This window comes from Leuciscus leuciscus (assembly GCF_965113295.1).
Source record: "Leuciscus leuciscus genome assembly, chromosome: 1".
Classification (NCBI taxonomy): Eukaryota; Metazoa; Chordata; class Actinopteri; order Cypriniformes; family Leuciscidae; genus Leuciscus; species Leuciscus leuciscus.
The window spans coordinates 67,228,442-67,286,682 of NC_138725.1; the positions used below are offsets into that span (position 1 = coordinate 67,228,442).

The 58,241-nt window shown below is 39.1% G+C and overlaps 3 protein-coding genes and 4 long non-coding RNA genes across 7 annotated transcripts; 3 read left to right on the plus strand and 4 right to left on the minus strand.

The window, feature by feature from the left end:
* Positions 1–8,864: 8,864 nt before the first annotated feature.
* LOC309481349 (dynein regulatory complex subunit 3-like) lies at positions 8,865–11,655 on the minus strand. The gene is made up of 3 exons (XM_082146250.1): positions 11,000–11,655; positions 10,774–10,905; positions 8,865–10,667 (listed from the first exon to the last, which is right to left on the minus strand). Exons 1-3 carry the CDS (start codon positions 11,159–11,161, stop codon positions 10,485–10,487), a joined length of 477 nt encoding a protein of 158 aa, XP_082002376.1. The 5' UTR covers positions 11,162–11,655; the 3' UTR covers positions 8,865–10,484.
* Positions 11,656–11,903: 248 nt separating this feature from the next.
* Positions 11,904–20,263, minus strand: LOC309481376 (dynein regulatory complex subunit 3-like). The gene is made up of 4 exons (XM_082146285.1): positions 20,167–20,263; positions 19,897–19,992; positions 15,532–15,621; positions 11,904–13,363 (listed from the first exon to the last, which is right to left on the minus strand). The coding sequence occupies exons 2-4, from the start codon at positions 19,903–19,905 to the stop codon at positions 13,232–13,234; spliced, it is 231 nt and encodes a 76-aa protein (XP_082002411.1). The 5' UTR covers positions 19,906–19,992; positions 20,167–20,263; the 3' UTR covers positions 11,904–13,231.
* Positions 18,363–48,194, plus strand: LOC309481406. Its single transcript, XR_014200006.1, has 5 exons — positions 18,363–18,545; positions 18,766–21,256; positions 22,760–22,975; positions 47,622–47,976; positions 48,083–48,194. It is a non-coding gene; the product is annotated as an uncharacterized lncRNA (long non-coding RNA).
* LOC309481450 lies at positions 37,764–41,473 on the minus strand. Its single transcript, XR_014200017.1, has 2 exons — positions 39,240–41,473; positions 37,764–39,017 (listed from the first exon to the last, which is right to left on the minus strand). It is a non-coding gene; the product is annotated as an uncharacterized lncRNA (long non-coding RNA).
* A 1,989-nt stretch (positions 48,195–50,183) lies between the features above and the next one.
* LOC309481444 lies at positions 50,184–50,977 on the plus strand. Its single transcript, XR_014200014.1, has 2 exons — positions 50,184–50,443; positions 50,533–50,977. It is a non-coding gene; the product is annotated as an uncharacterized lncRNA (long non-coding RNA).
* Positions 50,978–51,041: 64 nt separating this feature from the next.
* LOC309481525 (uncharacterized protein) lies at positions 51,042–57,760 on the plus strand. The gene is made up of 9 exons (XM_082146490.1): positions 51,042–51,111; positions 51,212–51,447; positions 51,846–52,026; positions 52,173–52,266; positions 55,745–56,129; positions 56,237–56,300; positions 56,598–56,689; positions 56,813–56,927; positions 57,421–57,760. Exons 6-9 carry the CDS (start codon positions 56,288–56,290, stop codon positions 57,555–57,557), a joined length of 357 nt encoding a protein of 118 aa, XP_082002616.1. The 5' UTR covers positions 51,042–51,111; positions 51,212–51,447; positions 51,846–52,026; positions 52,173–52,266; positions 55,745–56,129; positions 56,237–56,287; the 3' UTR covers positions 57,558–57,760.
* Positions 52,915–54,918, minus strand: LOC309481538. The gene is made up of 2 exons (XR_014200046.1): positions 54,486–54,918; positions 52,915–53,097 (listed from the first exon to the last, which is right to left on the minus strand). It is a non-coding gene; the product is annotated as an uncharacterized lncRNA (long non-coding RNA).
* Positions 57,761–58,241: the final 481 nt, after the last annotated feature.

The window sequence follows — 58,241 nt, forward strand, 5'->3', positions numbered from 1 at the left end:
AGAATGTTGTGGTCAATAGCATCAAATGCAGCACTAAGATCGAGTAACACTAATAGAGAGATACAACCACGATCGGATGATAAGAGCAAATCATTTGTAACTCTAATGAGAGCAGTCTCAGTACTATGGTACGGTCTAAATCCTGACTGAAAATCCTCACAGATATCATTTCTTTCTAAAAAGGAAGGTAGATTCGAGATCAGCATGTAATTGACTAATTCTGTATGATCAAGTTGCGTTTTTTTAACAAGCGGTTTAATCACAAGTTTTTGGTACGTATCCTTATGACAAAGATGAATTAATGATATTAAGAAGAGGATCTATGACCTCTGGAAGCATCTCTTTCAATAGCTTAGTTGGTATAGGTTCTAACATACATGTTGTCGATTTAGATGATTTAAAGAGTTTAACGAATTCTTCCTCTTCTATTAGTCTAGATGGGATGTACCCAAAAAGTCAAAAAGTGAGGAGCATTTATGGGTACAAGTCGGGAATCGGCCTACTTTACATATTTCAAGGGTGCTGAATCCAAAAACACTGGTACCCAAGCGAAATTGTGAGTTTTTGACCTTCTAATTTGCATATCAAAATGGCCGCCAAATTGCCTATCTTGCTCAGTCGTTGGACCATTTTCCCCTAGTTTTTTTGTAAGTAGGCAATCAAGATGAGGAAATTAAGTTTCTAGATCGATAGTCAAGGGTCAGAGCAAAGATATAATGGAGGATCACTGCCTTTTTTATGTATATATATATATATATATATGCAAAATACCAACTTTTAAGGTGAAATTAAGCATTATTTGTGTCATTTTTTAAGGCCGACATAGCCTACATATTCAATCAAAATCACTCTTAAATGTTCCCAGTGTATATATGATATGTGATGTATTCCATATTACATAATAACTAAGAAAAACACCATTGCAAGTTGTCTGAGATTTCATTTTTTTAATGCAAATTAAGCATTTGTTCTCTATTATTCTAAGACGGGAAAAACCCAGGTGAATAGGGAAAAAAACACCATGAAACTTCCCTTGAACAGATTTACAGATCACATCTTGTTTCTGTATATTTTCTTTCATGTTTGTAGCTTAATTGCTTTGCTTTTTTCTGTTAGATTTTTAGTTCTGTAGTTCACTCCCTCTGTAAATAGTTTTTGGTAAATTGTTTTTATACCTTTCTAGTTTGCTTGTGTGCCATTTGTCTTTGGAATTTCATTTTGATTAGTATTTATTTCTGCAGTCCTTTTCCAAGTTCTTTGGTTACCCCTTGCCTTGGTATACTTGAGGACTACAACTCCACATTTAAACAAGGACATTGGTCATCACTCTGACATGCACACATTGCAGTGCATAACAGCCCTGATTTTTGGCATTTGCACTGGCGTGTTGTGCATTGTTTTTTACAGGTACACAGGATCATTTCCAGGCAACTTTCAGGTATTGGATTCTGTGACATAAGAATGGGCTATAGTCCTGAACCGCCATGTTTCCATCCCATGTCCAAGGGTGAAGGAAGCTCAGGTGTGGCATAGTGAGCATTTCTCCAAACCATTGCCTGGTAGTGTACTCTCAGCAGATGGAAGTGGAGCTCATCGCTTGTCGCCGGCATTGCTTCTGGTTTACCTGTCCTGGAGAAAAGTATATGCCTTGCTGCATCAACAGAGTCTGTTTTATGCACATCATATATTCTGCAGACAAAAGCCTCTGAAGATCTTTGAGTCTCCTCCGTGAGATCACCAATTCCGAGGTTGCTGAGCAATTGATGGTGCATTTTCCAGACTTTCCACGATGTACTTTTGGTGTGACTTGCAATGTATGATGTGGTATCACAACCAGTTAGTGCATGAAATGCTACAAGGCTTGGTGCTGAATCCTTTGGCAGTTTGTTAAAAACAGCATCAATGGGTATATATTGTGGCTTCCTTGTGGTACCAGACAACAGCCAGAGTTTTTTACATGCTACGTGCGGGAAATGGGAAACCAGAATCACAAGCACATCAGTGTCTCTAGATGACACGACTACTGTGTCTGACTGGCAGTGCACTGCATGTAATACCAATCGGTTATCTGCCTCTTCGTGTGTGGCTCTCAGATGAGTCAGGTTGGTTGTTGCTTTCGATGACCTATCCTCCGTTTCTTTGTCTCTGAACCCACCAGCAACAACTATCTCTTTATCATCTGGTGCCTGAGCACATAGTTCTTCAGAGAGTAGATTGGCAAGATCAGCTTTGTTGTCAGGGAGGGACCGGAAGTTGGTCCAGTTTTTCGGAAGATGCACATCACGACCCTCAACAAGTCGTCTGATTGGTTGAGCTGCTTTTGTGCGTCGTGTCCTGGTAGCACCCTTGATGGTCTCTTCTCTGTATCTGTCAAACACAACGTCTATCCGTTTATAGGAACATCCTGCTTTCAATACTGCTCTGACAAATGTGTCAGCCAAATCTCCAAATGTTACTGCTTTGTCTGGCTTTCCTAGGGCAACCACCAGTGCCTGTCCATCTATGATGAGGCAAGATGACATGTCGGGAAGTTCAATAGCTTCAGGACAGACTATGTCTTCTGTTAACTTATTTACCAATACAGACTTGTTTCCAGTGCGAAGGGTCCCATTCATTTCAGCAAGGGATATGGGAACTGGCAGAAGCTCGTATTTTAGGACAGCTGGTAAGTCAACTGGACGACCTGCCTCATAGGCCGTAACAAGGCGTTTGAGGACGTTTCGGTCAGCCTTTACGACGGTTCTGTTGTCTTTGATTTTAGGATTTTTGGCCACTTCATACAGAGATGCAAATGTTTTAGCTTTGCTCTTATGTAGGGTTGAATGGATTGGGACCTCTGGTTTATCTTTGTCCTCAGGAAAAATCATCCTTTTCTCAATGAATGAATTCACTTTTTCTTGTCCTAGGTCTTTGGCAGAAAGTAATGAGACTGAACCAAACACTTTGAATCCTTTGAAGACTAAAACCAATGCCATTTCGTCTCTGTTGTCTCTCTTTTCACGGGATTTGGTAGCTTCATTGTGGACGTAAGCTTATTACTTAAGAGCAAAGCTAAAACATTTGCATCTCTGTATGAAGTGGCCAAAAATCCTAAAATCAGAGATGCAAATGTTTTAGCTTTGCTCTTAAGTAATAAGCTTACGTCCACAATGAAGCTACCAAATCCCGTGAAAAGAGAGACAACAGAGACGAAATGGCATTGGTTTTAGTCTTCAAAGTGTTTGGTTCAGTCTCATTACTTTCTGCCAAAGACCTAGGACAAGAAAAAGTGAATTCATTCATTGAGAAAAGGATGATTGTTCCTGAGGACAAAGATAAACCAGAGGTCCCAATCCATTCAACCCTACATAAGAGCAAAGCTAAAACATTTGCATCTCTGTATGAAGTGGCCAAAAATCCTAAAATCAAAGACAACAGAACCGTCGTAAAGGCTGACCGAAACGTCCTCAAACGCCTTGTTACGGCCTATGAGGCAGGTCGTCCAGTTGACTTACCAGCTGTCCTAAAATACGAGCTTCTGCCAGTTCCCATATCCCTTGCTGAAATGAATGGGACCCTTCGCACTGGAAACAAGTCTGTATTGGTAAATAAGTTAACAGAAGACATAGTCTGTCCTGAAGCTATTGAACTTCCCGACATGTCATCTTGCCTCATCATAGATGGACAGGCACTGGTGGTTGCCCTAGGAAAGCCAGACAAAGCAGTAACATTTGGAGATTTGGCTGACACATTTGTCAGAGCAGTATTGAAAGCAGGATGTTCCTATAAACGGATAGACGTTGTGTTTGACAGATACAGAGAAGAGACCATCAAGGGTGCTACCAGGACACGACGCACAAAAGCAGCTCAACCAATCAGACGACTTGTTGAGGGTCGTGATGTGCATCTTCCGAAAAACTGGACCAACTTCCGGTCCCTCCCTGACAACAAAGCTGATCTTGCCAATCTACTCTCTGAAGAACTATGTGCTCAGGCACCAGATGATAAAGAGATAGTTGTTGCTGGTGGGTTCAGAGACAAAGAAACGGAGGATAGGTCATCGAAAGCAACAACCAACCTGACTCATCTGAGAGCCACACACGAAGAGGCAGATACCCGATTGGTATTACATGCAGTGCACTGCCAGTCAGACACAGTAGTCGTGTCATCTAGAGACACTGATGTGCTTGTGATTCTGGTTTCCCATTTCCCGCACGTAGCATGTAAAAAACTCTGGCTGTTGTCTGGTACCACAAGGAAGCCACAATATATACCCATTGATGCTGTTTTTAACAAACTGCCAAAGGATTCAGCACCAAGCCTTGTAGCATTTCATGCACTAACTGGTTGTGATACCACATCATACATTGCAAGTCACACCAAAAGTACATCGTGGAAAGTCTGGAAAATGCACCATCAATTGCTCAGCAACCTCGGAATTGGTGATCTCACGGAGGAGACTCAAAGATCTTCAGAGGCTTTTGTCTGCAGAATATATGATGTGCATAAAACAGACTCTGTTGATGCAGCAAGGCATATACTTTTCTCCAGGACAGGTAAACCAGAAGCAATGCCGGCGACAAGCGATGAGCTCCACTTCCATCTGCTGAGAGTACACTACCAGGCAATGGTTTGGAGAAATGCTCACTATGCCACACCTGAGCTTCCTTCACCCTTGGACATGGGATGGAAACATGGCGATTCAGGACTATAGCCCATTCTTATGTCACAGAATCCAATACCTGAAAGTTGCCTGGAAATGATTCTGTGGACCTGTAAAAAACAATGCACAACACGCCAGTGCAAATGCCAAAAATCAGGGCTGTTATGCACTGCAATGTGTGCATGTCAGAGTGATGACCAATGCCCTTGTTTAAATGTGGAGTTGTAGTCCTCAAGTATACCAAGGCAAGGGGTAACCAAAGAACTTGGAAAAGGACTGCAGAAATAAATACTAATCAAAATGAAATTCCAAAGACAAATGGCACACAAGCAAACTAGAAAGGTATAAAAACAATTTACCAAAAACTATTTACAGAGGGAGTGAACTACAGAACTAAAAATCTAAAAGAAAAAAGCAAAGCAATTAAGCTACAAACATGAAAGAAAATATATAGAAACAAGATGTGATCTGTAGATCTGTACAAGGGAAGTTTCATGGTATTTTTTTCCCTATTCACCTGGGTTTTTCCCGTCTTAGAATTTAGAGAACAAATGCTTAATTTGCATTAAAAAAATGAAATCTCAGACAACTTGCAATGGTGTTTTTCTTAGTTATTATGTAATATGGAATACATCACATATCATATATACACTGACTGGGAACATTTAACCCTTATATGCTGTTGGGGATGTTTTCATCCACTACGGGGTATTTTTGAGTCTTAATTTGGCCATAACTTTCTCTGTGTTTCAGCAAATGGAATGATTTTTGGTGACTAATCTTATTTTGACACATATTTTGGGAAAATGCTTTGAAATTTTTCAAAAACTCAACAGTACACTGTGGGCAAATTTACTACCCTTTCGTTATGTCCGTGGCTGAAAACAGCCACTACTTTAAACTGCTGTAAAAATGTATCAGATAAATATTTTTTTCAATTTTTTTTGCATAAATCTATTAATCAACCTCAGTCCTGATCAAAACTACAAAATGTTTTAAAAAATTCCGGATTTTAACTCTTTAATTGCCAAATTCATAAATGATGTCACTGATTTGGGAAAAAAAAACACACAAAATTACTTATTTTCTATATAAAATGTGAATGTGGACTGGATTTTTTTTTTAACCTTTTATCACAGTCTTGGACATGTCAAAGATTAGAAACAACATTGGTTTTGATGCATTGTTAGTTTTTGTGTAGCATCAGATTTTAACTTTTTCTCCCTCATTTACTGTTTGTGGCTGTTTTTGCCCCATTGACTTCCATTATAACCACATTTTTTGATTGCAAAGCCATGACACCATATAATCATGCATTTTTGATTGGTGGTGGTTTTCCCTGTTGGGAAGAGGTAAAATTTGTCATTTTTACTGTTGATAACCAGGTGGCACCATTAACCCTTTAGATAGGCCTGTGCAAAAAAAGCTTGGTTTCTGGCTTTTACATGGAGTTATATGGAGTATAATAGCATATTTGTGTGTGTGTGTGTGTGTGTGTGTGTGTGTGTGTTTGTGTGTGTGTTTGTGTGTGTGTCTGAGAGAGAGAATGAGAACTCACCTTGATGCGTCTGAGAAAATCAAAATATGCACCTCAGTTTTCAGAACTACATGGAGTAAACAAAAACAAAGTAAGTGTATTTATGCATATGCTGCCTTTTGATGGTGAGAAATGCAGACTAAACCAAACAAGTGGATTTAAACACTTGCATGCAAGCCTGCTGGTCATTTGATGGTGAGAAGAGCAGCAAGCAACATGACAAAGGGCTTGACTTGTAGTGAAGTTTTAGAGATGATTATGCAGCCTGACCCTCCAGCGAGCTGCAGGATGTATCGTATTCTCCCTCTGACACCACAGACTCAGGAGAGTCAGATCTTGATTTGGATGATGGCACCCTCATCATCCTCTCTAGCTTCCACTGAAGGCGAGGAGGATTCGGAGGATCCTGGATCTGGGCGGAGTGGGAGAAACGACAAAGTGAGGTTTTCCACCAACGCGGAGACAACTCCCTTTCTTCAGCCTGCCAACTCCCGTTGACTCCAGGGCCGACGTGCTATGCCATCGCAAGGGTCCAGAATATGGATTCTGTGTTCAATCTGTTTTTTACGGAGTAAAAATAGGAGGGGAAGGCGATGATCCCACAGGCAACGTGTGGACTCCCCTCTGGACCTGTAGATGCCGGCCAAAATCAGTAGCCCCATGTAGGCACGGAGATCTGTGGAGTCCACCCCGGTCCAGTTTCTCATTGTGCGGCGCCCACGGAGGTTGGTCATGCTGACAATGAGGTCAATCATCTCCTCCGTAAAAAACAGATTGAACACAGAATCCATGTTCTGGACCCTTGCGATGGTATAGCACGTCGGCCCTGGAGTCAACGGGAGTTGGCAGGCTGAAGAAAGGGAGTTGTCTCCGCGTTGGTGGAAAACCTCACTTTGTCGTTTCTCCCACTCCACCCAGATCCAGGATCCTCCGAATCCTCCTCGCCTTCAGTGGAAGCTAGAGAGGATGATGAGGGTGCCATCATCCAAATCAGGATCTGACTCTCCTGAGTCTGTTGTGTCAGAGGGAGAAGACGATACATCCTGCAGCTCGCTGGAGGGGTCAGGCTGCATAATCATCTCTAAAACTTCACTACAAGTCAAGCCCTTTGTCATGTTGCTTGCTGCTCTTCTCACCATCAAATGACCAGCAGGCTTGCATGCAAGTGTTTAAATCCACTTGTTTTGTTTAGTCTGCATTTCTCACCATCAAAAGGCAGCAGATGCATAAATACACTTACTTTGTTTTTGTTTACTCCATGTAGTTCTGAAAACTGAGGTGCATATTTTGATTTTCTCAGACGCATCAAGGTGAGTTCTCATACTCTCTCTCTCACACACACACACACACACACACACACACACACACACACACACACACACACACACACAAATATGCTATTATACTCCATATAACTCCATGTAAAAGCCAGAAACTAAGCTTTTTTTGCACAGGCCTATCTAAAGGGTTAATGGTGCCACCTGGTTATCAACAGTAAAAATGACTAATTTTACCTCTTCCCAACAGGGAAAACCACCAACAATCAAAAATGCATGATTATATGGTGTCATGGCTTTGCAATCAAAAAATGTGGTTATAATGGAAGTCAATGGGGCAAAAACAGCCACAAACAGTAAATGAGGGAGAAAAAGTTAAAATCTGATGCTACACAAAAACGAACAATGCATCAAAACCAATGTTGTTTCTAATCTTTGACATGTCCAAGACTGTGATAAAAGGTAAAAAAAAATCCAGTCCAAATTCACATTTTATATTGAAAATAAGTAATTTTGTGTGTTTTTTTCCCCAAATCAGTGACATCATTTATGAATTTGGCAATTAAAGAGTTAAAATCCTGAATTAAAAAAAAAAAAAATTGTAGTTTTGATAAGGACTGAGGTTGATTAATAGATTTATGCAAAAAAAATTGAAAAAAAGATTTATCTGATACATTTTTACAGCAGTTTAAAGTAGTGGCTGTTTTCAACCACGAACATAACGAAAGGGTAGTGAATTTGAACAATGCACAAGGGTTAAGAGTGATATTGATTGAATATGTATGTCGGCCTTAAAAAATGACACAAATAATGCTTAATTTCACCTTAAAAGTTGGTATTTTGCATATATATATACATAAAAAAGTCAGTGAGCCTCCATTATATCTTTGCTCTGACCCTTGACTATCGATCTAGAAACTTAATTTCCTCATCTTGATTGCCTACTTACAAAAAAACTAGGGGAAAATGGTCCAACGACTGAGCAAGATAGGCAATTTGGCGGCCATTTTGATATGCAAATTAGAAGGTCAAAAACTGACAATTTCGCTTGGGTACCAGTTTTTTTGGACTCAGCACCCTTGAAATATGTAAGGTAGGCCGATTCCCGACTTGTACCCATAAATGCTCCTCACTTCTTATAGAAGGCCATTTTTCTGAAATCCGTCTAGTCTATATAGCAATGAATAAAACCGCATTTGTCCATCTTAAAAATATATCTAAATTACGTCATATGCTCTCATTGACAAATGCAGAACCAATAGTTCATGCGTTCATGACATCAAGGCTAGATTATGGGTGATTGCCCTGCATGCTTAATAAACAAATTACAGCTGGTCCAAAACGCAGCAGCTCGAGTTCTTACCAGAACCAGGAAGTATGACCATATTAGCCCAGTTTTGTCAACAATGCACTGGCTCCCTATTAAACATTGTATACATTTTTAAATATTGCTGATTACTTACAAAGCACTAAATGGTTTAGCTCCGCAGTACTTGAGCGAGCTCTTAACGCATTATAGTCCTTCACGTCTATTGCGATCTCAAAATTCCGGCCAGTTGATAATACCTAGAATATCAAAATCAACTGCTGGCGGTAGATCCTTTTCCTATTTAGCACCAAAACTTTGGAACAGTCTTCCTAACATTGTCGGGGAAGCAGACACACTCTGTCAGTTCAAAGCTAGACTAAAAACACATCTCTTTGACCTAGCATACACATAAAACATTATAGACTTTATAATTCAATGTTAGGCTGCATAGATTAGGTCAGCCGGAACCGGGAACACTTCCCATAAATCCTGATGTACTCGTTACATCATAAGAAGAATGGCGTCTATGCTAATATTAGTTTCTCTGTTTATCCCGAGGTTTACCGCAGTCTGCCGTATCCAGGTTGTATCCAGATCTGATGAAGGACCTGCACCTGGACGCGACAACAGCGCAGTCCTGAAATGTCAACTAGGCTCTTCCCTGTGAAGGCCTCCCTCCCCTCCCTTTACCTCTCTACAGATAAAGCGTTGTCAGGATAATTCTGGTTTGCGTGGCTACGTGGAAGCGATACAAATTCTGTATTATTAATTTTAAGGCCAGACAAGTAGTATGTTGAGGGTTGATTTGTAGGGAAGGACTACACATATATTCAAATGCACATACCTACAGACTGAACTCGTAATACGCATGTGCACGTCATTGGCGTTCTCACTGGTTCGCGTTTTTGAAGTTTGTACTTGAAGTGATGTGAGCTTCAAGAAGCTCGGTGTTAGCTTCAAATGCCGCTCCCCGTCTGTGAAACATGCGGGGTTCCCCTGCATGTGTCTGACAGACACACACTATGTGCTGCCTGTCTCGGTCTCGAGCACGCCGAGGCAGCGCTTACTAAAAGCGGTGTTCTTAGATGTTGCCATGTCCTCCAGCTCATCCTTTACAAAACTAATGTAGTTTAGGATCTCTGAGATGCGCTTGCGATTCCTCTCCACCTGATAATTGCGTATCTATTAACACAAACAAAAAGGATTTATATTTTTATTTAATAACAAAAGGTCGTTCTGATCCTGGACAGCTGCATGGTAGGCTACAACGTAATATAATATAATATAATATAATATAATATAATATAATATAATAATATTGTTAAGGAGTTCACAGGAGGTGTGTTCATATAAGTACCGATTTCAGCAGATCGCTCTTCCAGCTGTTGACCCGTGCCAGTAGCTCATCCTCCCTGTCATCAATCTTCTGCAGGTGGGTGTCGTGAGAAGCACTGACTGCATCGGTCACTGTGTCTTTATCTACCAAGAGCTACAGGGCAGCATAGGAAATGAGGACGAAGGATCAGTCAATACTAAAAATAAGTGTCTGGCATGTAGTTACGATGGCTTTTGACTTCTTAATTATTCATAATTGTACACAAATTAAGTGATCATGAAGACAGTTTTCCACTGACCGTTGCCAGATCATCCGGTATTTCCTCCTCTAGCTCGCTATTGACCACCTTCTCCAGTGTTGCCAAGGCAATCACAAGCTGTTGTTCATGGTGCTGGTTCTCCAGGTCTCGACACCGTGCGAATGTGTGTCAGAGTTAAAGAAGCCTTACCCATAAAATAAAAGTATTTTTGATTTGCTTTGTTGGATAAAGGATATATTCCTTGCACATATTGAATGAACTCTTCAACCATGTCTGAGATGTTCCTCTCAAAGTCTTGGAAGATGTCCTTAAAAACAAAACAAAAAAAAGCATATTTGTGAAACATCCATTCGTTTAGGTGATATGCTCCGTAATTAATATTACAATAACAATATAGGTATTTTTATTCTGACCTCCAGTTGGTCCACCAGTGGCAGTTCAATACTCATGAGAGTGTCAGAGAACTGGTCAGCCTGTTCATGGCAGGAAGTGATGTAAGCTTCAAGAAGATCGGCATCTGCGATCTGTTGCATTTCCACAATCTTCTGCAATAGAACAGAATTTAATTTTTGAGCGTTTTGATGTGTTCAACTGGTCAGAAACAGGTTGTCTTGTGTGACTGAGGGAGAAGAAACCAACCTGTCTCCTGAAGTTTTCAAAGTCAACTGCTATTTCCACTGCTTCCTGCCGATTGTCAGTCACTGCCTCATGGGAACCGGTAGAAAAGGCTTCCACCTCAGCCGTTCTCTTAGCAAGCTGAGCAAAACCCTCATCAACTATCTGCACACATAGAGCTTCCATTTTGCTCTTATACGTAAATGGATTGTCAAGGTAAATTGATTATTTTGAGTCCTTTTTAACAGCTGTTCCCTCATCTGCACTCTTAAAGAGGCCATTTTACAGTCTTGTTGTTGCTTTTGGGCTCTACTAGAATAGGTTTTCATGCTTGAATGTTAAAAAAACAAAACAAATTTTAAACACATTTGACATTGTTTCAGCACCTCTCTTCCCAGTCTGTCAGCAACACACTGGGATGTGTTTCCCGAACAACGACATAACTCGCTGTTTAACTACCAGAGTACGATGCATTGTTAAAGAAATCAACTAGATCAGTGGTTCTCAACTCCAGTCCTCGGGACCCGCTGCTCTGCACATTTTGTATGTCTCCCTTATTTAACACACCTGAATCAGATCATCAGCTCGTTAGGAGAGACTCCATGAACTGATTTGAGTGTGTCAGATAAGAGAGACATACAAAATGTGCAGAGCAGCGGGTCCCGAGGACTGGAGTTGAGAACCACTGAACTAGATCGTCACGACAGTTTCCCTGAAACTGTACTGTCGCAAATTTGTCGTTCAACCACGTTTTTAATGATGTCACGCACATGAAGTAATAAATACTTTTAATGAATCCGTTTGAGACTGAATCAATGCTAGATTTAAATTACGGACATGGCATCTGAGGAAAAATTTTTCTCAGTTATTTTGCTTTATTTCCAGATTTAATCATAGGCTCCTTCTCACTCTTCAAAAACGACGCTTTGACAAACTAAAAGACGTAAATTACATTTGTGTTTATTCGAAATAAAAGATAAGAGATTGTACTGAATGTCAGTTTGCTTATTTTGCTCCAGATAAGGATAAGTCCACATTATATTTTAACAAAAAACTCTGCTTCTAACCACAGGTCGAGAGCTGTCGATCCGACCACACAAGTTTGCGATGCTGTTAGCGAATGTTTGTTGGAACTATAGTTTTGGGAAACACAGAATCATTGAACTATGCTGATAACGACGGAACTTGCGAACATAGTTGGGCGTAATTCATTAATAACTGTATTTTAATAACTTTTCCCTTGGAAAAGTAAAGTAAGGGATTACTCTTAATTTCTTTGTAATTCAATTACAATTACTTCTGATGTAATTGCATTCAACACTGTATAGGCTGTACAACAATTCTATATAAAACAATAGTGGATTTAACATCAATTTTATGTTAAAATGTATGTTTTTATTATGTAACCCTCTCTCTTTACACACTTTGTCAGTTCAAGAATAATGTATGCAATTCTATAATGTTTATTTGACATAATTAAAAGAAAAGTTTCTTGTCTATCCTTGTATTGGTCAACTGGTTAAAGTTGATGGGATTTATAAAGTAATTAGTAATAAGTATTCCCATACTTTTTAGAGAGAGAGTAATAAGTGTAATTAGGATCTAATAATTAATTACTTTTTTAGAGTGACTTACCCAACACTGCTAATTATGCTTTTGGGAAATGCACCCCTGTTTAGTTCCTGTCTCAATGAACTCCTAACTTCTAAAAAGCACAATGTGCTCTGATTGGTCAGCTGAATCAATGTGTCGTGATTGGTCAACTGCTTCGAGCGCGTTTGGGAAATGTGCCGCCCCTTACCATAACCATGAGTTTCAACGCACTACTAACAAACTCAACTAGGCCTCGCCCCTTTATATTGCGTATGTCTTGGGCGGGAAATATTGTGACGTGTTTGTTCCCGGGCGAAAACTCAAGACTAACTCAAGAATAACTCCCTTTGGAATGACTTTGTGCTTTGTAACTTTGCAGACGTTTTTCATGCTCAAACAGCAATATTACACACTAATGGAGTTGACAATGTAAAAAAAGCATAATAGTTTTTTTTTTTTTTTTTTTTGTGATGCCATAGAAGAACCATTTTTCATTCCCCAAACAACCTTTCAGGAAACAGTTCTTAAAAGAACCCTTTTTTATCTGAAAAAAAAATCTAATCTAAAGAAAAGAAAAGCTCCATGAATGCCAAAAAAGAACCCTATGTTTAAGAGTGTATTATAATGTATTGCTTTCATTTGTGGTTTGATTTGTATATTTTGCTATTCATAATAAGGATATGTTTCCAGCAGTGTGTCAATTCCGGGGAGGAGAGCCAGTTTCTCTGCATCAGGATCCTCAGCAAACATGCTGTCGAAAAGTTGAGGTCCATTTAAGTATTCCACAAATGCGTCCTGTGAAAGAAGGAAGCAATATTTATTCACTACTGTCAAGAAGAGTATATATTAAGTTTGTATGTCCAGTAGAAAGAAGATTTTAATACAGTGCAGCGTTTCAAACACTGTAGTGTAAATCTGACTTATTAAACCTCGAGCATTTAAGATCAGCGTTCTTGTACTTGAATGAGATGGATGGCATGGTGATGTTGGTTACCTTGTGTTGTTGAAGCTCCTCGTTCCTGGTTTTATGAGCCTCAATTGCCTCCTGCTCCAGGAGCTCATTGTACAGCACCCTTTTCACGCTTTATATGTAGGCACAAAAAATATGAATTATGAACAGAACATTAGGACAAATGTTAGCAATCCCTCACTTGTGAAAAAGAAGCATGTTTAAATGTATTGAATGTGCACTTGTATGTGTAATTCGAATCTCATACATTTTACAAAACTCTACTTGCAGATAATATAACATGAATGCACTTAATGAGAGTTCACTTTCATTAATGTTTCTTAAGTAAACTTTTAAAAAGTGCACTTTGCAATAATGTAAAATGAAAACTTAAAAGTACATTTTAAAACATTTTATTGGTCATTCTTTAAATAACGTACACTTATTTTGATGTGTTGACTAACATTTTAAAGCTCTTGTAAAGTACTTGATTATAATTTAAACTGAAGTGTGTTATTCAATATGACATTTTAAAGTTAATATATTTTAAATGTACTAAATTGCAAATTCATCATTAAGTTTGTCATTACAAATATATTTAAATGCGTTTTTCAATAGAAATTACATTAAAGTATATTTTAATTTACACTCTTAAAAATAAAGGTTCTTTATTGGCAAATTTGGCATCGATCATTCCATGATGAAACTTTAACATCCACGCAACCTTTCCATTCCACAAAAGGTTCTTTATAGTGGAAAAAGGTTCTTTAGATTTTAAAATGTTCTGTAAACTATAAGAAAAAAGAATGGTTATTTTAAGAGCTGATCACTTACAGGTTCTCGCTGCAAAAACCCAAAACTTTATTGTTAATGCTCGGCAGTTTATTCGGCAGTAAACCTGAACCATATTTAAAAGAAAATAGAAGTAATTATGAAATTGCATAAAGATCTATGCCTGGTTTCACAGACAGGGTTTAGATTAAGCCAGGATTAGGCCTTTCTCCAACCACATACTCAAAAACAGAACAAAAGATGACGAGGGACAATCAGTTCATTGGCAGAAGATTAAATGGTTCCGCTACATGAAAGATGAACCAAAAACAATCTTCTTCAAGTATGATTTCACCGCCCCAACCTTCCGAAAACTGACGGTGGCACAACAGGCAACAAGAGGCACCAGAACCACACACCCCAGCTCATTGTATGAAAATCCTCCAGGGATCAGTGCCTTAAAGAAAAAAGACCTACTCACCCTGTGCACCAATGGGAGTATTCCTCACTGTTATGCAGAGTTCTATAACACTCTGACAGTGGGCAGTGAGTGAACTTTTTAGTTCAACTAAAGTGAACTAAAAAGTGAAATGTGTAATAAACAAGAGAAATTAAACTGTTTGACATGAATGTGAACTCATAAATGAGAATTGAAATTAAACGGTTAGAAATGAAATGTTAAACAGTTTGAAATGATGAAATTAAATGACTATGTATACAGTATTTTAAATAAAATGAAAAGTTATGAAGTTAGAGTGTTTTTAACCAATGTTTTGACCAATCATTTCAGCATTATCAGCAGATACGCCCTATTTTTCTTTAGAAGAATTGGAAATGTTTGGTGCCAAAAAGGCGTATTTGATGTTTTTGCCATATTTTCAAGATTTTGCAAGGTTTTAGAATATGTTCATCGTGTTAATATTCCATAATATGTTCACTTAAGAACTTACTCATATAAGTATGTATGTGGTTGCAATTTGTGGTTGAAGGTTAATAAATACAGTTGATTGAAGTGTGGTCAAAATTTTGTTTTGGCTCTCCTGTAAAGTTTGTCAAATGCCACTTACGCCCCTCTGGTTCCAAGCCCTCGATATATTAAGTTTGTATGTCCAGTAGAAAGAAGATTTTAATACAGTGCAGCGTTTCAAAAACTGTAGTGTAAATCTGACTTATTAAACCTCGAGCATTTAAGATCAGCGTTCTTGTACTTGAATGAGATGGATGGCATGGTGATGTTGGTTACCTTGTGTTGTTGAAGCTCCTTGTTCCTGATCTTCTTAACCTCAATTGACTCCTGCTCCAGGAGCTCATTGTATACAGCACCCTTTTCAAGCTTTATATGTAGGCACAAAAAATATGAATTATGAACAGAACATCAGGACAAATGTTAGCAAGCCCTCACTTGTGAAAAAGAAGCATGTTTAAATGTATTGAATGTGCACTTGAATGTGTAATTCGAATCTCATACATTTTACAAAACTCTACTTGCAGATAATATAACATGAATGCACTTAATGAGAGTTCACTTTCATTAATGTTTCTTAAGTAAACTTTTAAAAGTGCACTTTGCAATAATGTAAAATGAAAACTTAAAAGTACATTTTAAAACATTTTATTGGTCATTCTTTAAATAACGTACACTTATTTTGATGTGTTGACTAACATTTTAAAGCTCATGTAAAGTACTTGATTATAATTTAAACTGAAGTGTGTTATTCAATATGACATTTTAAAGTTAATATATTTTAAATGTACTAAATAGCAACTTCATCATTACAAATATATTTAAATGCGTTTTTCAATAGAAATTACATTAAAGTATATTTTAATTTACACTCTTAAAAATAAAGGTTCTTTATTGGCAAATTTGGCATCGATCATTACATGATGAAACTTTAACATCCACGCAACCTTTCCATTCCACAAAAGGTTCTTTATAGTGGAAAAAGGTTCTTTAGATTTTAAAATGTTCTGTAAACTATAAGAAAAAAGAATGGTTATTTTTAAGAGCTGATCACTTACAGGTTCTCGCTGCAAAAACCCAAAACTTTATTTTAATGAGTGTTAATGCTCGGCAGTTTATTCGGCAGTAAACCTGAACCATATTTAAAAGAAAATAGAAGTAATTATGAAATTGCATAAAGATCTATGCCTGGTTTCACAGACAGGGTTTAGATTAAGCCAGGATTAGGCCTTTCTCCAACCACATACTCAAAAACAGAACAAAAGATGACGAGGGACAATCAGTTCATTGGCAGAAGATTAAATGGTTCCGCTACATGAAAGATGAACCAAAAACAATCTTCTTCAAGTATGATTTCACCGCCCCAACCTTCCGAAAACTGACGGTGGCACAACAGGCAACAAGAGGCACCAGAACCACACACCCCAGCTCATTGTATGAAAATCCTCCAGGGATCAGTGCCTTAAAGAAAAAAGACCTACTCACCCTGTGCACCAATGGGAGTATTCCTCACTGTTATGCAGAGTTCTATAACACTCTGACAGTGGGCAGTGAGTGAACTTTTTAGTTCAACTAAAGTGAACTAAAAAGTGAAATGTGTAATAAACAAGAGAAATTAAACTGTTTGACATGAATGTGAACTCATAAATGAGAATTGAAATTAAACGGTTAGAAATGAAATGTTAAACAGTTTGAAATGATGAAATTAAATGACTATGTATACAGTATTTTAAATAAAATGAAAAGTTATGAAGTTAGAGTGTTTTTAACCAATGTTTTGACCAATCATTTCAGCATTATCAGCAGATACGCCCTATTTTTCTTTAGAAGAATTGGAAATGTTTGGTGCCAAAAAGGCGTATTTGATGTTTTTGCCATATTTTCAAGATTTTGCAAGGTTTTAGAATATGTTCATCGTGTTAATATTCCATAATATGTTCACTTAAGAACTTACTCATATAAGTATGTATGTGGTTGCAATTTGTGGTTGAAGGTTAATAAATACAGTTGATTGAAGTGTGGTCAAAATTTTGTTTTGGCTCTCCTGTAAAGTTTGTCAAATGCCACTTACGCCCCTCTGGTTCCAAGCCCTCGATATATTAAGTTTGTATGTCCAGTAGAAAGAAGATTTTAATACAGTGCAGCGTTTCAAAAACTGTAGTGTAAATCTGACTTATTAAACCTCGAGCATTTAAGATCAGCGTTCTTGTACTTGAATGAGATGGATGGCATGGTGATGTTGGTTACCTTGTGTAGTTGATGCTTCTTTTTTCTGATCTCTCTAGCCTCATTTGCCTTCTGCTTCTGGAGCTCATTGTGTTGCACTTCTTCTACAGCATCCTGAATCTTTGCAACGGCAGTTTCACGCTTTATATGTAGGCGCAAAAAATATGAATTATGAACAGAACATCAGGACAAATGTTAGCAATCCCTCACTTGTGAAAAAGAAGCATGTTTAAATGTATTGAATGTGCACTTGTATGTGTAATTCGAATCTCATACATTTTACAAAACTCTACTTGCAGATAATATAACATGAATGCACTTAATGAGAGTTCACTTTCATTAATGTTTCTTAAGTAAACTTTTAAAAAGTGCACTTTGCAATAATGTAAAATGAAAACTTAAAAGTACATTTTAAAACATTTTATTGGTCATTCTTTAAATAACGTACACTTATTTTGATGTGTTGACTAACATTTTAAAGCTCATGTAAAGTACTTGATTATAATTTAAACTGAAGTGTGTTATTCAATATGACATTTTAAAGTTAATATATTTTAAATGTACTAAATTGCAACTTCATCATTAAGTTTGTCATTACAAATATATTTAAATGCGTTTTTCAATAGAAATTACATTAAAGTATATTTTAATTTACACTTAAAAATAAAGGTTCTTTATTGGCAAATTTGGCATCGATCATTACATGATTAAACTGTAACGTCCACGCAACCTTTCCATTCCACAAAAGGTTCTTTATAGTGGAAAAAGGTTCTTTAGATTTTAAAATGTTCTGTAAACTATAAGAAAAAAGAATGGTTATTTTAAGAGCTGATCACTTACAGGTTCTCGCTGCAAAAACCCATGTGTTGTTCTATATGAACATTCTGCATTTATTTGATATAAAAGTTGTAGTAAAGTGACCCCTTCTGTTCAAAGTTGGGTATTGCATATAATATTGTTAAAGTCTTTATATGATGACATCACAAATGTGAGCCCAGCAGCAAAGAAGAGCATGCGGTCATGGCTACTATTGCTCCTTTATTTAAGTTGTTTTGAAGGCACTTTCGGTATGTAGATGTTGCTACATTATAATTCCTATGCGTATTTAATTGTCATATCTTATATCCCAGATGTAAATTTAGTTTTCTTTGTTTCGTGAATGCACAATCTGTTTCTGTTATAGTTGATGCTAACTATATGCAATGTAAAATCCTTTGTTGTGCTTATGCAAACATGTAATCGACTCTGTACATTTAGGATTCTGTATTTTGTATTTTTTTTTTACAGTTTTACGTTATTCCTTGGACAGCAGTAAACCTTGGAAACAATCCATGTGTCTGTAGTCTTTGGGAGGCGTTATCTGACTGCATACTCAAGCAAGGCGTTTGAGATAAAGGGCAGAACAGTAAAACGAAAATCTTCAGTGACCAACTTCTAGTTTCTAACTCCACGGCGGGGAGCAAGCTAGCCCATAAGGTGATCTTCCTCCTACGATGTCTAAATCAAGCTCCAAGTCTGGATCAAGGAGGCAAGCATCTAATGCATCATGTTCATCACGGCGCTCACGAGGCTCATCGGCCGTAACCACAGCTGCCGCAATGGCTAGAGCAGAGGCTGAAGCGGCTAAAGCGGAAATAGCGTTTGCTAAGAAAGAAAGTGAACTTAAAATACAACAAGCACAGCTTGAGGCATCACTAGAGACTTTAAGGCTGCAAAAAAGAGATTTGAAAATGTTCTGTAAACTATAAGAAAAAATAATGGTTATTTTTAAGAGCTGATCACTTACAGGTTCTCGCTGCAAAAACCCAAAACTTTATTTTAATGAGTGTTAATGCTCGGCAGTTTATTCGGCAGTAAACCTGAACCATATTTAAAAGAAAATAGAAGTAATTATGAAATTGCATAAAGATCTATGCCTGGTTTCACAGACAGGGTTTAGATTAAGCCAGGATTAGGCCTTAGTTCCATTAGGGCATTTAAGTAGCTTTTATAAACGTTCCTTAAAAATAAAAAATAAAACATTACTGGTGTGCATCTTGAGACAAAACAATGGCACTGACATATTTTAAGATATATCAGTGCAAGTTGCTTTCAGTTAAAAAAGCTCAAACATGCATTTTAGTCTGGGACTAGCTTAAACCTTGTCTGTGAAATTAGGCAATAAGTCAGAAAAGTTCAGCTAATTTCATTTATTATAGATTTGAATTTTAAATTTAAATTGCTATTAAGTGTCAGAAAACATTACATTCAGTTTGCACTTAACTATTTTATTACAAAGTAAAATATTTCCATAATAGCTCCTCTTTTTAAAAGTGTGCCAGTGCACTCTTTCACAAGTGGTCAGCTGAAAAACGAAGCCAATCCTTCTGGGATTCCACATTTTCTAAAATTGTATCATCTAAAATATAGTTGGCTTACATTATCCATTTGATCAATGCTTTTGTTTCCAATAAAGAAGGTGTGCAGGTTCTGCAGTTTCACAAGAGAGTCCGACAATATTATTGAATGACAGATCTGAGGAATATAAGAATTCTGGCTTAGTATTTGGAGATAACGTTACTCCGGATATGATTTTGATATCAGTCAGACAGTCAAAAACAATCAATCAATCAATCAGTCAAAACACTGTATCAGTCACCTATTTCAAATGTTATTACTAAAAGCTCGTTCATTTGACAACAGACTTACCTGGAAATATATCGCTGAAGTGCTGGTATGATGGACGCAAACACTGTTGCTCAGCAACCACAGACCACCGCCATGACGTCATCAACTTCTTGAGAGCTCTAAAGAAATTAAAATACATTTTAGTAATAATACTCAGTCATATAACGTTTGTGATATTCTTCCGAGTATTTAATTTGTAAGATTCTTCATGAAATGGAAAATCTAAGGAAATTTTGGCAATTTAGAAGAAATATATTCCACGTGTACTAAAATGCCTCCGCTATTTCTAAACAAAATTTCGAAAAGCAAACATGTCCATAAATTCATGTTTTTATAACGGACAGCCAAAGAGTATAGAAGTACCAAATGTATAGATGGGTTTCCAATTACCCATTATCCTCTGCGGCGCGCCGCCATATTGTGTGTCAAAGCTGTCATGCTCATGTTTACCCATAGTATTTACCGCCTTTTCATTTACCCAAGTATTTTTGACTCTTTTGTGTTGAGATAACGATGACAACTTCCTCCAAACCTGGCGACAAGGTGAAGGTTATTTACAGGGACACATTAGACGATGTTTGCAAGGCAAGATATGATGAGAAATTGAGTTATATCGATGGAAAGGATCCTTACACAATGTCGAAAGAGGACTGGTCATGTAATCCTGCGGCGTAACGTTACCCCGATATTCAGGAAATGGACATTGCCAAGTATCTCATCCACACCGTTAGTGCGTACACTTTTGACGAATTCGGAGGAAGAAAGTCTCTGGAAGCATACAATTATTTTGTAAGTGGATGGGTACAATATATAAAGCATGCTGCCATCGGAGAAAGGTGTGTTTTGACAATTTTTTACACTCTATGGTTTTGACCGCCCGAGTGCGCCATTCTCAACGTACCACAGACCCTTTTCTGGTGCCCTGGTTGATAGCGGAGAAGAGTGGCATCGTGATTTGTGGACATTGTACATGCATGGCCGGATTGGGTGAGGTGTGTTCCCATGTTTCGGCCCTTTTATTTGCCATTGAAGCAACACTGTGAAGCTGAGAAACAGCAAAACAGTTACACAGGAGAAATCCTATTGGCTACTTCCATCAGCTATCAAAAAGGTAATATTTTTTTTTTGTAAGTGTTTTAAATCCGTGTGTTATTCGTTCAATCAAATTACAATTTCTAAACAAACAAAATTAGCCAGAAGAAACGTAATTTCCAAGATGCTAGCTCACATTGTCACATTGCAGGGTTCCTGACTGCGACCATTTTTGGAGAATGTGCGAGTTAAAATGTTATGTGGTCGCATTTGTGCGAGTGCATGGTCATGTACTACTCAGTTAAATTCCTGCATTGAACTTGTTTTAGCGCCCGCCAAAGTCTTATTTGATCGGTGAGTAATGTAGATGAACTGCTGCACTCGTGACAGGGCGCATGTTTAACTGAAAGAACGAGCAGAAAGAGAGAGAGAGCCGGTGAAGCAGTCGATTCTGTTTCCTTGCGGAATTCCTGTTCCCCCTCAACGAGCTGTGTCTGCTGACAGCGCATGCGTCAAAGGCTCAAAGCCTTAATAAACCTTAATAAATCAAAGCCTTAATAAACATTACATTGAAATCGGTAATAACGTTTTAAATTTGAAAATAAATAATCTGGATTGAATTGACAGATGGGGAAAAACTCGCTTCTAATACATTTTTTTTTTTAAACTCAATTTCGGGAAAAAATACAATCCTTTTTTAACCTTTTGGCTTCCCGTACATCCAGTTGAGTTGTGCTTCTTGCTCGTATCAGAGTATTCAGTTCTGATGGTACGTAAGGTAACTCGGCAACTACGCATGATTTGTTGTATGATTGCGTAAAGGGAACAGGAATTCCGGTTGGGAACCGAATCGACTGCTTCACCGGTCGCGCGCGCGCGCACTCCCTCTCTCTTCGGAGCCAGGCGAAAGTGTAAACGAGACTTCACCGTCTCCAAACTGAGCGCTGTCTTGCTCTCTCTCCCTCGTGGAAAAGTTAGTCTGGAGCCCTGCATTGACGGTTCACATCGCTGTAGCCAGGCGGCTGATATCTGCACAGCCCTTATTATACGGTACATTTAGACTCAGTGTCAAGACAACACCATCTGGGTAAAAAAACAACAACACAACGCTCCGAACTAATTTAGTGTAGGAGAGAGATGGAGAGCAGAGGCACGGAGCGATGTGCTCCAGGTGTAGCCTCTGCCTCTGGCTTGACCAGCTGATGTGGCCACAGAGAAAGTGATGAAGGTGGACAATCGTCAGAGTGTGCTTCTGCCCAGCCAACACCCCTCAAGGGCCGTGTCGATAGTAGCCGCCTGGGTACAGCGATTTGACAGCCGATGAGAGCTAGCACATTTAGCTAGCCCATCTTGGAAATGATTAGATAAAGTGTCACATCTCCAGAGCACAAAACCTCTAAATGTTCACAAGAGCAGCACTGAACATTAAAGGTAGGGTATTTAGGATTTTTCTAAAAAACATTTTTTTCAAATTTGTTTAAACTGTCTTTATATACCAATACATAATTAAAATGTAAGTGCTCTGAAAAAGAGAGTATAAAAATCGAGTGACTGTAGACCTTTTAATCTGCAATAAACACAGCTCATTATTTCCATCCGGGACGAAACAATTGATTAGTTTGGTCGACTGTCACTCTCTCTCGCAACCATGGCTACCACCCCTGTTGCTACAAGATCTGCCCATATGCGCGCACCCGTTTGATTTGAGGAGTGCAAGAGAGGCGCGGAGAGTCTTATGGCGCCGTCACTTCCGGCATCACCGTTTGGCCATCTTCTCACAGTGAAGCTGTGAATTAAGGTGAGTGATCAGCATGCACACAAATCCTCTTATCTCGCTGAAATCTTGACGGATTTACAAACGGTTTGGTTTCTTACAAACGTTATTAACGTGGCTATAATTCCGAATGCTTGAACATGTATGTTATAATTATTCATATGTATGCAGTGTATGTATGCAGTGTCATAACTACATCTCTGATGTTTATAACAAACCAAACCGTTTGAAAATCGGTAGAAAATTGAGCAAGTTATGGTTATTTAAAAGTACATGCACCATTAAACGAGTGAGCGAGCGCCCTGTGATAAGATGGCCGCCACGTGCGGACGTCGACCTCCATTGGCCAGCAGCGAGCACGAGACATCTAGCCTTTATATATGATATCTATGGCGGAACCTACGAAGAGTAAAATTATGGCAGAGAAAGTGCATTCCAAATTCAAAGCACCTGCATATGTAGGCAGCGAAGGCAAAAAAAGAATCTTGAACGACCTCCTCTGCTTCGCCCTCGACCCCGGACCTGTCCTCGAACCGACGATGCGGTATCCAGGGTGTCCGCGCGGTAGTAAAAGGTAGTAAAATGAATCTACCAAAATTAAAGGGGTGGTAAAACGCCTTATTTCTAAGGCTTGATTGTGTTTGTGGGGTGCACTGTAACATGTGTTCATGCTTCGTTTTAAAAAATTCGCATTATTTTTCACATATTTAACCATTATTCTACACTGCTCTGTCCCTCCTTGTAAAAACGGTCGGATGATTTCCGCGTTCTATGAAGCCCCCCCCCCCCCCCCCCCCCCCTTCAAAATACGCAATGGGCTCAGATTGGTTAGCTGGCCCAGTGTGTTGTGATTCGCTAACCGCCAAGTGCACGTTGTTCGGAAACATCATGCCCCCTTTTCTTTACCGGTAGTTTGTGCTTCAGTAAACAACGGCGTCAATATTGCCATACCAGTTTGAGCCCGATTCAGACCCAGAGAATGTTAGTGGAGAGGATCGAGCAGAACCTGTTCAAGAACTGCATTTAAAGGACGTTTCAGAAAGGTATGTTTTTTAAGACTGCAGATCGCTATATGACACTGTTACTTTTGTATATTTAGAACGATTGTAGCTAAATATATGTCGCCTGAACTATTAATCCAATATGAACACTAAACATTGGCTTTACAACAGTAGCCAAATCAAACACAAAACCATGTTTAGCATGCCTGTAGATAAACAAGCATGTAGATAAACAATACATAAAAGCTATAATCAAAGAATAATTCACACTGATCACATAAACGACAACAACCACGAACATTCCAAGTTCGCTGCGCTGGTGATATTAAACAGAAGTTTGTATGTGTTTGTCGGATAAGTATGAATTAACGTTAGCATTTAACAAACTGGTTTGTGGAGCCAAACAGCGTTGTCCTTCGTTTTCTTCCTTGCTACAACGTACAATTAACAATACGAACTATTACAGGAAAACAAAACGACGAAAAATAAATCATACTTACAGGTTGTGGCCCGTAAACAGTTTCTGTTTTTAAAGTTGGAACTGCTCCATCTTTCAGGACTAGCCGTTGTGCGAATCCTTCATCGGAGGAGGGGTTTATGTAAATATTGGGCTTAGTGATGTCAGCAAGCCCGCAGGAATGTCGTGTAGTCCCTACTGGCCGTTTTTTGTAGTTCTTAGAAATTGATTTCTTTAAAAGCAAATATCTCCCTTTGCTTTAAACTTTGAAAGTTGTAACTTTGCAGATGTTGTTTATGCTCAAACAGCAACATTACACACTAACTAAAGTTAGAAAAGTGAAATCGTGTTTTACCACCCCTTTAAGGCCCTTGAAAGGTAGTAAAAGGTAACAAACGCAATTTGACTTGGTAGTAAATTTTTCATCACCACCTCAATATATGAGTTTCCATTTTTTTTGCTTAATATTTGTGTCTCCATATTTTAACTTCATCTAGCATAATTTAAAAATATATACGATGCTAACAACAGGACCTGACGGGCTCGACATTAACGCTTGTCCGGGACAAGTGGATTTTTTGAAGGGACAAGTAAAAGAGAATTTTACTTGCCCGACCGGACAAGTAGCCTGATTAAACGTCAATAACAAAAAATAAAAAAATAACTAGGGAATCACTAAAATGAGAGAATGATTCTGATTGTATTATATTTATTGTAAGTTGCGATCGATAGTGGATGTATTACTGACGGTAACAAGGTTGCGCTGTTGAGGCTCGCGCAGCCTCTCGAGGAGAAATCCAAACAAATGTAAACTCAGTTTAAACTCCGTTAACAACATACTGCCAGTGCCAAAATTCAAAATGTGTTTGAATATTTTTAACATATGATACAGTTTAGCAACCTCACACGACGAGTGCTGTTTTCTTGAGTACCATCACGACTGAAAATGTGGCATTGCTTTTGATACAACAGTTCAATAAATAGTTCAAATTAAGTTACTTACATTTTAGACACAATATTGACTGTTTTTATTCTGTTTCAGCAGCAAAAAATAGAACAACAAATGTCACAGCAGAACCGTAACGCATCTCACAGCAACACTTAACCGTGTTTCATTACTGAATGATTCAGCGTTTTGAACGAATTGGCTGAGTCAAAGATTCAATGTCCCATTCATAAACATGGCTGAGTCCCAATTCGCCTACTTATACTATGACCTAAAAGTATGTACTTTTTTTGTGATGAAAAAGTACATACTTTTGAGTGTGTAGCAAAAGAGTATGCACGTTCTGGGACATACTTCGATGACGTCATGCAACGTGGTTGCCTAGTTACATTTTACATTTCATTCATTCTTATATATCCAATATAATTTTATTTACTATTCCCATCTTTTTTTCCACAATACATTTACAATGTGTTTTACCAAATTGAGGAGTGAAGCAGGGCATCGTCGTAGATCAACCAAACGCAGGTCGTTTGTGAGCTGCTGGTTCTGACGTTCATGTGCAAATGTGTGTAACGAAAGCTACTTATTTTCTGAGTTAAAATATTTAAAGTTTATAGTGTAACTATTGTTTAACGTATTTTATACTTAATCTTATACTTATGTATAATACTTAAAAATACCTAGATGAAAATAGTATAGTAAAAGTGTAGTAACCATGTTTATTTGGTTGGACTGATAAAGTTAACATTTGTACAGCCACAGTATTACTACAAATAAGTCAGACAGAAACATCAAAAGAAATACATAAAAAAGACACTTGCATGACACTGTACTAGAGCATTTTTATTTATTGTTTTGTAGCCTGATAACCCCAATGAGGCGCTCAGTATCTTCATCGGACCCTACAAGATAAACACAGTACTTTTTTTGGCACAACATAAACCCATTAATATTACGAGACAATAAAATATAACTTTAATTAGGGTTAAACATTTGAATTCTTACACTTAAAAACTGAGGGCGCATCTGCGCTGCTGCATCCGACTGCCTTTATATCACCACCATCACCGCAAAGCTCCTCCCTCCCACACGCAATGGGTTGTGGGCAATATTAGCCGTTAGAGTGTGCATTGATCTGCACTTCGAATTCTAACCGGAAATAGTAGACCATCCGGGAATCTTTGGAATACTCATTTCAACATACTACGATTTGGGACGTACTAATTCTAGTTTCGCATACTATTTAGGACGGATAGTATGCGATTTGGGACTCAGCACATGTCTCATTCTTGAATGAATCAGTTGTTTGAACGAATCGTTTGAATGAATGACTCAATGACTCGCTCATTAAGACGGTCGCCTGCCGCCACCATAGACATAATAAATACATAGACGCCCTATTGGCCGCTGGATCGTACATCAACGGCGCCGCCATACTGCGGAGGGCAACTTTCCCATACCTCTCATAACGAGAATTGAGAAAAATGCCTATTTCGTGTGCTTGCTTGGGGCTGTACAAATCGCCACACAATTGAAAACAGGTCTCAGGGAATTACCTTTCACAAGCAAAACTGAAAATTTGTTTCTGGTTGTATTTCATTTACTATTTTTATTTTCAGAGGAGAAAGGCCGCGAAATTTAAAAATACTACTGTTATTGTGTCACGAAATGTAGTTATAAGAGTTTTTCAGTCGACAATGTAGTTGTTTAAAGCTCAAATCTTTATTTATAAAGATAGCGCCTATTTAAAAATGTTATCTGAGGGTTTCGGAGTTGTGAGATCCAGCGATCACCGGACGCTCAGCGCTCATGTACCCCGCCGAGAACAGCCTTACCTCGGCTAGTGCTTCTGACGTTCGCCGCTGGATCTGATGTCTTTAGTCTAGTGGTTAAACATGAGAATAATTCATCTTGTGTATATCTAACGGGCGATCTTTGGTCTTAATAATCTATCATTTGTTCCTTGGCAAATTGTTTTGGCTGAAGGCAAAGTGAAGTTTCATAACTTTATATATTTAGGCTATTTAACTTTAAAGTTGTAGCCTGCTGTATGTTTGACTGAATCGTTTACTTTATTTCTTGACTTGTATAGCTTCTTATACCTTTTAAAAACTGAAATTTAACAAAAAGAGACGGGGTTGCATCATTTTATTTTATATAGCCTATGTAAGAATATTTTAAAATATATACATTATTTATTATTGTTATTATAATAATATACCACTTGCGATTATCAATCTATTATAGTTATGCTGTTAAATTATTGTACTATTCATAGTAACTATTTAACTTATTATTTTTTATTGTCTATATTCTGTAATTGATATTTCATATTCTATTGCTATTATTATAGTATTATACATAAACTATATGCTATCATCAATATATTATTATTATTATTATATAATATTATACTTATGATATTATATAATTATACTTTTCATTACTATTTTATTTGCTGTATACTGTTTGTTTATTTTATTGACTCAACTATTTACTATTAGCCTACTTCTCACTTTATCTTATATTTACTATTTGCATTGCACTGTAGTTGTACCATATCATATGTATTACCATAAAGGATCCATCAGTTATCTTTGTTATTGCTAAAATCGGGTCAATGACAGAATATGCTTTTTCCACAATAAGAAAACTTTATTTAATTTAATGTGAAAATTAAATTATATCTCCGTATGGGGGTGTTCACAATTCTTATCCAAAAAGCCAAATACATGACAAGCCTGAGCTTTGGCCATTCCTTATTAAAAAAAAATATTTTAGAAGTCTAACTATCGAGATTTTAAATAACTAGAGATGGAACTTTGTTGTACACCACATACAAACCACTGAAATCGGTTGATAAATGTAATTTTTGTTTAGTTTTTATCCAGAAAAACCGCAGCTCACCTGTTTACTTGCATTTGATTACAGCGCAGTCTTGCCCTCCGCAAAATGGCGGACGCGTTGCCGTATCGCAGCAACGTTCCAAAGCGGCCAATAGGGCATCTATGTATTTATTATGTCTATGGCCGCCACCATAGACAGTATATAAACTGGACACAGCAACCCCATTGGATTCAACGGAGACAAGTGAAGTCAATTAGAAGGACTCACTTCCTAATGGTCGAGCGCGAGCTTCTCCTCCTGTCCATACGGTAATCTCTCTACTGTGCGACAGAGAGTCGCGTGGTTATGACGCAATCGTTAGCCTATTTTTACAAAAACTGCTTCTAACGTAAGATACAAGGTCATGGAGCCTTTTATACATTTTCGTGTTTCTTTAGAAATAAATAATGGACAAATTGAGTCTTTAAACGCCTCAGATGTAAAGTAATTCGCTGTCGTAGGCTGCATTTACACTGCAGGTCTTGATGCCCAATTCCGATTTGCTGACTATATCCGATTTTTTGGACGACCCGCTTACATCATCTTTTATAAGTGACCCGTATCCGATATTTGCATTTACACTATACACTGCCAAAACAACCAAATGTAGACGTTCTGGCCCGGAAAATGAAGTAAAACAGCTCTATATGCAATGGATGCAGAAACAGACAATATTATTATAGTGATGCGCAGATCGCGGTTATATCCGCGGGGGCTCTGTGGATAATCCGCGGATGGGGCGGGTCAAGTAGGCTAATCAAAATAACATTCTGATTAATTTCGGGTGGGTCGCGGTTGGACAGATAAATTATTATTAACGAAAATACTACATTCTTTAAAATATGAGCATGTTCCATTCGTTTCAAGGGAGTAAAGCCTGTTTATGCCATTAAGAAAATGAAATTCTGTCAAATCAATTTTGTTTTAAAGAAATGTTCATTTAGCCCTGTAAGACCCAGATATAGAAAGAAATTAGCAAAACATTTTTTGACCTCCCAGATATTGTTTTAGGTGGCCTCTGATGTAGAAATGAAAGAGTTTTCAGATTTTTTACGTTTTAGTAAGTTTTTAGGAAAATGTTGTAAATTTGCAACATTGGGCATTGTTGGGAGCAGAATTTCTGTGTTTGTACTCACTTTGTCTGAACAGATATACAGAACATTTAAGCATTCATTTGCAGGGTTGATTGCTTACTTAGCCCCATAACAGTATATATCATGAGTAATAACCACACAACAATCATAGTTTTATGAATAAGCATTTATTAATAAAAAATATTGGAAACAAATATTTACGGTATTGGGACTGATAAAATCCTTTTTCAGCCAGCGAAACCTGTCCCGGGGCACAGTGTGTTTAATTGGTTGGGGCTTGATTTCCACATCATCATTGGCTGGGCAGTCAATGGGTTGGTGGTTTTCATTGTCCATTTCACCTGCATCTTCATTCTCTGAGTCACTTGCATCAGTGTCGTCTGAGTCCATTTCAAAATCGCTCTCTCCATTTTGGACTGAAGCAATCACATCCTGCACACTGAATAAAAGACCTTTCTGCGCTGGTGGCATTCTGAAATGGAAAAAGTAAAAAATAATGAAGTTAAATATGTGAATAATACAATTTGGGTCTTACATTGTAGAAGATAAACTGAAAGAATAGACAGGGTGGTAGACCATGTGGGTAGAAATCTAAGTATTCCCATTAGCATGCCCATAAGTATTATAATTTCAGTGAAGTGATAATCAACATTTCACTACATTCAAACAATACTGTCTATTGCAGCCTATTATGCTCTCTACTTATCATACTAAAGGAACACATGCATCCCCCCAGAGCACTTACAGGTTCACATTCAAGACCATTTGCACCTGTCCCTGGACAATGCAACAGGCATCCCAAGAATACCAGAACATTCAGAATCTGTTTTTCTATCTCCTAATGCTACTAACTGCTGCTTGGGCTACACTGAGAAAAAATGGCTCAGGATCATTTAGAATTAAAAAAACAAACAAAAAAACTACAAAGATACAGGGAGTTTCAAATACTGCTATAGATGCTGAAGTTTCAAATATCCCATACAATTTATTCATGTGTTTAATAATGGTCTAAGCTAAACTAAGTAAAAAATTAACAGAAAAACACATTTAGAGCTTAGTTACAATGAATCATGTAACACTACATTTCTACTACTTTTTTTTTTTTCAATTTGTGATCATTTGAAAAGTGCAGTGTCCTTATGTAATGTGTAAGGTGCACAGGCTATTTTGACTACCACTCTGGACCAACGTTGTAGAATTACAACATAGACATAACAAGCTCTAAATCAAATTTGATGAAAGTTTTCCAAAATAACTAAATATGTACATGTTCTAGACATTGTAATAAACACCCAAAAAAATATTTAAGCAATTTTACTTACTTTAATCCTGACAAATCCAGTCATGCAAAAAAAGGAGATGAGCTCAGCGGGAAGTTTGCAGGTAGAGTGAGTTCATAGCCAGATGACCGGACCTATAAACACTTCTTCTATCCAATAGCATTGTGAGGACAAACAATAGGACCCAATGACTATGTAAATGTGGTAAAAAAAAAAAAAAATATAACAGATTGTTTTTAAGGATGGTTAAATGTAACGTTGTAATTTTACAACAAGGGGTGTTACAGGGCTTAGAAGCAGCGCTCACTCATCATTGTATTAGATGCGCGCATCAGCCGTGTCGCCTCGAGTCCGCTGTTGAAGGTGATGATCATCCATTTATCCTCACACGTAACCACACATAAGAATAATAACTTTGACCATCGGGTACGGATACTTGAATCAGAGAAAATTATTGTTGCGGGTGAGTGGCGGGTGGATGATTTGTTTTTGGCTGCGGATTCGGGAGACGTTGGAGCTCATCCGCTTATCTCTAATTATGCAGTGTTTTGCTTTCCGCACTATTTTCAAAGGTCAGCAAAACATTGCTCTCATAAGGTGTAGAAAAAATTACACCACTGTGTTTAGCCTTCGACCTCCATCTCCATTTCCATCCCTTTAAAGGTGCAGATATGACAATATGCAGATTTAAATATATCAGAGCTGATTGAACACAGATGAGGATATTTCTTCAGAATAAATTATATTTACAGCACACACACACACCAAAAACATTCCGGACAAGCAACTTTTTTACTCGGACAAGTGAATGACAGATTTACTTGTCCAGAGGACAAGCACATGAAAAGGCTTAATGTCGAGCCCTGAGTGAGTCGGAGTTGATAGCAATGACAAAGTGCCAAGGTTATTATTCACCTTATTAGGGCTAAGGGCTATGGTTAGGATAACTCAAGGGCTAGGGTTAAGATAAGGACAACTGAAACTCAACTCGACACTACAAAAAAAACATAATTGACAATGACAATACTTAATGATAACAATTAAACATTAGTGTACCTAATATGTATGATGGGTGTGACAGTGTTATAGTAAGTAGTAAGTGGTGCTTTACACCCCCCGCCCACCCCCACACCCCCCAAAAAAGGGCTGCTGCTTGATGTCGTGTTGGTAGTAAAAAATATTGTGGAGGTGGTAAAAAAAGGTAGTAAATTCATCTCTGATTCCTGCATATACCCTAGGTATCGGTTCTTGTCTCCGGTACTGTTTTCATTACATGCAAAACACCGTATATGTCAGGGAACGACAACTGGCGGCCCGCGGGCCAAAACTGGCCCGCCAGCAATATTTTCTGGCCCACCGGATTATTTTGGAAGTCCTAAATGCTGCACAAAACTCTTCCACTACTTGAGAAAAGCCGTAGTCGCGCGGCGATTTCACCGCCGCATACTGTGTGAAACACCCATAGGGAATCATGCGGCGCGGGATTACATTTTAAAGTATAACTGTGCGTTCACACCGGACGCGAATAGCGCGTCAAATTCGTGCCTGCCGCGTCTAGTTATATGCTTGACCACTTTGTGTCCATTCGCGCGTCAAAAGACGGTAGCAGTCAGAACTCTGGTGTAGGCTACTTTGGACGGAGCGGGCGGTCTGACTGACAATAGCCCACTCCCGACATCTTTTGACAGCGTATCCGCACTTAATTCTGACCACCTGTACACCTATCTCTGAGGAGCTGTTTGGTACTGAAACCATTGTCAGTCAACAACATTCTTTTTTTGCAAGGATGTTTGAAATAGTTCGGCAGAAAATAGCCTACTTCATTTGTCAGTAGGGCAATATGATTTTCGTTTATGTTGCTTAGAAATTTGAGTGATAGGCTTTGTCCTATTTAATTTATGTTAGGCTATTTATATTTCATAATTTTTTTCTGTGGCATTTTTTTTCTCTGCTGACAGTACAATGTTAAAATAGCCTAATATTTATATTGACACGAACACAATTTTTTATAGCATTTATTATAGGCTACTTAATCTCATTCTTGCCGTTAAGAGACATTTGAATGTGAGATTATGGAAACGAGATCTAAATTTTGCGGAACCGTCAGGTCGGGAAATAAAGCCGGTGAACACCGAGTGTATTTTTAAGCGGTTGCTGAATAGAACCTTGTGGGAGCGGGACAGAAAAAAAACAGTCTCCTGAGTTTGCAGGAGTTTGCAGAACTCCTTAAACCTTAGGTGTGTATGTGTGTGTCCCGAATAAATAATAATACAAAAAAAAGGAATAAAGTTCAAAAGTCGGACTGTAAGCGAATGAGTATGATTGCTATTCACACCTTTATTAAAATGGCTGTAATCTGTTACCACAATAGTACTTGATCTGTTTAAAATGATTTCCTTGATATATGCCTAAGGTGTTAAATTAAAAATCAAAATGAAAATTTGTCTAATCCAGTAATTAATTTTTTCTATTTTTGATCTGAGCACAATCAGAAAATCAGAAAACCCATTGTTATTCGTTTTTCATTTTAGTTCAGGAAATAAATAATGGAAAAACAAGTCGTTTTTCATCTTTTTATTTTTGGTTTTAATTTGAAAAAACTATTGAACAAATGATCCACGGACGGTGACGGACCCATCATATTCCGCGATTATAGGCCTATATAAAAGTATTTAATTTGTATCCATAGGCCTACTCTGTGTAGCTGGCCCGCCATCTACTGGCTAAAAAAAATATTGGCCCCCGGCCAAAGTTGGCCCGATAGATTGATAACCCGACCCCTGGTATGTGTTATGAATCTTACACGAAATTCACCTTCATCACAGTGTAACTGATGGTAATGGAAAAACGTGTATCAATGCAACCTGTTTTTAGCTTTGCCTTATAAATATAGCTCGTTACCTATAAATATAGCTTGTTACCGAATCAAACAAAATATATTTTAAACTTTACCAGTATCGATATGCTAGCTTGATAGTGAGTACTAAAAGCCATCTTATTTGTTTATATTTATAGTGATAAAGTTAGGTATTTTATTACATGTGATTCTGACATGATGTCACTGCATGCACTGCACTCCTTCCTCTCCACTCGTCTCAGGTAAATAAATGCGTCGCGCGTTCATGCGTTTTGGGGGCGTGGCTTTGGAAGGAGCTCAGAAGGGAGGGGGTGGAGTGAATGGAAATAATTAGCTGTGTTTACAACAGTCGTGAGAGGTCTACAGACACTCGATTTTTATACTCTCTTTTTCAGAGTGCTTACATTTTAATTATGAATTGGTATATAAAGACAGTTTAAACAAATTTGGAATGTTTATTTTTTCAGAAAAATCCTACCTACCCTGCCTTTAACTCCAGCCAAACGGAGAATAACCGTATCATGTGACCCATTGCTTCAGGATATTATCATGCTCCGTAACACAAACGCTTGACCCACTTGACACACAAGATGGCGCCGTAAGGAGTTCCGGGAGAAATGTGACGTCATCGTAAATCTATCTATACTAACTTCTATACTCTTTGGTTGTCCGTCAGCCTCTCACCATCGGAGGATTGTTGTTGTCATCAAGATGGAGTTCGGTGGAAAGTGTCGGTGTTGGTGATGCGTTTGTCAACACATTGGCCCGCTCCGCTAACTCATTTTACCCACTTATGCTACATATTCAGTTTGATGTGAAAATGTGAATGTAGAGGTGACGTTATCCATTCTTACTGTTTTTTATTTTATATAAGCATCTTTTGTCATACAACGTCATGTCATTTAGTTGTAATCTTTAATAAATACACCGTTCTGATTTCACACATTTGATCTGAATTGCTTGGAAACACAACGTCATAAAAACGAGCCAGACAATACTTTTTTTCCCCGCACACGTTTACTGGGTATAAATGGCAAAACATGAAGTGCTGCATGCATATATTTGAGGGAAGTAGACCCACCATTCCCTTCACAGACACAAGCTGGGACAAATTCATTAAATCAGTGTTTCTGTGTAAAGACCTTGAGTGCAGAGAAAGTATTATAGCAGAAGAGGCAGTACGGGCATACAAATTACAAAGCCATGAACCTACAAACGAGTTAGTCAAACCAGTTAACACTGGCTACCACAGGGAGTGCTACAGCCATTTCACAAATATCACGAAGATAAAACGAGCACAAAAGGAGAGGAGAGAAGGCAGTATTAGTTGAAGAAACTGCAATGGAAGGTTAGTATTATATAGACAGTCGGTGCAGTATAAGACATACAGTGCAGTGTCACGCCTGGCTATGAAGTGCTGGGTGTGTCTTTCCCTGGCTTGGCCATGTGTGGGTAATCAAGCCTGAATTGCCTACTGCCAGAGACAATTTATATAAGAGACATGCCACTTCCTCAATCCTCAATACAACTATAAAAGGAAAACCTGAGGAAAACCCGTAACGTCAAAGATGGCGGTTGTATGCACATGTCCCGCCCCTCCCGCTGGAAAGCCAATCATCTGCTTTTAAAAGTCAAACCGGGAAACATTTAAGTCTATCGTCTGGTTCCATTGACGCATGCGCACAGTTGAGGTTTTGCGACAGCGGAGAGAGAGAGAGAGAGCCCCGGTCGCTCTCTCTCTCTCTCTCTCTCTCTCTCTCTCTCTCTCTCTCTCTCTCTCTCTCTCTCTCTCTCTCTCTCTCTCTCTCTCTCTCTCTCTCTCTCTCTCTCTCTCTCTCTCTCTCTCTCTTCGGAGCCAGACGAAAGTGTAAATAAGACTTCACCGTCTCCAAATTAAGCGCTGTCTTGCTCTCTCTCCCGCACGCATATTAATCAAAATAAAACGACATTATGGTAAAAGGTCGGAAGACCAAAGTTTCATGTGGAGCATTCGGAGATTTTTTTTTTTTCCTGAATTACCGCTGGGTGTGAATTGTGCTAAAATACGTTGCCTTATCTTCTCTGAAATGCGTTCCGCACATTCAGCTGACATAAAATTACTCTCTAAATAAACGAAAAAACCTATCCAGTGATGTAATGTTTTCTGTGTTGACACTAACCTTGTGGGATGTCCATGTCCTAACTGCTGGGATAATCACACAACCGTATGACACGTCCAATTCGCGAACTAATGACTCCTTTGAACCGATTCATGTTAATGAATAGTTAAAACAACTGATCTATACAATACATTGTTATTACTGATAAAGTGCAAACCTGCTTATATTTAAATAATGGAGAACAATATTGACATTGATTATTGCACAACACCGGCATTCTGGATAGAGACGTAAATGAAGTTGGTGTCGTGAACCCTTGCGCATGCGTAGTAAAGTATAACCTGTGGGGAAAAAGGCGTTTTAAACCTTATTTTGGGGCAAAGTCATCAAACTTTTTCAGCGATTTTTATCATATTTTACTGCTGTTTCTATACATACAGTTTTTATGTCCCGGTGACCAGTGAAAGTGCAGTTCTGACTCTCTGCCCATTCATTTAAATAGGAGCCTGGTCTTGTTAGTCCGAAATAGCTGCCCGGAGGCGTTGCCAAGATGGCGGCCGAGTGGCACGACTTGCCTAAAAGGACTTTGCTACTGCTGCTGTTCTGTGTCACTTTTAGGTGGAGCTGTTGCGGTGGGCCGTGCCATGCTAATTGGTGGACGGATGAGAGAGTCTTTAAATCATTGCCTTCCGGTTGGTTCGGTCGCTCTTTCTGCTATTCCGGCCTGACGATGAGAGGCTGGCTTCGGTCGGCGCTCCTTACCCGTTCTCCATTTTGGCTTCCCATTTACTGACTTTTGTAAATCATTCGTTAATAAACCAGCATTCTAATTAAAGATTAAGTTCAGTGTGGTCTCCCCTATGTCAACTCTACATTGAGCCAAGTGGTCTTGACAGTAGACAGTAATATAAATTAAATATAAATGTGCAATGTATTAGCAGTAGCCTTATAAGAGCAGAATAGATATGGATATGCAGTATGAACAACATATGTGCAGTGTAGTAGCAGTAACAGTCTAAGAGTAGTACAAATAAGATATAGATAATATACAGTGTATTAACAGTTATATAATAAAAACACCCTGCAAAAATATACCCTTCCAATTATGGCATCATTAACATCAACAAGGCCAGACACCTGAACGCTGTGAAACTGGTCTATTACCCATGTTAAGGGAACAGGTGGAACCAATATATGGAGCATGAGTTTTCCCCTGCTGAAAGTTACAAACCATTTTTCCTTAATCAGTGATGTGGGGAAGGGTGCAGAACCTAGATCTATTGTTTTGCACTTTTTTAGTGGCTGAGGATGAGGCTACTCCAGTAAAAGCACGGGCTCTGAGGTCTTGCGCCCATGATCTCTACACGTCCAGCTCCTGAGGCCATACTGGAACTTGTGCACTGCTCGTGTAAAAAAATTAAATAAAATTGTGTTAAGGGTAGATGCACATGCAAACTGCATGAGTTGCCATGTACAAACCTCTGTCAGTGTGTAAACTGTGACAATAAGTAATTTGAAGATTACTAGGGCACATGTGTGGAGTGGTTGGAGTGGTTGGTGTGTGTGTGTGTGTGTGTGTGTGTGTGTGTGTGTGTGTGTGTGTGTGTGTGTGTGTGTGTGTGTGTGTGTGTGTGTGTGGAGTGGTGTGTGTGTGTGTGTGTGTGTTGGCTACTCCTGCAGAAGTAAATCTGTATGACATGTTTATGTACATTATAACTCTGCTCTGTTTGATAGCCTATGTTCTTTGATAGTTATACTTATAATCTTGTTTCTATTACATGCAGTTCTAACTTGAGCTCTTAGCTCTCTGGTTACAATATTGGCTGCTTACTGACCCTTTAACGTTATAATTATGACCGCCGCTGAATTTTTCGTCAACGATACCAGGGACACCGAAACACCGGGGACATGAAATTTGGTGGGCATGTAGCCCCACTAGACTTTTACGGAAAAATTTCGTTTGGTCCCCGGGGGCAACTACCCCCCCCCCCCCCCCCCCCCCGCGCTGGGCCCCCCCCCCAAACCCCCAAAAATGCAGTTTTTCCTAAATAACTACCTGAACCGTGGCACCGAGGATGAAGACATTTTTATGGTATGTTGGTCTTAAGGGCCCACATCAACCTAGCCCATAATCACTCATTTGTGATTTGCGCCCCTCCCATAAAAAATGAAAATGCAATATTATTCTGCTTTAATCGCCCCTATCTTCAGTTGAGATGTTCAGAACTGCACCATATTTCATGTGTATGATTAACTTGACATCCTCTGGGGGTATGCTAAGTTTCGTAGAATTTCATCCATGGGGGGGTATAAAATAAATTCATTTATGTGCACATTTAGTGACTGTACACTCATCGGCCTGTAGATGGTGGTGTTGAGCGAAGGGTTGCTGGTTTAGGATGATACTGTCACACACACACATGCAGGAATACAAACAAACGCAAGCATGCACACACACTGACATCCACACGCACAGACACACACCCATACACACACATACAAATCCACATGCACAGACACACACACACAAACACACACGCGCACACACATGTACGCACGCATACATACACGCACAGACACACACACACACAGACACACACATACACAAACACACACACATACACACACACACACACAGACAGACATGCACATACTACTACTTTTTTTAGGTATATACATAAACACGCAATACAGCCAAATTGCTCCACGTCATTTATTTTTGTGGAAAGCCAGTGCAGGCCTGAGCGGCGGTCATATTTTGTACCGCCATGCGGTACATCTAGTTACATATGTCTTAAACATCAACAGGTTCATTTTTGCCTGAAGTTTTTGCCGAACGTTTGCAAAACGGTCCGAGGTAATGATCAGCCAACATACGGTGGAGCTGTAGCCTATGTGAGTTGGATGAAGTGTTACCGTTAAAATGGAATATTTACGCCAAATCAAATATGTAATCGCATGATGCTAGCTACTGCTAGTTAGCCAGCTGAAACTACCCTACTTAAACCTTGTGTGGTGTTCATATTTTTGTTATTCAGCCAGTGTTCGTGGGTCTGGTGAACCCGCTGCATGTTTGGGTTTTTAATTCAACAAATTGTTTTCTCTTTACCTTTGTTAGATCACATTAAAGAATTGCAACCCTGTGCGGGAACGGCAGGGGTAGAAACACAAAATTCACTCTCGCACTTACACTCTCTCACACACTCTCTCACACAGCACAGTTGCCAACTCTCGCGAGACAAATAAGCAACTGGAGCTTCAAAAACAAGCCCAAAACAAGCCCAATATTATTAGATTATTTATTTTCCGCATTATCATTTATTACCAATAAATGAGCCTTCAACATATTAAACTGAAACCACTCCTATATTAGAAAAGGATTAAAAAAAATTCAGCGAACTGCAACAAAGCGGAGGGCACGCACTTTCCTCATCTCCGATCACCTATGAGGCTGGATAGGATTGGAGAGAAGGAAAAGGACAAAAAGACAAGAAGGGAAAGACAAGAGCATTAAGAGGAGCTGTAACATATATTTAGCTTAATAAAATAAAATTGAACCATATGTATCTTCTGTTAGTATAGTATAGGACTAGGCCTACTTGTTTTTTATTAAAACCTGTGATAATTAATATATTACAAAAACATTGTAAAAATTACAAATTTACCTTACAAAAGAAGGTCATCCCTCTCCTCCCCTGCACTGTCCATCATATCCCCAGCGGTCTCCTCTCCACCTCTGTACATCCCAACACTAAAGCGCTGCAACATTTCTTGGCTTGGGACAAAGTCCTTGCAACAAATTCCGAGTCTTCTTAGGCCGTAGCGAATGTACAATATGCTACTGTACTGAGTGTTTTCTGCCCCATTCTGTTCCGCAATTTAGATTTTACATGGTATATTTGTGAAAAAACCCTTTCAACATCTGCATTGCTTAAAGGCATCGCAAGAAGAGACAGCGCAAACAGGGCCAGATCTTTAAAACACTGTTCCCCACTGCTGTCCTTGTAGTTCAGAACTTCGGCCCAGAACTGTTCTGCTTGACAGTCATCCTTTATTTTCCACTCATGGAAGCTGATTGCCTGATACTGTGCATCCAGGGCCCCGAGATCACCAGTGTACATTTTCAGCATAGATACTGTGGCTAACTGAGGTTTGTTCTGCGATAGAATCACAGATGGGCTGAACGATGACATGGATTTCCAGGTATTGATATTTGCTGGGAGCCTATTCTGCACCTGCTTTGCTGCTTCCAGAAGGAAATCCCGGCATCTGTTCTTCATATTTGTTTCGGCAGGGCTGTCCAGCTTTGCCTCTCCAAGAGTAATAGTAAACTGCACGCCGAAATTAACCGCACACACGGGCAGATGATTGGTTGTGTCATTCAAATTGACATCAAGGAGTTTGGAATCAGAAGGAGGTATGGCGCTGGGTGTGATTACTCTGGAGATAAGTGTACGGAAAAATGACTGTAGGCAGTCCAGCATTTTAAATGCATTTCCATTTTCGAGTTGGAACAATTTGTTGACTCTAGAAAACTCATGTAAGATGGGCATAAGAAACTCCAGGTACAGTTTATTTACAGGATCACAGTACATCTGGTAGAGTACTTCTGCATCATAGCATCGTTTTGCATCTTTACACAGCTGGAAATGTAACTTCAGCTCATCCCATTGCTTTAACACACGGACACAGCAGTCATATATGGAGAGCCATCTAGTGCCTGAAAGCTGCACTAGCATCAATGGCGTTTCACCGGGGTTGATTAATTGGTCAATTTTGGCATATTCTCTGCGCCTCAGTGCACTGTGAGAAAACCAGTTGTGCGAATGTGAAATTAAAAACTCGAGATTGCGAGGCAGTGTTTCAACGGCTTTGCTGGCACAAAGTTGAATTGAATGACACACGCACTTAAGCAGTTGTAGTTTCTCATTCTTTTTGAGAAGGTGAGTATAAACTGAGTTTTTCCGTCCAACCATGACACTACAACCATCAGTTCCGATGCCTACACACTTCTTGAAATCCAGACCGATACTGTCAAGAAACTGCGTCAGTGTTGTCGCGATTGCTTCTGCCGCCTCTCCCTGCAGATCCACTAAACCCCAAAATTTTGAAACAATTTTGTTTAATGAGACACTGAAGTAACGCACTACCACACACAGCTGCTTTACCGAAGCGACATCTGTGCTCTCGTCGATTACCAGTGAATACGGAGCCTCTCCAATATCTTTTAGCAAGTCTTTAAACATGCAGGGTTGTGTATAATGACATTGCTGATAAGTGCTGTACATTTTGTACGATGGATGCTCACGTCCTTTTCAAAGGCCAAATTTACCAATTCACCCAAGTGATCAACTGAACTAACTGCTGTGTGGCAAGCTATATAGCTTGCTAGCTGAAGCTCAGCCATTTGATTTGTAGTCGAAGGTTTTGACACTGTAAAACCGATGTCTGTTAGACGCGTTGAGGAAAATGGTTTGGCATTCCGCTTGTGTTTGTCTGTGCTTACATGTTGTAGCAGGTCTCCATGGTGAGCACGAATCTCCGTTTTACAGTACCTGCACATCGCTTTACTCTGATCACCAACCACTTGGCCTATCCAGTCTTTAAGTTGTTTATCCTTTTCCCAGTCTTTGTTGTACTTTTTGCCATACTTGGACCACTTCGTTGGAGGCATTGTTTGTAGAAATTGAAATACGTGTATTTCTGTCGATCATAGCTGGATTTTAGCGCCGCGCGCGCCGCCTGCACGTTGAACGTGATTTTTCTCCAATGAGGGGGATAAGGGGGCGGATTCGGCGGAATGTTTTGACGAATGTTACGCCACAGCACTTATATGATTGCACTGATTGGCTATATCTATGAGCAGACAGTGTCAATCAATGTATTGGAGATTGAGAAAACGGCAACCACCATAGATGTAAAGAAAACGAAGTTGCTTGTCAGATTTTCCTAACAAGCAACCATATATTTTTTAATAAGCCTAAAAAAACGCAACCCGCAACCTGTGCTGTTTTAACGCGACTTACTAAAAAAAAAAGCCCAAAGTCGCATATTATAAGCGGACTTGGCAACTATGTCACACAGTCGCGCATCCAGTAGCACCTCACTGCAGTACACGAGATCCAGGGGGCGGAGTTGGATCCAGATATAAGGGGTGGAGATTGGTAGGTTTAGGGGTGGGTTAAGGGATCAGGGGGTGGAGATGGGAAGGTTTAGGGCAGGGGTATTCAACTAAAATTTAAAGAGGTCCAGTTAGAGAAAATGTCTTGAAGCAAAGGTCCGGAAGATAATAATGTCTAACTATTTAGTGTGATATATATTCAAGTAGCCTAGTAGTTGTATCAACATCTGCATGTAATCAATACCTGACTGACAAATCAAATGAATTTAGTAAAATTCTAAAACTTTTTGACAATATTTATTGTCACATAACATAGAACTGAATATATATGAATGACTGTAGATAACTATAATGTTCTCTCATTAACTATACAAAAGTAGGGCTGCATTTCAAAATAAGAAAATAAATTAAATGTGAAAATTGTGCATGTTCAAAAAAACTGCTTAACTTCAGAAAAATTAAATAAAGGGAGGAAAAATGTCCCCTTTTCTGTTACACATCTTGACTCAACCGTCTCAAACAATTTTACAGATAATAAATCTCAACACATCTTAACAATTGAACAGTAGAGCATCACTTTCTTCCCATCTTATATCCCACTCCCCCACTTTTTTGCTCAGTGTGAGAATTGAGCTCTAGCTTGTCTTGCCAGGATTTTAAACCTGGGCTTGAATGGAGTCAGATGTGACCCACTATTCTGCTTCATGTTGACAATATGACATGACGTGGTTTAATGTAGCCTACCTAAACAATGATTACCAAATGTCTCTCTCATATTGCTCCTCGTAACCACTGAAAACGGTTAAACTTGAACCCAAAGTCCAATTATTATGGACGTTATCTGACATTAAGCGTTTCTGCTTCACATTTTCAGCAGGGCAGCGCTCCGCTCCGGCTGTGGGTTGACTCCCCACGGTTCTCATGGGCTTTATATACAAGTCCTAATGCCCGTTTCACACATACTCTGTTTGCAGTGCGTATTTTTTCTCCGTACCCATGTTAACTGGTTAGAGCTTTCACACTGCATGTGGTTGCGGTCCGGCGATCCGTTCCAGGTGCGGTGCGTATACAGCAGTGCAGCGATCGTTTCCGCACCGAGTCTATTTCTGCTGTGCTGCACGCGCTGAATTAAAGTGAATTAAAGTTTGTGGTCAAAATGAACACATATTGACCAGATTGACATGAAAATTTTGTAATTTCATCATAAATGCATTTAATTAAATAAAATGTAGTAATCTCACCATAAATGCATTTAATTAAATACTACTAGTCATCTTTTCACTTTAAGACCGGGGTAAATCAAGGAAAACTACAATTTACTTAACAAGGCGACATAATGAACAACACTTGTTTCACTGGTGGAGCTGGAAAAACAAGTTCTTTGTGACATGCAAGATTTATTGTATAAAGATTTAAATTCTGCAAAAGAAAGGGTATGAGTCAGCTGTTTTTGTCAATTTGAAGGGTACTATACGGTTATCCGGACCACACGATGGCCTACCCCTAACCCCGCCCCTAAACCTACCCGTCACTGGGGTTAAGACCAATCAGGGATGACTATACGGACTTTACGGGACTAAAAGACACACGTGTGGTCCGGATAACCGTATAGTTCCATTTTAAGTTTTAATTGAATAATACTTTATTTAAATTGTGTTTAAATGTGAATGCGTCTATTAAAGAGTGTATGTCTACAAAGAGAATCGCAATGCTGACAAACCTTTTTTTTTAAATAAAATTTGCTGATAACTTGAAATACAAATAGTGAATATGTGTTTGTGGCACAGCCGCAGATCAGTTAGCCTACGCACTGCAAACGCATCATATGTGAAAGCACTATAGCGCGTGCTGCTCCTGCACCGCATACGCACTGCACATGGAGTATGTGTGAAACGGGCGTAATGGGACTTGAGCGTATTTTCAGATGCAAATCTAAATAAATGTGGGATGTGGTGCGGTGGTGACGCATTCATGTAACATGGATGGCGCTGCCAATAAAGCAACTAAAAGCTGTCACCAAGAACCAGCAAAAGTAATGATTATGAATGTGTCAAATATAGCAGACATTTTAATTGTTTATAAATAAACAAGTGTTTTCTGTCAGTGTCGGCTGCAAAGATGAAGTTGACGATGCTGACTCGCTATCTTCGCAGTAGTGAACGCGCCAGAGAGAAATGCACATTTCGGATTACATAAGCAGAGAGCAGTCTGTTTTCTTTCGTTTTGAATTGTTCTGTTTTAAATTTCAAGCTTTCTATAGATGTATTTCTCAGGTCTGTGAGGCAAGTAGGCTACCTTATGTTGAGTTTCGGTTCATTTATGAGACGTGCTCCAGTTCAGGCGCCGGCGCCTCCATGTCATGATTATCAGATTTTTTTTAAAAATTGGAGTAATGGCAGCAGTTTTAAATGATGTAGGGACAGTTCCATTGGTGAGAGAGAAGTGGATGAGCAGAAATGTGGGACAGGCTTTAACAAGTTGTGTGGGAAATGGGTCAAGTTGACAAGTGGAAGCCTTGCATTTCCTTATGAGTTCTGTGATTTCAGAGATAGTTGGGAGGTGGAAGGAAGAGAATGAATGTGTGGATGGGTGAAAGTCAGCTGAGTTGCTGAGGTGAGGGATGAATCCAAGGTTCTGGTGAATATTTTGATTTTTTTCATTGAAAAATGACATAATGGAGTTGCAAAAGTCGGTTGTATACAAGTGAGGGGGGGAGAAAGTCCTGGGGTTGAGTGATATTGTTAAGTAGGGAAAACAGTGACTTGGAGTTTTCTTTATTAGCAATGATTATACTGGAGTAGTAGTGGGTTTTGGTGCTAGCAATGGAGTCCTTATAACGTAAGATGTGATTATTGTACATTTCTTTGTGAATAGTGAGACCAGTTTTCCTATAAAGACGTTCAAGTTGCCGACCTTTGGCTTTCATGAGACGAAGATCGGGGGTGAACCAAGGGGCGGAGATGGAAAATGAAACGGATCTGGTTTTTAACGGAGCAAGGGAAGGGAATTAAGAATATTATAGAGTCCAGTGTTGTAGTGAGAAACCAGATCATCAGGGGGTGGTAGATTGTGAGTGTTGGGGGGCAGAAGGAGTGGATACTTGAAGTGAGAGTTGCAGGATTGATATTCTTTATCCGAAATGAAATAAGGCGTGGTACTTTAGAGATGGAGAGAGAGTTTCACAGTAAATGAGATGAGAATATGGTCAGTTATGGGAAGTTCAACAGCTGTAAAATCAGGAGTGACACCAGAGCAGCAGATTAAGTCCAGGGTATGTCCTTTTGAGTGTGTGGGAAAAGTGATATATTGCTGGCATTCAAAACTCTCTAAGCAGGAGGAGAAGTCTTTAGTAAGAGGCAGATTGATATTGTCCATGTGAATATTAAAATCACCCAGCAGTATTGTGTTTGGTGAGAGGATAAATGAGTAAGAGAAGCAGCAAAATCATTTAAAAATTCACTATTCGGTTTGGGGTGGGGCGGTAGACAGTAGCAATGATGGTTGGAGTGGGACTAGACAACTTGCAGACAGCAGATTCGATGGTTTTGGCTGTAGGTCCGGGTCCGTATTGGATGTCTTCTGGGTCCGGACCCGGACCGCGGTCCGCCTGTTAGTGACCTATGGTTTAGGGCAGGGATAGGCAACTTCAGTCCTGGAGGGCCACTGTCCTGCAGAGTTTAGCTTCAGCCCTGATAAAAACTCACCTGCCTTTATCTATCTAGTAATCCTGAAAACATTGATTGCCTTGTTCAGGTGTGTTTAATTAGGGTTGGAGCTAAACTCTGCAGGACAGTGGCCCTCCAGGACCGGAGTTGCCTATCCCTGGTTTAGGGTATATGTAAGGTGGGAGGGAATCACTGGATTTCGTGTTCTGCAGTCCGCAATAAGATTTGAAAAAATGAAAAATTTGGCACAAACTTAATCTGGGAAGAATTTGTTAGAAAACATCAATTACAATAGTTTACAACTGTATAAATTGACATTGCATGTGTGATAAATAATTTTACATTGATTTTTGTTTTATTTTCCTCATGATATCATTTCCAGAGCGTTTTCCTCTGTCAAAGGTTTGAAGGACAGCCCAAGCAAGGACGAGGAGTATTCTGATGGGCTGCTCCATTGACCCCAAACCTGGACTATTTAACCATTGACCCCACTGGACTATTTAAACCAGTATATTGATCAAGATTTAATTAAACTGATTGTATACTGCTCCAATGCTACAGGCTGTAAATAAGAGATTTGCACTTTGTTACACAATGGTGTCTTGATTGTTTTCTGTGAATACAGACCCAGTGTCCACATATGTGGACATCATTTTTTTCAAAAAGTGCTTCATATTCAAAGATAATATCTGGTTATTATATGTATTGGTCCCTCCTAACCCCAAAAAGCTAGAAGAAATCTAAAATGCACGCCAAACCAAAGCTCAGGTCTTAGGAGGATATATATATATATTCGGGGATGTTTTTATTTCATGGATACGTTTGTTGTATAAATTATCTTAAATAATGCTATATATATATATATTAGTGGTGGGCCGTTATCGGCGGTAACGTGCTGCGTTAACGCGAGACTCTTATCGCGCGATAAAAAAAATATCGCCGTTAATCTATTCTCCAAGTTGGGTTGGGAGATGGCTCTATACTACACAAGCTATGATGACGCAATCTACCCGCGGCCGCGAGGTAAACCCGGCTGCAACGCATATTCGTCGTCATCTTAAGTAAACACGGCTGAAAGTGAAAGCTGGTGAAAAAGATCGGTGCAACATGTTACATTATTTGGACTTGGTTCGGATTTAAGCCGTCCGACGAGCAGCAGAAAACTATATACAGAGTGTGTGGGGTAACAGTTCGGTAAGTTAACACACGACTAATCCGTTCTACCACCTCAAATTCAAAACGAAACATGATATCACTGAATACCAGCGCGCGCGTATTATTCCCATTCCAATATATCTTAGTGGTGTAGCACATAATCTCGATTTTAAGAATCGTTGTTGTGTTTCTTTTTAACTGAAAAGACATCAGTTAGACAATATTCTAATTTTAAATTTGGGGTTTCATAAGCTCCAAGCCATAATAAACATTAGACCTACTTAAGTCTCTGCAGCTAGTGTACTTAAATTTTATTTATCTGCAAAATTATGTTGTATACTTACAGTTTTGCACAATATATGTTCTCAAAACTACATACACCCTTTAAAAAAAAATACATTTAGCAGTTGTTTAGCATGGGTTTGTGTAATCTGTTCTGAAATGGTTTTATTATAATATACTGTATATCGTTATCGCAAGAGGCTGCAATGTATATCACAATATAGATTTTAGACCATATCGCCCATCCCTAATTGATAGCCTATAGTAGTTGATAATAACATAGGCCTACCTAATGTTGCCTATGGATGGTAACAGTACAGTAGTAACCTTTTACAGTCTATGAGTAGAACAGCTTTCTCAAGCAGTTTGTGATGCATTTTGGAAACAGGAGATGAGCCCCTGGTCTAATGCGCCACCTGGCTTGAGAAACCCGTTCTCAAAGACTTACTTTTATAGTCATTATTTGGGTAGCACACATATTCTGAATGCCTTCGGCAGAATTCAAATGAGCCATTTAATCTAGATTAATTTCAAAATTAATCTAGATTAATCTAGATTAAAAAAATTAATCTATGCCCACCTCTAATATATATATATATATATATATATACACTCCAGGAGCAGGAGGCAATTGAGGCTCATAAGATCAGGAACGAGGAGCTTCAACTAAACAAGGTGACCAACATCACCATGCCATCCATCTCATTCAAGTACAAGAACACTGATCTTAAATGCTCGAGGTTTAATAAGTCAGATTTACTCTACAGTGTTTGAAACGCTGCACTGTATTAAAATCTTCTAAATATTGCTTCCTTCTTTCACAGGACGCATTCGTGGAGTTCTTAAATGGACCTCAACTTTTCGACAGCATGTTTGCTGAGGATCCTGATGCAGAGAAACTGGCTCTCCTCCCCAGTTTCCTCCCCCATGGAGACATATCCTTGTTATGAATAGCAAAATATACAAATCAAAAACGAGACAACCAGTTGAACACATCAAAATGCTCACAAATTAAATTCTGTGGAAAATGCAACACATTTTGGAAATGTGTAGCATGGAATGCAACAGATCGCAGACGCCGATCTTCTTGAAGCTCACATCACTTCCTGCCATGAACAGGCTGAGCAGTTCACTGAAACTCTCATGAGTATTGAACTGCCACTGGTGGACCAACTGGAGGTCAGAATAAAAATACCTATATTGTTAATGTAATATTAATTATGGAGCAAATCACCTAAACGAATGGAAGTTTCACAAATATGCTTTTTTTGTTTTGTTTTTAAAGGACATCTTCAAAGACATAAAGAGGGACATCTCAGACATGTTTGAAGGGTTCATTCAATATGTGCCAGGGATATATCCTTTATCCAACAAAGCAAATCAAAAATACTTTTATTTTATGGGTAAGGCTTCTTTAACTCTCACACACATTCGCACTGTGTCGAGACCTGGAGAACCGGTACCATGAACAACAGCTTGGGATTGCCTTGGCAAAACACTGGAGAAGGTGGTCATGGCGTATGTATGACACGCCAATTCGTATGCCATTTTGACGTGCTATCAAGACGCATAATCGGCCTCCATTGACTTGCATAACCTCGCGATTGCGTGTTAATTTACGCCAAGTTCTCCTGGAAAAAAAACGTATGTTCGGTTTTTTTCCGACCCTCTGCGGAAACCTACGAAGTGCTTTCAGAGCGCAGTCACGTGACTATCACAGAGACTGGAGGGCAAAGCATGTGAGTTTTCATCTTTTACAACCCACAAGTGTTAAGATTACCTCCGAAAAGAGAAAAAACAAAGATATATATATACAAACTGCAAGTCTTAGGCACATTTGACCCATATACAGCACCCACTGCGTTGTTTTAGCTAATCATTAAGCGCTAGCTAGCTACGCTGCTCATCCGATCATAACATGATAGACTATAATAACTTTCATCACTGCTCATTTCATAAAGGCCGCCGCAAGAAAACGTGTCTTTGTTTACATTGTATAATGTGCTGTTGGATTGCTTATTTTGCAATTCTGTCTGCCATCATCGGACTTACAAATCGCATTTACAAATTTTACATTTTATTTTACATTAGTTATTTCATACGAAGATAAAAGTTTGCGCTATATAACCCAGTACAACATAAAAAACACATATATTTTTATGTACCTTCTGGTATTCACACTTGCTGTTTTATATTTGTTAATCACCTTATGTTTAAAGTTTTTTTTTTTTTTTTTTTTTTTTTGGTCGAATGTAGACTTTGAACCCAGCCTAAAATAACCCAATATATCCTGTGAATTTGCGGTCTGTGTTCAAGTGGTTTGTGTAATTTACATTGATGTGCCATCAACATGTTTTAAAGTTTTTAAAAATGAATATTAAATGAATAAGTTACATATACAAACGTGCCATGATGAAGTTGGTGAATTGTTAATGCCCCCCTTTACACTTTTTAACATCTTCATCAACTTGTCATGTATAGTATGTCAAATTATGACCATTATCATTTAAATGAAATTGCCTTTCTTCCATGTTTAGTGTTCACTCCAGTATATCATCATCTGAACAGGTGTAGCCTACTACACAAGGGCTAAGGTGTATTTAGTATCTGTGACCAGGGGTGGTGGTGGCGCAATGGATAAGACACATGCCTTTGGTGTGAGAGACCCGGGTTCGAATCCACTGTGAGACACCAATGTGTCCCTGAGCAAGACACTTAACCCCTAGTTGCTCCAGAGGCGTGCGACCTCTGACATATATAGCAATTGTAAGTCGCTTTGTATAAAAGCGTCAGCTAAATGAATAAATGTAAAATGTAAAAATGACCATTTTTTTGTCTAATTCAACCTTCCTTTACTTTGCAGCATTCCAATCTCCTTCAACTCCCAATCACACCTACCTCATCCAACCCTACAGTCGTCCTCTTTAAAAGCGTGACCAACGGCTCTTTTAAGAGCCATTCTTCTCTCTTCTTTTTTTTTTACTCTGTTCCATTCTCAACCTCTCCCAACTTCTTCAGTTTCTCTTTTCCCAAATTTTGTCCTCACTCTCTTACCCTCCGTCACCTCTCTCTCCCTCGTGTTTTCTCTCTCTTTCTCTCTCTGACACACCCACACACACACACACACACACACACACAGTCTGTATCTGTCTGTCACTCTGTCTGTTGGTCTGTCTATATAAATGGCAGGCCACTGTAATAAAGAGCTTTTGGAAGCTGCAATGGTCCTTGGGGACATCTATATTGAAAGTGCAGCAGGTGCAGCTACTTCGTACTCTACCCAGACCCCTACTGAGCCACCTGCAGTACGGCCTTGCTTGCGTGGCCACAAGCGAAATGCTAAGGGGAAACCTCTATTCATAGATCAAGAAGGTTTGTTAGCTATTTTGGCATGAAGTTGGTTATATTTAATGTTAAGGAGCCTCCGTGGATGTAAAATGTATGTACTGCCAGTGATTGCTTGTCTCGCTAACACCAGACGGCATTTCAATTCACATTTTCAATTGAGAATGGTATTGTGTATTGTATTGAAGTAATGTGATTGTATCCTGTGATTTTGGTGACATTGCTATCCTTTCCAGTGATTCCATATTTCTCTGTGTTGCAGCTGGTGTAGTTCCAATGGACTCTGGGAATATAGTTGCAGGTAAAATGCCATTCAGTATTCCACTATCCAGTATTTCATTTACTGATGCATTGATTTAAATATTTTGTCACAATTGTTTACTGTTTTAGATTCCCTGGCAGCATTACAAGATATCCTCTCTGGGCTGCCAGAGCGTGCCATGTCTCCCCAGGAGGATCCAGAAGGAAAGTGGGCTCTCCGCCAGACTGTAACACATGAGAGGTGGGACACGGCCCGGCCAAAGCTGATTGAGGCTGTATTGTCTGCTGCCAATGTCCAGAAGACCTGTGGTCACTGCAGTGAGGAGGCTGTGATACGCTGCCTCGACTGTTTTCCACGGCATCTCTTTTGTGAGAAATGTGATGTTTCTCAGCACCGGCAGCATGTTCTGCACAACAGAGACTATTTAGTGGAGGGTTTTCACCAACCCATTTCTCCAACTGTAATAGTGCAGAAAAGAAGCAATGGGACGTATTGTCTTATTTCAGAGGGTATGAGCATATATATTATAGTTTATATGAGCATATATATTTGTAACAATACAATTTGTGTTGATATACATGGTGTTCTCTTTCCATTCGCTACAGCCCGGCTTCTCCCTCTTGCATTGCCGACAGCCGTGTGCTCTTGCAGCAGAGCCTCTGTGAAGGTCAGGCCAGGACGACCTGTCACTCTTGTCACAATGAATGGTATGTGTCTGTGTAACAAGGTCTAGCCATTTCATAGCTTGCTTTCTCAAACAAAGATGTTTTATGGAAATCTACATATCAATCACCCATTTTATTATAGGACGATTTGATCTCATGCTCCCAGAAGTAAATTGTCAGAGCTGTGGCAGTGACTGGACACCTGATGTCAAGGACCTTGTGTGGAGTGGCTTGTGGCCCGCATCCACTATTAAGTTCCAGACAGTCTATCATGTAAATGTTTTCAAAACGTATGAACAGATGAAGTTGGATGCACCGAGTATGTCTCGTCATGCATTTGTGAAGATGCTAGAGACAAACTCAAAACGTCATGGAAGGGTAAAGTACCAACACTACATTCAGTCTTGCAAACTACTAACTTTTGCTAATGGGAGAGGGAGGGTGTTAGACCTGCTGACTGCAGGGACCTCCTTAGGAATGGCTACTCTCAGTGAGGGCTTCTTTTCTACTTGTACAGTAACGACCTGTTGAAGGAGGAGGTTATAAAGCCTTAATGGAGCACTCACTGTGGAGCTAAATTAGTTATAGGAGTAATCATGCTCAGTTCAGTGTCTCTTCACAAATGCAAATTTTTCTTCATTTTGAATACACACTGGCGTCAGTCACCATGCATTTGAGGCCAATATATGATGACATTTTGCCTGTCTTTAGACAGATGGTTTGATATGTGTAATGTCAAAAATGCAACTTTTTTACTCCCTTTGCATCTCTTACAGATTGGTCAAATCTGCCGAGATACATTTCACCTAAGTTTTCGTCAGTATAAATATTCAATATCGGAGCTAGACAAATATTTGAGAAAGGATGACATAATGCAGTGCCCAGCTTGCACTCCAAACATGGTGGCTGTGTCAGCAGGTGGAAATAGGAAGGCTTATCGCTTAACAAATCAAAAAGGTGTGTATAGTCCCATACTGCAAATCAATACATAAAAGTATGACTATGAAAGGGAATATAAAGTTAGAGATATACCCAAACTAAATGTTCTTCTATTCATTGTATTCAACATTATAATTTTTTTCTACAATTGTTTTTCATTTTAGAACTGGTGATAAGTCCTTCTATGAAGGTCTCTTCTTTGCTCCTGACAATGATGTGGCCTCTTTCGTTGAGAAGCTGCAATCAGGCATGAGAGTGGTAAGACTGAATGAAATGTACACATTCACCAGCCAAACTATTATCATATCATGTTTGGCTCACTTTTGTCTTCACTTTTCACTTTAGTCTATATTATTATTACCACAACACACAGGAGCTGCAGGTGTGCCAGCTGCACCTCCTTAATGTCCACCACATCTCAGGTTCTTTTGTCAGTTTGAGATGGCTCAAGCTTTGTAGCATGCCATGTTTTCCTGCTGATAGTACCCATTTAATGTTTGGGTACATAGGGGTCATGAAGTTATGAACAAGGCTGTGGAATTCTAGATATTATCAGAGGGAAAAGTGTGCTGTTAAAGCCACACTAAGTAGAAATTGTGTTTTTGTCAAACAGCGACCCCTAGAGTCGCTGTGGAATACTTGCACTGTCGTAAATATATTAGCCTATATTATAACGTTTTTACATGATTGCAGCTAAATCACAAGTAAATAGTCTATAGTCTAGGCCTACTGTATAATTTAATTTGTGTTGTTTTTATTGGAATGTAAACATTACAAAATGCCAGATAACATCAATTAAGTTAAATGTACGTCGCATTATTTCATAACATTGGCCGTTATGATGTCATTAGACATGATTATTGCAATTTATCATAATAGTTTGCAAATTGTGCTCGTTTACACTATACAACCTCTACGTTAGGCTTATTTATGTCCTGATAATTATGTGAGATATTGAAAGCTGTTCTCATGATAATCGCAGGAATCAACGTCAACAGCGTCGTCTGATATCCCTCAGGACTACGTGATAAATACACCTCACAGTCACAACACCTGAGTTCAGCTGGCAAACTAATTCGTGAGGCATAGCTATCTATATTTTGGTTCCGAATTGTTTTAAAAAGTCAATCATAATTCCTGTGCCTAAGAAAACAACTGTCACCTGTATGAATGATTTTAGACCTGTAGCCTTGACTTCTGTGATTATGAAGTGCTTTGAACTGCTCGTGAAATCATATATTAACAACTGCATTCCTGTCTTCACTGATCCACTACAATTTGCATATAGATCAAATAGAGCTGTGGACGATGCTGTATCTTTGGTTTTACATACTGCGCTTCAACATCTAGAGGGTAGGGATACGTATGTCAGGATGCTGTTTGTTGATTATAGCAGTGCCTTCAATACCATCAGACCTTCCATTTTAATATCTAAGCTGTTAGACCTGGGCCTCTGTACTTCCATCTGCAGGTGGATACAGGATTTTCTAACAGGTCGTCCCCAGACAGTTAGAGTAGGCACTACATACTCAGCACCTATAGTGTTAAATACCGGATCACCTCAAGGTTGCTGTCTTAGTCCTCTATTATATAGTCTGTATACCTATGACTGTATTGCAAAATATCCCACAAATAGTATTGTGAAATTTGCAGACGATACTACTGTGGTAGGACTTATTGACAGCAACAATGAAACTGCCTATAGGGATGAGGTGAGTAATTTGATCATGTGGTGCCGAAGAAATAATCTGTCCCTGAATGTGGGGAAAACTAAGGAGGTCATCATAGATTTTAGAAGAAATAAATCCACACATACACCTGTCTACATAAATAACTCTGCAGTTGAAATTACTTTTAAGTTTTTAGGCATCCATATTTCAGACTCCCTTTTATGGTCTTTCCATATCACCTGTGCCATTAAAAAGGCACATCAGAGGCTTTACTTCTTGAGGTGTCTCAAGAAATATGGTATGTCACTTAACATTTAAAAAAAATTTTACCGCTGTACAATTGAGAGTATATTAACAGGTAATATTACAGTGTGGTTTGGCAGAGCTACTTCAAGTGAATTGAATCTTCTGACAAAGGTGGTTAAAACTGCATCAAAAATTATTGGGGTTCCACTGGAATCGCTCCAGGACATTTATTGGAAACGGAGCACTGGGAAGGCGTTGGGTATTATACAGGATGTTAGTCATCCGGCACATAGTCTCTTCTCCCAACTCCCATCAGGGAGACGGTTGCAGAGCATCCCAACGCGTACATCACGTTTTAGGGACAGTTTTTACCCACAGGTTGTAAGGCTACTGAACGATAGTGCAAGAGGAAGGAGGGTTGAGGTTTGAGCTGATGTTTTAAATTTAATTTAAATGTTATATTACCTTATTTATTTATTGGTGCTGAGAGAGTGCTAAGGCACATTGTATTTCATTGCTGTGGTACTCTGTACGAATATGCATATGACAATAAACTTGAACTGAACTGATTTATCAAAACGATTCCATTTACACCTGGTCACATAAATGTATTTTTGCGAAACGGATTTAAATTCGATCTTCAATTCTCGCGCTATAGGCAGATTTAATGGAGTGCACGTCACCGCAATAAGAGAGAGCAGTAAGCCTGGTAAGATAATTTCGTTTCTTTACTTTTAATGATGAAGATTGTGTGTTAAGCGTCTGCGACTTACTTTCACTTTGATTAGCGATAGTTTGCACGTTGGCTTGATGCAGTTGCTCATCTGCGGTGATGTGTGTTCCAGCCATTGACTGTAAAAAAAATAGGTTCCAGCGCGTCGTCATATCTGGATATAACATATAACCTATAACACGCTCTCACAAATGTTTTTTTTTTTTTTTTTTTTTTGCTTTTTTTTTTGCATTTTTGGGAGGAGTACAATTTACATATGTGGTTTCAACAACCATATGCATTTAAACTTGTCCAGTTTCGTCTGGAATGCGTCTCAGATCTCCTCCTGAAGTGGTTTGAGGGATCGACGGATTCAAATCCGTCTCAAATGCGTTTCGGAGGGCATTTAAACCTGGACTTTTCACGATCGGATAGCTATCCGATCTGAGAAAACGCATGAAGTGGCCAGGTGTAAACAACCCCCATGACAAAAACATACGCACGAAAGCCGAAAACAAACGCTGGTTGGCCTCTCACGTCCAAATTTGACGAAGTGGTGGGGGAAGTGACGTATGCCGTAAAGCAGTCGAATTTTGTAGTTCTTTTTGTGCTCTGGTTACTACCCAAACCCCGAAGTTACATAGTGCCAGTAAAAGCGATACAGACCCTGTCAGGCTATGGCAGACGTGTCATTCAACCTATTGTAAGTCGATGTACCATCACAAGGATCTTGAAAATATATTATGAAGGTTGAAAAGTTACATAGTGTTGCTTTAAAACATTCTCACGCCACCATCAGCAGCCTAAACATTGATTTAAAGCATTATGTATTCAGGCTTTCTTGCTAGTTATGTACAATTATGATTGTACTTCTTGAATTTTACTCCAGAAAGCCAATTCTGTCCAAAGTCAATTACACTAACTTTCTTCTCCTTTCTAATGTTCAGTTTTAACTTCAACAAATGCAGACAAAATGCACTAAGTAGATAGCATGTGAGGATATTTGCAATAACGAACATGTCAATAGGTGTAATATTTTGTCTATTAAATGTATGTCTGCATATATTGCAAGATGTCTGTTTCCTTTGTTTGTGTAATTGTGTTTTAGACACCTGGAAGAGCCACCTGTGGCAACTCAACATGGGTAGCAGCAAAAAAAAAAAAGCTAGTGATCGCCTAGATGAGGAAGGCATGGAGATCGCTGTGTGCCGGCATGGCTTTTTCTTGAGGGGACTCAATATGTACCGTGGCGAAGTATTCGCCTACCCACTTTATCTACAGCAGGACCTGGCAAGCTGCCATAGTGTCAATTTTTTTTGCACTGATCAGATGTGTAGATACTGGCCCTATCTGCAGCGGGTGGCGGGCCAGTTTAGGGAGTTTGGGCGGCTCCTCAACATGAAGCCGCTACTTTCGCTGCTCCACGCCAAAGCCCACTCTGCAAAGTGTGAAGCAACACCCAAACTGGAGCGGGTAATACCCTTGGTGAAGAGGTACAATGGTCTCTGATATATACTGCATGTGTAATGAATCAAATAATACTAATGGATACAATAGGTTTTGAGTTTATACCAGTGTTGCGCTCTTTCAATTTTCATAGGTGGAACAAGTAAATAGCTTCCTCTCCAAGGTGGCTTTGACTACCAAGTACATGACAAAAGCTGGTAAGTATTATCGTGTAGAACATGAAAAAATGAACAGTGGAACCCTCCATCTGTACACCCAATATCTGCTGTTTCGGTAGCTTACACTTGATCACAGCCCAAAAAACATCACACAATCAGTTCACTATTCTCCATGGTTTCATTATTCACAGTCCTACAGACCATCACCCACAGGTAGCCTACTAGGGATCTACTGTACACAAGTTTGGCCAAACAATAGCTGTACCCCATGTCCAAGAAATAGCATTGTAATTAGTATTAGTTGTTGTGTAAATATGTGTTTGAATTGCTTTACAGCCAGGATGGACATAATCACTATACACGTGCTTGGGTGGAACCAGAGGAAAACCGAAACCTTGCACATCACACTCAGCCAACGATATCACAAGGTCTGCACAAAAATCCTAACCGAAATAACGTTCTAGTCAGAATATGTTGCATTATGTTCATGTAGTGTCTTTTTGGTTATTTTTTTATTATAATTTTTTTGTGGATTGCTATTCTTTTTGTAGGTGGTACAGAAAAAACAGATAGAGGAAAAACTCAATGAACTGATGGCACAGCTGAACTGCACACCAGAAACACAAGACCAGTGGGTGACAGATGTGAAAGAGTGGGCACTAAGAGGTACGACAACAATGCTGATAACCAGTCAATAGTTGCTTTTCCATCCAACCTTTTAATGCGCATTGGAACTATTCAAATAAGAAATCCCGGTTGGAAACCCGTGAAATGCACATAATAATTTCTAATGCGCATAGATAATTGATTCGCTGGGGGGGTGGGGTGAATTAACTCTTGATGCGCATAAGGTATGATGGGAATTAAGTTGATGTAAGTTTTATTTGCATACATTCACATTTGTTGTATTGTGACACCTCATGTTTTAATGGTACAGCTGGGTAAACGTCTTTAAAAAAAAGTAATTCTTAATGCACATAACACATGGATGGAAAAGCAAGCAGATGCACGTGTTCGTAAGCCACATTTTCATGAATGCGCATACAATATGCAAATGAGTTAGATGCTAACGCAACTATAGGTGATGAAAGCAGATGATTAAAGGGCCTTTTCAAGGGCATGTACAGGGTAACAAGAAAAACATAATTTTCCATCTTAGTCAAAGGTAAAGGAAGCCTGGAGAAACAGCAGAGCAAAATCGAGGGACTGTTTCTCAGTTTGCAGCAGAGGAGGAAAGATCTACATTCTCGTAACGGTCTGTATAATGTTAGCTCCAAAATGACCTACACCATTTGAGCATTCCCCTGTCTCCTCCACATCATGTCAGTGAAGAAGATTTTCATATCAATAAGGTTGGCGTGATTGTTATGGATATGTTTTCTTGCACACTCATGTTGCAGGCAATAGTACCCAAAAACTTAGGGAAAGACAGCGGATATCCACACTTAAAGACAACCTGACAGAAGCCATCTCACTGTACAACAGTTCATCGGACCAGAAAATTGACCCTGAGGAGGGTGGCCCTGGGAGGATGAACCAAATGGTCAGACCTGACAATTTCAACACAGTTGAACTCTTAAAGATTACTCTTACATTGACAGTGGTTTGAAGTTGCATTATGATTACAAGAGAAGGGATCAGTTTGTAATCAGCGTAAACTGTTACTTGTTTCCATTTTTATGTTTTGTCTACAGCTGGGATTGGATTAGATGTCAAAAGAAAGATGTTTGACCAGGTGATGCTTGTGAGTAGACTGGAGGAAGAAAAAGACATCCTCCTTTGTGAGATGACGCAGCATTGTCGTAACTTGCAGAGTAAAGTTGAGGAGTTGCAAACTGTTATTGACACCGGAAGCCATTTAAGTAGTCAATAACATTTCCCCCTCACACTGAATTCATGAATGATGGTAAACTGCATACCAGTGCTTTGTCATGTCATTTTTATTTTTCAAATAAAATATATTCTGCGATCTCTTGTAAG

What these genes read in the sequence shown, in the direction of transcription:
- LOC309481349 (XM_082146250.1), bottom strand. Translation starts at nt 11,161, where the DNA reads ATGGAAGCTCTATGTGTGCAGATAGTTGATGAGGGTTTTGCTCAGCTT. An exon ending in TTGAAAACTTCAGGAGACAG is followed by an intron (nt 10,906 to 10,999) that starts GTTGGTTTCTTC and finishes GTTCTATTGCAG; the next exon opens with AAGATTGTGGAAATGCAACA. An exon ending in CACTGGTGGACCAACTGGAG is followed by an intron (nt 10,668 to 10,773) that starts GTCAGAATAAAA and finishes TTTGTTTTTAAG; the next exon opens with GACATCTTCCAAGACTTTGA.
- LOC309481376 (XM_082146285.1), bottom strand. An exon ending in AGGAGCTTCAACAACACAAG is followed by an intron (nt 13,364 to 15,531) that starts GTAACCAACATC and finishes CTTCTTTCACAG; the next exon opens with GACGCATTTGTGGAATACTT.
- LOC309481525 (XM_082146490.1), top strand. An exon ending in TCAGCCAACGATATCACAAG is followed by an intron (nt 56,690 to 56,812) that starts GTCTGCACAAAA and finishes TTCTTTTTGTAG; the next exon opens with GTGGTACAGAAAAAACAGAT. An exon ending in GAAAGAGTGGGCACTAAGAG is followed by an intron (nt 56,928 to 57,420) that starts GTACGACAACAA and finishes TTTCCATCTTAG; the next exon opens with TCAAAGGTAAAGGAAGCCTG.